Source organism: Oncorhynchus mykiss, chromosome 8, assembly GCF_057628025.1.
Source record: "Oncorhynchus mykiss isolate SJ-2025 chromosome 8, ASM5762802v1, whole genome shotgun sequence".
Taxonomy (NCBI): Eukaryota; Metazoa; Chordata; class Actinopteri; order Salmoniformes; family Salmonidae; genus Oncorhynchus; species Oncorhynchus mykiss.
In genome coordinates, this window is record NC_143029.1 from 15,973,675 (window position 1) to 16,044,974 (window position 71,300).

The 71,300-nt window shown below is 42.8% G+C and overlaps 4 protein-coding genes across 7 annotated transcripts; 1 reads left to right on the top strand and 3 right to left on the bottom strand.

Moving 5' to 3' along the window:
- Positions 1-17,648: 17,648 nt before the first annotated feature.
- LOC110529466 (insulinoma-associated protein 1a-like) lies at positions 17,649-21,073 on the bottom strand. The gene has a single exon (XM_036984852.2). It carries the CDS (start codon positions 19,880-19,882, stop codon positions 18,506-18,508), a length of 1,377 nt encoding a protein of 458 aa, XP_036840747.2. The 5' UTR covers positions 19,883-21,073; the 3' UTR covers positions 17,649-18,505.
- Positions 21,074-21,880: 807 nt separating this feature from the next.
- cfap61 (cilia and flagella associated protein 61) lies at positions 21,881-49,947 on the bottom strand. Of its 4 annotated transcripts, none has more exons than XM_090242645.1 (26): positions 49,688-49,947; positions 49,336-49,484; positions 49,008-49,158; positions 48,853-48,929; positions 48,233-48,300; positions 47,975-48,095; positions 46,706-46,838; positions 45,791-45,991; positions 45,580-45,645; positions 45,346-45,473; positions 44,506-44,545; positions 44,227-44,366; positions 43,869-43,995; positions 43,489-43,566; positions 42,893-43,099; positions 42,068-42,196; positions 37,441-37,568; positions 35,041-35,133; positions 34,687-34,855; positions 34,289-34,463; positions 26,178-26,485; positions 25,593-25,920; positions 24,620-24,699; positions 24,215-24,420; positions 22,595-22,691; positions 21,881-22,496 (listed from the first exon to the last, which is right to left on the bottom strand). In XM_090242645.1, the coding sequence occupies exons 2-26, from the start codon at positions 49,476-49,478 to the stop codon at positions 22,296-22,298; spliced, it is 3,594 nt and encodes a 1,197-aa protein (XP_090098771.1). In that variant the 5' UTR covers positions 49,479-49,484; positions 49,688-49,947; the 3' UTR covers positions 21,881-22,295. The 4 variants fall into 4 exon arrangements, with proteins under 4 accessions (XP_090098771.1, XP_036840745.2, XP_036840744.2 ...); XM_036984850.2 differs by having other exon boundaries at positions 45,580-45,657; positions 49,688-49,946; XM_036984849.2 differs by having other exon boundaries at positions 49,801-49,914.
- crnkl1 (crooked neck pre-mRNA splicing factor 1) lies at positions 49,915-56,564 on the top strand. Its single transcript, XM_021611651.3, has 14 exons — positions 49,915-50,124; positions 50,519-50,671; positions 50,850-50,941; positions 51,124-51,282; positions 51,402-51,568; positions 51,795-51,973; positions 52,084-52,254; positions 52,366-52,557; positions 54,554-54,613; positions 54,750-54,830; positions 54,921-55,160; positions 55,328-55,429; positions 55,578-55,826; positions 55,940-56,564. Exons 1-14 carry the CDS (start codon positions 50,077-50,079, stop codon positions 56,399-56,401), a joined length of 2,355 nt encoding a protein of 784 aa, XP_021467326.2. The 5' UTR covers positions 49,915-50,076; the 3' UTR covers positions 56,402-56,564.
- On the bottom strand, positions 56,555-59,281 carry naa20 (N-alpha-acetyltransferase 20, NatB catalytic subunit). Its single transcript, XM_090242647.1, has 6 exons — positions 59,035-59,281; positions 58,586-58,610; positions 58,359-58,449; positions 58,084-58,219; positions 57,251-57,396; positions 56,555-57,158 (listed from the first exon to the last, which is right to left on the bottom strand). Exons 1-6 carry the CDS (start codon positions 59,085-59,087, stop codon positions 57,073-57,075), a joined length of 537 nt encoding a protein of 178 aa, XP_090098773.1. The 5' UTR covers positions 59,088-59,281; the 3' UTR covers positions 56,555-57,072.
- Positions 59,282-71,300: the final 12,019 nt, after the last annotated feature.

Sequence of the window (71,300 nt, forward strand, 5' to 3'; positions counted from 1 at the left end):
CCGTAGCTCAAAAGGCGATCAGGTGTGAGCAGCCTCTGTCCTCAACCCCAGCCCCACTGCCATCAGGGGAATTTCACATTTCTGCCATTCAAGGAAAAGACTGCTTCTTACAGAAATAAATGGTTTCCTTGGATCATGTTTGGCATTTTTGGTCAATCTTGGGTTTTTACCTGGTAGAAGTAATCAACTAGACATTGAATTGCATGTTGACTGAGGACAACCTTGAGGTGTAATAAGGTAGTGAGTGAATTTCCAGACATTTTCTTGAAATAACAAAAAAAAAAAAATGACCAAGGATGAACCTCGAGTCACCTTGAGTGAACTGGGTTAGAACCGAGAATTAATCCCAGTAATTCTAACATTACCTGAATTGAAGGATTGTCTGTCTGTCTGTCTGTCTGTCTGTCTGTCTGTCTGTCTTGATGCAGTCCACCCTCAGTGACTCCATTAGGCAATGAAAAGCTGTCGTCCCACTGTGGGGTTGAAGGGGGTTGAGCCATCAGCGTCTCTTTAAAAAGCATCAGCTGCCACCACCCCGGTCCTTTGACAACCTGTCAGTTTATGGAGATTCCAGACGACCCCCTCCCATGACCTTTATTGATTGTGGTCTGCACCAAACAGCCCCCTGCAGTCACCAAAGAGCCCTGCCCCTCCGGCTACAACACTGGGGTGCCGTAATGTTTCAATTACTGACCCCTCTCATTGTCTAGCCGTGACAGGGGAGGTCCATCTCTAATTGCTGAGTGGAACCTTTTGTGGTCCATCCGGCATCCGGCCGAAGTAGGATTTGACATACAGCTAGGACATGGTGTCTTAGGACCTGAAGGCCAGAGGAGAGGAACCAGTATTGATGCATACGGAGTGATTTTGTTATTTTTAAAATATATTTAATCGTATGTGACTTGAAAGACTGTCTGTCTGGGATCAATATTTGCCAAAGGGAGCGTAATTAAAGTCTGATGGAGTCCTTCATACTTCAGGTAATGGACAGGAAGCCTGCTTGTCAGAGATAAGATCCAATTTATGTCGAGCTGAATCTTCCCTTTACATGATGAAGACTTACTTATACCATACAATATCAAATTACAAATAATGAGCAACGCAGTTCATTTTTAGAAGACCATTTCATTTCATCAGCAAATATTTAGCAGAATGAAACCTGCTGTTGTGATATGGCCCTGGTTGCCATGGCAGCTAAACCTTTGATGCTCCTCTGGTGTCCTAACTCATCCTGTGAAATCCAGAGTGGCCAGATTATGAGTCCACTTAGGACTGGACCCAACCCTGCACATAAGCATCAACATAAAAAGCCTCTGTTGTTCATTACTGCCAATTTGTGCTTTTTAAATCTCCCCTGTATTTCATATCATGATAGCTCAATACACTGTCTGCTTTTGGATTTCTCTATTGCTCTATCACCTGGATCAGTTATGTAAACAAAACGGTTTGTTTGTATCTTATTTACAGTACACAAAGCCCATTACTTCTAATGCAAAGTGTAGACTGTGCAGGGTCGGATGTCTCTCGGATGGTAGTATGTGCCATGCACCGGAGGGATTCTCTTGAATAGCAGGAGGGTCGTTCTGGAGGTAGACTGTGAAAGGCTTGTTCTCTAGTGGACCAGCTTCATCTGATAGACCACAGGGCCCCCTCTATGGCCCCCTCTGTGGCCCCCTCTGTGGCGGTCCAGGCTCAGGTGCTCCTCGGCTCAGAGTTGCAGCAACCTCTTTCAGCGATTTGTCATGCCTTGGACCAGGCCTGCTGCGCCGGCACGTGCCAGGCTTTAGCCCGGCTGCGCCTGTTTGCCAGACGGCCACTCAGGCCTGACAGCCTGCTGCTGTCACCCAGGGGCTGAGGAGGAATGAGGAGTCACACACAGGGACCCTGGCAACCGCCCAGCCCGGCAGCCCCACCACCACCTCTACCTTAACCCAGCCCCAGCCCAAGACAAGAACACACAGAGCCCCGAAGGGCATGGAGGGTTTAACTGTGGGGATTAACAGCCAGCCCTGTCAGAAAGGTCACGGTTACATTCACAGGTCACTCTGCTGTATTCAGCCATCTGAATAGAACACTGAGGTGATAAGCACAGCCATCTGAATAGAACACTGAGGTGATTAACACAGCCATCTGAATAGAACACAGGGGATTGACACAGCCATCTGAATAGAACACTGAGGTGATTGACACAGCCATCTGAATAGAACACTGAGGTGATTAACACAGCCATCTGAATAGAACATTGAGGTGATTACACAGCCATCTGAATAGAACACTGAGGTGATTAACACAGCCATCTGAATAGAACACTGAGGTGATTAACACAGCCATCTGAATAGAACACTGAGGTGATTAACACAGCCATCTGAATAGAACACTGAGGTGATTAACACAGCCATCTGAATAGAACACTGAGGTGATTAACACAGCCATCTGAATAGAACACAGGGGATTGACACAGCCATCTGAATAGAACACTGAGGTGATTGACACAGCCATCTGAATAGAACACTGAGGTGATTAACACAGCCATCTGAATAGAACATTGAGGTGATTACACAGCCATCTGAATAGAACACTGAGGTGATTAACACAGCCATCTGAATAGAACACTGAGGTGATTAACACAGCCATCTGAATAGAACACTGAGGTGATTAACACAGCCATCTGAATAGAACACTGAGGTGATTAACACAGCCATCTGAATAGAACACTGAGGTGATTAACACAGCCATCTGAATAGAACACTGAGGTGATTAACACAGCCATCTGAATAGAACACTGAGGTGATTAACACAGCCATCTGAATAGAACACTGAGGTGATTGACACAGCCATCTGAATAGAACACTGAGGTGATTAACACAGCCATCTGAATAGAACACTGAGGTGATTAACACAGCCATCTGAATAGAACACTGAGGTGATTAACACAGCCATCTGAATAGAACACTGAGGTGATTAACACAGCCATCTAAATAGAACACTGAGGTGATTGACACAGCCATCTGAATAGAACACTGAGGTGATTAACACAGCCATCTGAATAGAACACTGAGGTGATTGACACAGCCATCTGAATAGAACACTGAGGTGATTAACACAGCCATTTGAATAGAACACTGAGGTGATTAACACAGCCATTTGAATAGAACACTGAGGTGATTAACACAGCCATTTGAATAGAACACTGAGGTGATTAACACAGCCATCTGAATAGAACACTGAGGTGATTGACACAGCCATCTGAATAGAACACTGAGGTGATTAACACAGCCATTTGAATAGAACACTGAGGTGATTAACACAGCCATTTGAATAGAACACTGAGGTGATTAACACAGCCATCTGAGTAGAACACTGAGGTGATTAACACAGCCATCTGAATAGAACACTGAGGTGATTAACACAGCCATCTGAATAGAACACTGAGGTGATTAACACAGCCATCTGAATAGAACACTGAGGTGATTAACACAGCCATCTGAATAGAACACTGAGGTGATTAACACAGCCATCTGAATAGAACACTGAGGTGATTAACACAGCCATCTGAATAGAACACTGAGGTGATTACACAGCCATCTAAATAGAACACTGAGGTGATTAACACAGCCATCTAAATAGAACACTGAGGTGATTAACACAGCCATCTGAATAGAACACTGAGGTGATTAACACAGCCATCTGAATAGAACACTGAGGTGATTAACACAGCCATCTAAATAGAACACTGAGGTGATTAACACAGCCATCTGAATAGAACACTGAGGTGATTAACACAGCCATCTAAATAGAACACTGAGGTGATTAACACAGCCATCTAAATAGAACACTGAGGTGATTGACACAGCCATCTGAATAGAACACTGAGGTGATTAACACAGCCATTTGAATAGAACACTGAGGTGATTAACACAGCCATTTGAATAGAACACTGAGGTGATTAACACAGCCATCTGAATAGAACACTGAGGTGATTAACACAGCCATCTGAGTAGATCACTGAGGTGATTAACACAGCCATCTGAATAGAACACTGAGGTGGATCGGTCACAGCATCAGAGTCTTTCAAATTCTGTCTCTTATCATATCAGTTGGATTAGAGCTTTTCTTTTGGAGGAGGAAATATACAGTGCTTTCAGAGAGTATTCATACCCCTTCACTTATTCCACATTTTGTTGTGTTACTGCCTGATTTCAAAATTGATTACATAGATTTTTCCCTCATCCATCTACACACAATACCCCACAATGACAAAGTGAAAACATGTTTTTAGAAATTGTTGCAAATGAATTGAAAATGAAATATAGAAATATCTCATTTAAATAAGTATTCCTACTCTTGAGTCAATACATATTAGAATCACCTTGGGAAGCGATTACAGTGGTGAGTCTTTCTGGGTAAGGCTCTAAGAGTTTTGCACATCTGGATTGTACAAAATTTGCACATTCATATTTTTTTTTTTTTATTCAAGCTCTGTCAAATTGGTTGTTGATCATTACTAGACAGCCATTTTCAAGTCTTGCCATATATTTCAAATCAAAGTTGATTTGTCACTCGTGCCGAATACAACAGGTGTAGTAGTCCTTACAGTGAAAGGCTTACTTACAAGCTCTAAACAATAGTGCAAAAAATGTATTAGGTGAACAATAGGTAAGAAAGAGAGAAAAACAACAGTAAAAAGACAGTGAAAACAGTAGCGAGGCTATAACAGTAGTGAGGCTACATACAGACACCGGTTAGTCAGGCTGATTGAGGTAGTATGTACATGTAGATATGGTTAAAGTGACTATGCATATTTTCAAGATGACTTAAGTCAAAACTGTAACTAGGCCACTAAGGAACATTCAATGTCGTATTGGTAAGCAACACCAGTGTGTATTTGACCTTGTGTTTTAGGTTATTGTCCTGCTGAAATGTGAATTTGTCTCCCAGTGTCTGTTGGAAAGCAGGCTGAAACAGACTGAGGGACCATGCAGATAATTGTGTATGGGGTACAGAGACAAGGTATTAAAAAATAATGTTAAACATAATTATTGCACACGAAGTGGGTCCCTGCAGCTTATTATGTGACAGGTAACCAAATGTTTACTCCTGAACTTATGCTTGAAATAGGGGTTGAATGCTTAATGACTCAAGACATTTCAGCTTTGAATTTTTTTAAATTAATTTGTAAACATTTCTAAGAACATACAGTAATTCCACTTTGACATTATGGGGTATTGTGTGTAGGCTAGTGACACAACATCTCAATTGAATCCATTTTAAATGTAAGCTGTAACACAACAACATGTGGACCAAGTTTAGGCGTGTGAATACTAAACTTTCTGAAGGCACTAAGGATTTTACTAGGTCTGACTGTGTTCTTCATCTATTTAGTCCAATCAAAACAATACATTTATTGCATATTTTTTTCAAGATAGCAAATTCGAAACACAAACAACCTCAACAATATAAAAATAATTAAATTAACTAATGCATTTATTTACAGTTTATAGAGAGTAGTAATTTGACTCTTGGCTGAACTGGGTATGGTGTCAGCCTGCGGCATGAGATGGCATGACGCCCAGCTGGTCTCCTTGTGGTGTACATGCCCGTCCCCCTGTCCGTCTGGCTCTGTGCATAACATCATCGTACCCTCCATCGGTTGCCTCCCAAATGGCACCCTATTCGTTATGTAGTGCATGACTTTTGATCAGGGCTTGGTCAAAACTAGGGCACTAAATAGGGAATAGGGTAACATTTGGTACACATCCATGGTCTTTGTTCTGCTCTGGTCTAGTCCATTCCACACAGATGTCTGCACCCTTACATAAAAAAACACATGTCAAATTTGCAGTTAAACATGTACAAATCGCATTTTCACATGTTAAATAGCTGTTTTCGCATGTTGAGCTTAAACCATATTTTCACATGCATTACATGTATAGTTGTTAACACCACCTTTCCACATGTGAAAAGAATAACATGTTTTCACCTCACCTTCGCCTTACAGTTGCACAAGTGAAATTTGAGGTTTCACATGTTAAAAACTTTCACATGTGAAAATTGGATATGCAGTTTCACATGTGAACTAAGTCCTCATGTGAAATCTTACATTCACATGTGGAATTGCAAGTTCATGTGAAAATCAATCACTTGAAAATCTCATTTGCAGTCTCACATGTAAGAAAACTCCACATATGAAAATCTAACTTTCAAGAATGGAATTGCATTTTCACATGTAAAAAATAATCACTTGTAAAAAATTACATTTGCAGTCTCACATGTAAGAAAACTCAAGTCCACATGTGGTGGTATCAAATATCAAATCCACATGTGGTGGTGAAATAGTGTTATTCTCCTCACATGTGAAATGTGGTGTTAACATGTTACATATGGAATTTCAAATTCTGTGATGCCATCTGTAAAAAGGTAACTTAGCCTACATGAGTATAATAAGACAACTGTGTTTAAAAATAATATATTTTTTATTTCAGAACCATCCATACGGAAGGTTACTGCTGCCTTTCAGTGTCTCATTATTTGTCCTGTTTAACATGTTAAAATGAACGGAGTAAATCAGCTAACTCAAGTTCAGTTTGTGTAATTTTAGCACAATTTTTTAAAACACTGTCGGAAAGTACATTTAGTTTTGTTCAAAACACTCTAAATACATAATCTATACAGGTAAAAACAACAATGCAATGTCAAAATAAGTTGACATTGAGTTTAAAGAAAGTGTGTTAGATTTTGCTAATCATTATTTTGGTCAAAATCAAGATGTCAATATTCTTGTAATGCTTTTTGTATTAATAATCTTAGATTACAGTTCAATAAGAGCGAATTCTGAATTTGTGATTAATTGTGATTAGTGATTTGTGATTTATCCTTTGATAAACTCAATACAATTTTGGAATCGTTTGACAGCCCTAGTTAAAATGTACACTAAAATGTGAAAATGCACATGTGAAAGGGTAGTCGACATGAGTCGGCCATGGTTGCTCTTGGTCACGTGATGAGGGAGCCCTGCCTGGGACTTCAAAGTTAGCGTTGGTCCTCTTGGTCTAATGGTCAAGAAATCGGCTTCTCCCATTGGAGAAATGTTGGTAATCCAAGTGTCTGAGTAATGTGAGAAATCCATGTGAAACTCACGTGTCTATTTTTCACATTTGTTCACATACAAAAAAATCATGTGAAATGTCACACTTGTCCAATAACCACGTGTCTGACTCGTGAAAAAATAATATATATTATAGTTATTTTTCATGTGAAATTTTCACGTGTCAGACAAGTGGTTATTGGACAAGTGTGACATTTCACATGATTTTTTTTTACATATGAACAAATATATATATATATATATACACGATAAAAGTTTAAAATGTGATTCTTTCATGTGATTCTTTGTAAGGGTATCCTGACATTGGACATTGTCCGTCCCCATGTACGCTCACATCACATGACCAAAAAACTGACATCAAAGCCATGAACGCTATTAGATTTGTTATTGAGTTATTGAATTTGCACAGATTCAATCAAACAATAATAACATCAGTATTGGTACTGTTGGGTACTTTGTCATATGATTTGAAATGTTTGTATCGGTAAGTGTTTGTATGCATGTGCCTTGTCTGTGTGTGTGTGTGTGTGTGTGCGTGCGTGTGTGTGTGTGCCTGAGAGCGTGTTTGTGCTTGAGTGCGTATTAATGTGTGTGTGTGTGTCAGTGGATCGTCTTCACAGGCTCACAGAGCAGAGGGCCGGCCAGACCAGCAGACCGGCTAGAACCGAGGGGAGCCATGGACATCTGCATGATTATGCCGCTGCTTCCTGGAGAGGCATTGAGAACCCCTGTTCTAACCTCTATCAGCCTTTCATGAACTGGAATACTAAACAGCACAGGGACAGAGGGAGAACGAGGGGTTACCAAAAACCTCTAGTATTCAGTTGTAATTTTCAAAGTTGTGTGTGTGTGTGTGTGTGTGTGTGTGTGTGTGTGTGTGCGTGTGCATGTGCGTATAGTTGCGGGAAGTAGGGATGCTGAGGGTGCAGCATCCCATGATAAATCGAAATCAAATACAACTTTATTTAAAAATAAATGCAGATATATTGGTCCGCTAATACAGGACTAGCAAAGGCCTAGTGAACTACTTTTGTGAGATTTCTTTTCTTTCTTTTTTCTGACTTGATGGCTACTACCCAGCCTTCTATTAGTCCAATAATAAACATTTCTCTGCATTGATCCAAAACGGAGGATTGGTCTCCCTCATCTGTCTATAAAGCAGGAACATGTCTTCAACATAATTAGGTTCTAATGTGAGAGGCCTCTTTTGCCTCTCTTGGAAATTAATTCTGAACAGCTTGTTATTATCTTGGCCTCTGGATGTGTGAATAGTAGATTTACAAGCATTAGGGCCGGGGTATTGTGATGGGCAGCATTAGAGGCATGTGTGGGGGAGGTCCAGGGACTTATGTGTGGGCTGTGGTTGGAATCAGCTGTACCCTACACAAAAGCCTTCTGGTTGGAAGAACACAACAGATAAATGTGTTGCAGTGTTTTCAAGAATCACCAAATAGACATGAGCCAGCTTTAGACCACGGCTCTCTCTGAACAGGCCAGCTGTTAACACGTAGCCTACAGACTCACATACAGTATGTACATGTACATAGTGAATGGAGGGTTCATATCTGTTGTGAATGGAGGGTTCATATCTGTTGTGAATGGAGGGTTCATATCTGTTGTGAATGGAGGGTTCATATCTGTTGTGAATGGAGGGTTCATATCTGTAGTGAACGGAGGGTTCATATCTGTTGTGAATGGAGGGTTCATATCTGTTGTGAATGGAGGGTTCATATCTGTAGTGAATGGAGGGTTCATATCTGTTGTGAATGGAGGGTTCATATCTGTAGTGAATGGAGGGTTCATATCTGTAGTGAATGGAGGGTTCATATCTGTTGTGAATGGAGGGTTCATATCTGTTGTGAATGGAGGGTTCATATCTGTAGTGAACGGAGGGTTCATATCTGTTGTGAATGGAGGGTTCATATCTGTTGTGAATGGAGGGTTCATATCTGTAGTGAATGGAGGGTTCATATCTGTTGTGAATGGAGGGTTCATATCTGTAGTGAATGGAGGGTTCATATCTGTTGTGAATGGAGGGTTCATATCTGTTGTGAATGGAGGGTTCATATCTGTAGTGAACGGAGGGTTCATATCTGTTGTGAACGGAGGGTTCATATCTGTTGTGAATGGAGGGTTCATATCTGTAGTGAACGGAGGGTTCATATCTGTTGTGAACGGAGGGTTCATATCTGTTGTGAATGGAGGGTTCATATCTGTTGTGAATGGAGGGTTCATATCTGTAGTGAACGGAGGGTTCATATCTGTTGTGAATGGAGGGTTCATATCTGTTGTGAATGGAGGTTGAAGGAGGATGTCACAGTTTCTACATTTATGCAAACATTTAAAAAAAAAATAAGAGTATGTACAAATGTTCCTATGTGTTGATTACATTAAGTAGATACATTAAAATCGCATAATGGCGGAGTGATGTCACTGAAATGTCCTGGAGGCATTTCTTGTCATTAGGTTCTTGACACATAATTGTCTCCTCTTTGGTCTGTTGGTTGAAATAATTAGCCTTTGACTTTCAGTGTCAGGTCAACCGAGTGATTAGAGCTTAGAGTGTTGAGTGTGCTTATCACAGAGAGATATGGATATCAGAGGCACCTGTATCCTGTATGCTGCATAGGATCAGTAGCCATCTGCAAGACTAGACTCCAACACCCTAGAGATGTGTCAGGGATCTTTAGCTAGGCTGGAGAAGGGGAGAAGGGAGATGGGCATAGATGTGGTCATTGAAGTGAACTGAAATAGGTGTTGGTACTCATTTTGTGTGCTGGAACCGTTTATATGTATGTGCTGGAATGCCACAATATTCTTAAACCAATATTCTATGAGGTGCTGGTGCTCAGCAGGGTCAGGACATGCTGCAGGCTGTTAGTGACACACTAAATACCAGCTTCAAAACAAACTACACTGTTGTACTCATGACAATGTTTCACTGCGTGGTGGTTTCTTCCTCTGCTTTTATTCCAGCGTCCATCCTTGTTGACTCTTTGTTGTTGTCTGGCCCTGACACCAACACCTGCTGTAACGGAAAATTCCTGGAGGCTTGTTTGTCTTGCCATGTGCAGCCCAAGGGGAGAGAGCCCAGGGGGAGAGAGCCCAGGGGGAGAGAGCCCAGGGGGGGAGAGAGCCCAGGGGGAGAGAGACCAGGGGAAGAGAGCTCAGGGGGAGAGAGCCCAAGGGGAGAGAGCCCAGGGGGAGAGAGCCCAGGGGGAGAGAGCCCAGGGGGAGAGAGCCCAGGGGGAGAGAGCCCAGGAGGAGTGAGCTCAGGGGGAGAGAGCCCAGGGGGAGAGAGCCCAGGGGGAGTGAGCCCAGGGGGAGTGAGCCCAGGGGGAGTGAGCTCAGGGGAAGAGAGCCCAGGTGGAGAGAGCCCAGGGGGGGAGAGCCCAGGGGGAGAGAGCCCAGGGGAAGAGAGCCCAGGGGAGGAGAGCCCAGGGGGAGAGAGCCCAGGGGGAGAGAGCCCAGGGGAAGAGAGCTCAGTGGGAGAGAGCCCAAGGGGGAGAGAGCCCAGGGGGAGAGAGCCCAGGAGGAGTGAGCTCAGGGAAAGTGAGCCCAGGGGGAGAGAGCCCAGGGGAAGAGAGCCCAGGGGAAGAGAGCTCAGGGGGAGAGAGCCCAAGGGGAGAGAGCCCAGGGGGAGAGAGCCCATGAGGAGTGAGCTCAGGGGGAGTGAGCCCAGGGGGAGAGAGCCCAGGGGAAGAGAGCTCAGGGGGAGAGAGCCCAAGGGGAGAGAGCCCAGGGGGAGAGAGCCCAGGGGGAGTGAGCTCAGGGGGAGTGAGCCCAGGGGGAGAGAGCCCAGGGGGAGAGAGCCCAGGGGGAGAGAGCCCAGGGGAAGAGAGCCCAGGGGAAGAGAGCCAAGGGAAAGAGAGCTCAGGGGGAGAGAGCCCAGGGGAAGAGAGCCCAGGGGGGGAGAGCCCAGGGGAAGAGAGCCCAGGGGGGGAGAGCCCAGGGGGAGTGAGCCCAAGGGGAGAGAGCCCAGGGGGAGAGAGCCCAGGGGGAGTGAGCCCAGGGGGAGTGAGCCCAGGGGGAGTGAGCCCAGGAGGAGTGAGCTCAGGGGGGGAGAGCCCAGGGGAAGAGAGCCCAGGGGAAGAGAGCCCAGGGGAAGAGAGCCCAGGGGGAGAGAGCCCAGGGGGGGGAGAGCCCAGGTGGAGAGAGCCCAGGGGGAGAGAGCCCAGGGGGAGAGAGCCCAGGGGGAGAGAGCCCAGGGGGAAAGAGCCCAGGGGGAAGAGAGCCCAGGGGAATAGAGCCCAGGGGGAAGAGAGCCCAGGGGGGGAGAGCCCAGGGGGAGAGAGCCCATTGGGAGAGAGCCCAGGGGGAGAGAGCCCAGGGGGAGAGAGCCCAGGGGAAGAGAGCCCAGGGGGGGAGATCCCAGGGGGAGAGATCCCAGGGGGAGAGATCCCAGGGGGAGAGAGCCCAGGGGGAGAGAGCCCAGGGGGAGAGAGCACAGGGGGAGAGAGCCCAGGCGGGAGAACCCAAGGGGGGAGAGTTTACTTTTCTTATTTTTTTTCTTTGTCTCTGAGTGGTACAGATAAGAGAAGGCATGGGCTGTACTGAACTATGCTGTGGACCAAGCTGAAAGACTGCCTGTTGACTTGTCTTTTTTTTAAAGAGGGGCGGATGGATGGATGGCAGAGTTGATAAGTAGAGGGAGGATGTGAATAGAAAAGAGAAGAGAGGAAATTGGGGTTGTGGGTGTGGCTGACAAGCAAAGGGCAGGTGTAACTTCCACCATCTGTGTGTGTGCACACGTACACCCTCACACAGAGGACAACACTTCCAACCACGTAACACTACTCCCAAGGTCTGGTTAACTGCATTAGACTCTGCTGAATGTCTGATTACATCAGGCAAATTGAATAACTCTGTGTTGCTTTAATGTGAGATATCAAGTCAGCTCACAGGATAAAATGAAGGTGTCTTTGAACCAGACCAGAGAGTAGAACTGCCTTGGGATACTGACTGGGAAGCCTCTGTTATGAACACTTACAGACAACACACACACAATGTTATGGCAACCAGACTATCAGCTCTGTGGCACTGAACCATTCCTAGTTAATTATAGAGTCAGTAGTGCCAAGTTACACTATACAGTGCCTTGCGAAAGTATTCGGCCCCCTTGAACTTTGTGACCTTTTGCCACATTTCAGGCTTCAAACATAAAGATATAAAACTGTATTTTTTTGTGACGAATCAACAACAAGTGGGACACAATCATGAAGTGGAACGACATTTATTGGATATTTCAAACTTTTTTAACAAATCAAAAACTGAAAAATTGGGCGTGCAAAATTATTCAGCCCCTTTACTTTCAGTGCAGCAAACTCTCTCCAGAAGTTCAGTGAGGATCTCTGAATGATCCAATGTTGACCTAAATGACTAATGATGATAAATACAATCCACCTGTGTGTAATCAAGTCTCTGTATAAATGAGGTCCGTTAAAAGCGCAGAGAGCATCATGAAGAACAAGGAACACACCAGGCAGGTCCGAGATACTGTTGTGAAGAAGTTTAAAGCCGGATTTGGATACAAAAAGATTTCCCAAGCTTTAAACATCCCAAGGAGCACTGTGCAAGCGATAATATTGAAATGGAAGGAGTATCAGACCACTGCAAATCTACCAAGACCTGGCCGTCCCTCTAAACTTTCAGCTCATACAAGGAGAAGACTGATCAGAGATGCAGCCAAGAGGCCCATGATCACTCTGGATGAACTGCAGAGATCTACAGCTGAGGTGGGAGACTCTGTCCATAGGACAACAATCAGTCGTATATTGCACAAATCTGGCCTTTATGGAAGAGTGGCAAGAAGAAAGCCATTTCTTAAAGATATCCATAAAAAGTGTTGTTTAAAGTTTGCCACAAGCCACCTGGGAGACACACCATACATGTGGAAGAAGGTGCTCTGGTCAGATGAAACCAAAATTGAACTTTTTGGCAACAATGCAAAACATTATGTTTGGCGTAAAAGCAACACAGCTGAACACACCATCCCCACTGTCAAACATGGTGGTGGCAGCATCATGGTTTGGGCCTGCTTTTCTTCAGCAGGGACAGGGAAGATGGTTAAAATTGATGGGAAGATGGATGGAGCCAAATACAGGACCATTCTGGAAGAAAACCTGATGGAGTCTGCAAAAGACCTGAGACTGGGACGGAGATGTCTTCCAACAAGACAATGATCCAAAACATAAAGCAAAATCTACAATGGAATGGTTCAAAAATAAACATATCCAGGTGTTAGTCAAAGTCCAGACCTGAATCCAATCGAGAATCTGTGGAAAGAACTGAAAACTGCTGTTCACAAATGCTCTCCATCCAACCTCACTGAGCTCGAGCTGTTTTGCAAGGAGGAATGGGGGAAAAAATTCAGTCTCTCGATGTGCAAAACTGATAGAGACATACCCCAAGCGACTTACAGCTGTAATCGCAGCAAAAGGTGGCGCTACAAAGTATTAACTTGAGGGGGCTGAATAATTTTGCACGGCCAATTTTTCAGTTTTTGATTTATTAAAAAAGTTTGAAATATCCAATAAATGTCGTTCCACTTCATGATTGTGTCCCACTTGTTGTTGATTCTTCACAAAAAATACAGTTTTATATATTTATGTTTGAAGCCTGAAATGTGGCAAAAGGTCGCAAAGTTCAAGGGGGCCGAATACTTTCGCAAGGCACTGTATATATATGAAGAACGTGGACACCCCTTCAAATGAGTGGATTTGGCTATTTCAGCCACACCCATTGCTGACAGGTGTATAAAATCAAGCACACCACCATGCAATCTCCATAGACAAACATTGGCAGAAGAATGGCCTTATTGAAGAGCTCAGTGACTTTCAACGTGGCACCGTCATAGGATGCCACCTTTCCAACAAGTCAATTCGTAACATTTCTGCCCTGCTGGAGCTGCCACGGTCAACTGTAAGTGCTGTTATTGTGAGGTGGAAACATCTAGGAGCAACAATGGCTCAGCCGCAAAGTTGTAGGCCACACAAGCTCACAGAACGGGACCGACGAGTGCTGAAGCGAGTATTGCGTAAAAATCGTCTGTCCTTGGTTGCAACACTCACTGCTGAGTTCCAAACTGCCTCTGGAAGCAATGTCAGCACAATAGTTGTTTGTCTGGAGCTTCATGAAATGGGTGTCCATGGCTGAGCAGCCAAAAGCCTAAGATCACCATGCGCAATGCCAAGTGTCGGCTGGAGTGGTGTTAAGCTCACCGCCATTGGACTCTGGAGCAGTGGAAAAGCGTTCTCTGGAGTGATGAATCACACTTCACCATCTGGCAGTCCGACGGACTAATCTGGGTTTGGTGGATGCCAGGGGAATGCTACCTGCCCGAATGCATAGTGCCAACTGTAAAGTTTGGTGGAGCAGGAAAAATGGTCTGGGGCTGTTTTTAATAGTTTGGTCTAGGCCCCTTAGTTCCGGTGAAGATAAATCTTAACACTACAGCATACAATGACATTCTTGATGATTCTGTGCTTCCAACTTTGTGACAACAGTTTGGGTAATGCCCTTTCCTGTTTCAGCATGACAATGCCCCCGTGCACAAATCGAGGGCCATACAGAAATGGTTTGTTGAGATCATTGTGGAAGAACTTGACTGACCTGCACAGAGCCCTGACCTCAATCCCATCAAACACCTTAGGGATGAATTGGAATACTGACTGCGAACCAGGCCTAATCGCCCAACATCAGTGCACGACCTTACTAATGCTCTTGTGGCTGAATGGCTCAAGTGGGAAAGTCTTCCCAGAAGAGTGGAGGCTGTTATAGCAGCAAAGGGGGGACTAACTCCATATTAATGCCCATGAATGAGATGTTCGACAAGCAGGTGTCCGCATACTTTTGGTCATGTAGTGTATATACAGTATACTTTCTGTCATATTATCACAGACTCCCTGCTCTCTCCTTCGTTGGAGTTCAGATTGGCTGTCATATTATCACAGAGTCCCTGCTCTCTCCTTCGATGGAGTTCAGATTGGCTGTCATATTAACACATACTCCCTGCTCTCTCCTTCGATGGAGTTCAGATTGGCTGTCATATTGACACATACTCCCTGCTCTCTCCTTCGATGGAGTTCAGATTGGCTGTCATATTAACACATACTCCCTGCTCTCTCCTTCCATGGAGTTCAGATTGGCTGTCATATTAACACATACTCCCTGCTCTCTCCTTCCATGGAGTTCAGATTGGCTGTCATATTTGAATGGTACACTATTAAAGCTTCTACCTACTTGCCAACGCTATCTCATTGTGGTGTAGAACTAGACTGCCACAGGCAGCTCCATTATAGTGCAGCAGCGGTCGGTACTGTTGGTGTGAAAGGCTTTATCTGAAGCTCTTATCTTTGGCCCGCTCCCCAGCTGCCTGTCTGCCGCACACCTGTCTGGGATACCCGCCGAGAGGAGGTGTGTGTGTGTCAGGTTTTAATGTCACATGAACAAGTACAGTAAACAGCCTTTTTTGCAAGCTCCAAACCCAACAATACAGTGATCAATATCAAAGTAGTACTAAAAATAACAAGGTAGAACGGAAACAAATGAGAAATAAAAACAAGAAATAATAAGAACAGGAGAAAGTAAGAAGACATATACAGGATCAGTTCCAATACCATATTTACAATGTGCAATGTGGATAAGGTGACTAGGCATCAGGGTATTTGATCAACAGAGTAGCAGCAGCGTATACGATGAGTGTATGTGTATGTTCGCGTGCGCTTTTGTGTAGAGTCAGAATAAATGTGTCTGCATGTTGTGTGTGTTGGGAGTGTCAGTGTGTATGAGTTTGTAGATTCCTGTGAGTGTGCATGGAGATAATGGAGAATACAACGGTAAACTCAGGTAGTCCGTGTAGCCATTCTGTTAGCTACTGTATTTATCAGACTTATCGCTTGGGGATAGATGCTGTTCAGCATCCTGTTAGTGTCAGATTGAGGCACCGGTACCGCCTGCCGTGCGGAAGCGTGATGTGTGTGGTGGTGTGGGCTGGAGGTGCATGAGGACTGTTAGTGTCAGATTGAGGCACTGGTACCGCCTGCCGTGCGGAAGCGTGATGTGTGTGGTGGTGTGGGCTGGAGGTGCATGAGGACTGTTAGCCAGGCCATCACCATGTGAGGAGAGGGGTCTGGGGTTCAGGGGAACTGAAGGAATGTGTTGAGGTTAGTGAGGACATATTTTGTGGTCACCACAGAGCGTTTGTGAAGTGCAGTTGAGGACACTTCCTCTTCCGTGTAAAATAAAAGTCCAATACAGTCCAAGAATTTCCAACATGTTTTACCACGACTTTCCTCTCTCTAAACCTCAGAACTTTAGGTGCCTTTTTTAAAAACAGAAATCCACCATGTAACATCGGTACAATTTTTTTTGTAATTAGCAAAAGTCATTTGAAAATTCCTAGCGGCCCACCAACGAACTCACATACATCTACCCATTCCAGTTTAGAAACCTTTTCCATTTTCAGTGGTATATCCATACTAATTTCTTACTGTATTCATTTTCTGGTTTTATCATCCAGCTCAATCAAGTTTTTGGGGGGTTCTGATTATTTACAAGCTTATAGGGCCATGCCTTAGGTTTCTGACCATGCCACTCTTAGTGAGTGAGCATAATATGTGCAATTGACAGCTTGCAGTCCTCTACCACCAGCAGCAGTTACTGTGTAAGGGTGTGGCTGGCTCGGCCGTCACATCTTTCTACTCCTCCAGAGATCTGGTTGCCATGGAGAACCAGGTGGAGCCCAGGTGGCTATGAGAGCTTACCCTTAGTAGTAAAAAAAAAAAATCCCTTCATTACTTTATAGCATTATACTCAGCATTGTCACTAAGCCAGTTCCAGTGTAATTAAACACTTAATATTATGTGGATTCTCATTAAGGTTGCATGGACTGAAGGATTATTACAACAAACAAAATGTCTTAAACATGTATGTGACTTCAATTGAGCCCTAGAGTGACAGGAAGCAGTATTCTCCCCAACTATACTCTGCCCTGTGCTGCACTATGAGATGGGATGCAGTCAGTGGAGGCTGCTGAGGGGAGGACGGCTAATAATAATAACTGGAATGGAGTGAATGGAATGGTGTCCAAAACATGTGTTTGATACCATTCCATTCACTCCATTTCAGCCATTATTATGAGCCATCCTCGCCTCAGCAGCCTCTACTGTATGCAGTGAGAAATAAACAGCCGCCCAACACTCTCTGGTGCAGTAGTGCCATCTCTGCTTCTTGTTGGTCTGCTCTGTGCTGCTGAACTATGGGATGTTGCTAATGGAGGCTGCCTCCGGTGTGAGGATGATAGCCTGAGTCAAAGAGTCAATGTGTTGAGGGGGAGCCTTTTAGGAAGACAGACAAAACAAACTCAACCTGCTGAACACCTGCACTACCCTGTAATCCCTCACTGACTGACCATGCAGGGCCAAGACCAGGCCATGTCCACTTACTTTCTGACAATAGTGAAATGCACTATAATAACACCACCACTGTGGCTGCATGATCCTGAAGCTACAAGCTCAGAAAACAGAATTTTCTTGGATCCAAGTTAGTCAAACAATATAGATTTTTTTGATTTTATTATTTAGACATATAGCTAATAGTTATAAAACAATCAGAGCAAAAAAACAGGATTGCATTTAAGAGCATTGAAGAGAATGTTTTATAAGCTCAGGGTCGATCGATTACTTATACACCATCCTCGGTATCTATGTAAACTTGAAATAAATAAGTCAAAAGGATAATTTGGCTATGGCATGAAAAAATACATGAATAAGTCTCACATAAATCACACAAAACATAATTTACATAAGATCAATTCAATAAATAAATAAATAGAAAATAACCATGATGGTTTTAGGTGTAGTATATTGGCAATACACGTGTAAAATAACAATAATGATACAATATCTGGCCACTGATAAATAAGACATTAAAAACAATCATTATTCGACATATAAATTAAGGCAGTTTTACAGCAGGAGTGTACATGAGCTCTAATCCAAGGCATTGATGGCTACACTAGGGCAAACCTTTCAAATTGTATTATGTTCAGAGACAAAGCTAAAATTGAATGTCCACAGATTCACAAGCTAATAAAGTGATAGATACATTTCCAGCCTGTGAATTAAAAGGCAATTGTATGACAACAGTACAGCTAGGATATGCCTTTCTTAGGTCTAGAAGCTAATGCAAAAGCACTTGTGCAGAGATCCTAGAAAAATAAAGTTAACAGTCTAATGCTTTACGTACTTTAGATAAACTAAGCTGAGTCTGAAAAATATATAATTCAAGCTCCAAACGGGATTTTAAATCCCCATTATTAAATGCAGTGGTCGAGGACCGAGACAAACTTCACGCATACTGTATGACGTCCACGCGTAAAGGCACAGGTACCTCTTCAGTTTAACAGGCTGGTCGCACAGGCATCTGAAGGAGTATAACTTGCCTGTTTTCTGAGGGATGACATTTGTTGATGTGCCGTGTAAGTCCCGGAGAACTATAGAACATGGCAGGGCAGTATTTGCATGGGTAGACCTGCGAGGAGTGGAGGAGGCGGATGTGCCTCTCCTGGTTGACTCTGTTGGGAAAGTCCTCTCCACAAACAGGGCACAGGTGGCACCCTGAGGAACTCAGATTCAATGGTGCGTGGCTTGGAGTTTTGTCACTCGGTTTTCCTTCGTTTTGGGATAAGGGATAGGCATCGTGGACCTCACTGCTGGTATTGTGGGAAGCTGTGGCATGTTGAGATATGATGTGCTTTCTTAGGTATGCCTGGCGTTTAAACTTTTTCCCACAGTGATGACAATCATAGAGACCCTCCTCTGATCCAACTGATCCCGACTCTGACAGCCCGGGGCTGGGTGTGTCTCTATCACTCCGGCCCTTTATTTCATCAGACACAACCTTGTCGAGCGCGCACATCTTATCACTCTCTGATTTAATATGTTGTGCACCAGACATTGACGCGTTATTTTGAGGTTTTGGTTTGTGCCAGCGCCTGTGGGAGGCTAGGTTTGCCGGGCAGCTGAAAACCTTATCACATTCAGGACATTTGTACTCAATCCTCACTATCCTGGAACACTTATGCTGGGCCAACGCGAAGGGGTCGCCATATGCTTCTCTGCACAGTTGACAGACGAACTCACCGAGAGGCTTGTCACCTGCTGCCGGCTGTGGTCTGGGTTTTTGGTCGACGGGAGCCTCTTTAATTTTGAGCCCAAGCACGGGTGATGTGGTCATCTCGTCTTCGAAATGTAGTTTCTTGATAGCTTTGTTTTTTTTTGATGGAGGCTTGTTTTTACGCTCGGTGTCGCTTGAAGGCCTTTTGGTGCCATTCCCGGTGACAGCGGGTAGATTTGGGTTCGTGGTTGTCCCGGTCCGATTGCAGTTACTAGTACCGATTTTTAGGTCCACAGGGGCAAAGAGGGGATCTAAAGTGGTAAGTGATGCAGGTGTGGGAAAGGATTCAGCAGACACCGGTGAGCCGAGATTGAAATGTCTCTCTAAATATCCCTGTTCATGGTCTTTACTGACGGGCCGGGTGGGGCTGTAGAGAACCTGGTACAATGCCTCCGGGTTCCCAAACTGAACAGGTTTAGCATCTTGTCCGGGGGCTGCTGCTGTTGCTGATGCCTCGCAGAACAGGGATGCTGCATCTGCGCGCTCAGGGAAGGATGCGAAAGCTTGTATTTGTTGTCCCTGCTCCACCTCATCAGAGCGGACCCTGTAAGACATAGGGTTTGGTTTCTTGTTCCTTTTCACTAAAAATCCTCTTGGCATTTTTGCGATTGACGGAACAGATTAAGGCACTGTTGACGCACAGATTAAGTTGAAATAAAATCCAGGTTCAGGTTATTATTACAGACACATCGGACACTTTGATTGTTCACCGTTCCCCTGGCTGCTATTGATTCGTTCTCCTCCCGAGATGCTTTCATCACGACATAGCTGCACTCGTTTTAAGGGGAAATTATGATATTGTTCTCGCCCCTTGTTGCCTCATCCCCAACCAATCAGATGGAACTAAGATCCCTATGGATTTGCGGAGTTGGTTTGGGAGGGTGGAGAGAAGGGCTTGGTTTCGGGTGGAAATAAAGGAGGATTTGCAGCTTGCTAAGCAGATGTACCTGAGTTTTTTTTTATTTATTATATTACTATGCACGCATTGCCCCCTCATAACCTCGTCCCGTCGAAGGCACACGCCGGGACCCTCCTCTTTTTACGGTCTGATGAGTTTGCATAGAAATGCACACGTGCCTCGGCTTTGTGTCCCTCCTTTATGCGGGCACACAAAGATCTGCCAAAAAGGAGATGTCCATTACTACACAACAACCATTAGAATCTAAAATAAAAATTAGGGAGGGGTGCCTGATTTATCGGACAATGGCAAAGATGGTTGGGGTTGGTGTTATTTATTAGTTGGCCCACCCAAAATATTATCTTCTGTGCAGACACACACACACACACATTGCTGAGTTGCATGTTTTAATCTGTTTCAATTGCATAATTATTAAGCTTTATTCAAGGCTAAAGAAAATCGACAAATTGTTCAACCAATACAAAGTTTAAACTACAGCCTATTCCTTTAAAACACCACATTAAAAAACCCCAAACAAGCAAATATTTATATTGGAGAGAAAGAAAAAAAAGCAACAAAGAAACATTTCAAGGCATCCATAGCGACATGTGTTGGATACGACAGTTGAACTCTGGACATATGAATCAGTCATTTTACGCATACATAATTAATGAAACAGGGTTCCCTGCTTTGCATTACAATGGCAGCGCTTTTGCAAGCTGTATCCCGCTTGTGATTGAAAAGGAAATTGCACGGTAAAATGTGCAACAAAGCAATCTGGCCAATAGATACTTTCGGCGCGTGCTGTGCGTGATCAGTGTGGTTTGAACAAAGCCGACCGTCTCCAAACGGGCCCTACCATGATTATCTCTCCGTTAAAAACAGCCAAACCCAATTCCTTTAGGGTCATATCCCATCTCTAAAATATAGACTAAAGGCTATCCACCACCATGGCGAGGAACGAGAAGACTTGTCTAGTTTGGCTAATAGTTTGGCTAATGTTTGGCTAATGCTAAATCTTTTTCATTCCATAATAATTTGTGCGATAAACCACATGCCAGATGTCTGACCAAGTCTTTTTTTCTTTTGACAGAATTTGAATGGCATAGGCCTCTCCGGTTATTAATAGGCATATACATGTATATAACTATAAAGTTGCTCAAACTAATCTGAAATAGGGCTACGTGAAATTATTGTAATTAAAGTAATTATCCAAGGCCCAAACAATAATGCAAATGATAATTTAAGATCTTTTTCAGTAGGTAAAATCTTTAAAAAGTGTTTGAAAACATGATATTCTAACATGACCTACAGTACAAGCCTATAATATAGGCCTATAGGTCATGTTAGAATACCATGTTTTCAAACACTTTTTAAATTGCCTTCCTCTGGGAAATTGTTTGCATTAAAATGGCTAATTATTCAATAGCCAGGGGATGACACAATTCATTGGGTGTCATTGAGCCATGTCATTTCATAGATTCATATATTGTACCAATTAACGTTTATTTTACCGAGCTATTTGATAATCGCTTGAACGATCCCATACCTTGAGGCGCGTGTGCTCAAAGGCAGTGAAGATTTGAGCCTCATTACCATACAGCTGTAGAATATAGAACCCCTTCTCGCACTCACTAAATTCACTTTCATCTAGGCCTAGGTCGTATCAGTCATCCCAATAACATTTGCAGTTACAATTACAAGTGACCTTTTAATGCGAATTTGAGCAAAAACTGTTATGTGAGAAAGCAGAATTTGACAATTCGTTGTGACTTTATTATAACACTTAATGAGGATTGTTTTGTTTTCTCTGTTTTCTCAAATCAGTCAACTTTAACTTCTCATAAAATTAAGACAACTACAAGTTAGTGTTCTTGTTCATGCTAAAAGTGTGTACATAGCCTAATATTATTGTCTGTCTAAAATCACAAGTACATTTATTAAAAACATTGGCTACTGTATTTTCTGTTCAAATGAACTCAATTGAATGTCAATGTTTTTACTACAGTTGGATGATTCTACAACGTTTAAATTAAATAAAAACAATGGAATATTTCTTTGTGATGAATATGTCATTTAAAATGTGGGTTGAGGTAAAATAAGATGTCGGAGCAGTTACAGTAGTCCAGGCTGGGCATACATAGTCAGGTGGTACCTGTTGTACCTCAGGTAATTCAGAGTGCTGGTCTTCAGGGAAGCCAATCCCCCACTTGTTTCAAACACCTTCTTGAGAAACACGTTCGGTTCCTCAATAATGTCCAGCTTCTCATCTACCATTCTCTGAACGAGCTCTGAAATTGACACATCATTGTGGTCCTGGAGAAAGAGAGAATGCCTTCGTTAAAAGCCCCCCCCCTCAAAAAATACCATAGCAATGACAAATAGTATCGGTAGAAAGATGAGACAAATCCAACCTGCACTTTAGTTGATTCCATTATCTGGTGCATTTCCTGCTCAAAGTCTGCAAAGCGATCATGATATATCGCCAGGCACCATTTCTCCCTGAAATAACTACCAACACCCCCCCCCACAAACACACACACATACAAACACACACACACACATTTAGTGCATTCACCTAAGAACCCACAACAGAACAGCAACAGCATGGACAATTCATTATTTTAACAGTTGATGATGTGTTCAGTCAGCTCCAATAATGACATTGAGAGTGGCCTCATTCAGAGCCATGACAAGGGCCAGTGATGAATCCAGATGTAGTAAGTGTTAGACAGCCTTATGAACACGGCAGGGTGGCTAAGCTTCTCCACAGAGCAGAAGAAGCAGATTGGGGACCTGCATTAATAGATTAGACCCAGGGACAATGGCTCCTATATATGGCGAGTTGAAACATCAGAAACGAGCTCACTCAAACACCAATCTCCAACCGCTAGCCTACCTGCAAACACTGACAGGGAACAGTATCCTGAAGACATACTTCTTCTGAGAGAGCTGCCTACTCAAAATGCAGATTTACATAAAGACAGTGTGTTGGTTTACTTTTTTCCTTGACCATACTTGTATTGTCTGTAAACATTTGAAATGTAACTATATATTACATGGCCAAGAGTATGTGGACACCTGCTCGTCAAACATTGTTTCAAAATCATGGGCATTAATATGGAGTTGGTCCCCCCTTTGCTGCTATAACAGCCTCCACTCTTCTGGGAAGGCTTTCCACTAGATGTTGGAACATTGCTGCAGGGACTTGCTTCCATTCAGCCACAAGAGTATTAGTTAGTTTGGGTACTGATGTTGGGTGATTAGGCTTGGCTCGCAGTCGGCGTTCCAATTCATCCCAAAGATGTTCGATGAGGTTGAGTTCAGGGCTCTGTGCAGGCCAGTCAAGTTCTTACGCACCGATCTCGACTAACCATTTATGTATGGACCTCGCTTGTGCACGGGGGCTTTATCATGCTGAAACAGTCCAATGTTGGCAAGCTTTATACCACTCCAGCCAACGCTTGTCAGTGCATGACAATCTTAGGCTTGTGTGTGGCTGCTTGGCCATGGAAACCCATTTCATGAAGCTCCCGACAAACAGTTATTGTGCTGACATGGTTTCCAAAGAGTGTTGCAATCGAGGATATATTATTTTTTACACGCAACGCGCTTCAGCACTAGTCAGTCCTGTTCTGTGAGCTTGTGTGGCCTACCCTTCACGGTTGAGCCATTGTTGCACCTAGACATTTCCACTTCACAATAACAGCCCTTACAGTTGACCGGGGCAGCTCTAGCAGGTCAGAAATTTGACGAACTGACTTGTTGGAAAGGTGGCATCCTATCCCGGTGCCAAGTTGAAAGTCACTGAGCTCTTCAGTACGGGCCATTCTACTGCCAATGTTTTTCTATGGAGATTGCATGGCTGTGTGCTCGATTTTATACAAGGTGTGGCTGAAATAGCAGAATCCACTAATTTGAAGGTGTGTCCACATGCTTTTGGGCATCTAGTGTATCTTTCCAGAGACCTGAATCTCCCCACTCGCTCCTCTCTGTGGTGTACTGTAATGTAAACCACCCCAGCAGCTACCTACCTGTAGAGGTCGTGAACCAGCCCTTCATCATAACGGGAACACAGGCGGTTGAGCAGCAGCTCATGTTTCCCATAGAGACACAGGTAGTTGGAGACTGGGAAGGGCTTCAGTGACAGACAGGTGATTGTCTCCACCATGCCGTACTGGTTCAGGTGCAGGTGGAAATAGTTGCCAGTCTCAATGCGGCCAGTCAGGATCTCTCTTCCCTGGGGAGAATAGGACAAATCAGACAGGGATTTCAGTATTGTTGTTTACATCACAACTTGTATGAGAACTTGGAAAAATAATCTCAATCTTTTTCAGAACTTGCTTTTCAAAATAAGCAGTCACAAAGAGAAATGCATACTTATGTGACAAAATAATCAAGCCATGCACTTTCTAGTGAGGATTTAAAATGGTACCTACCTCTACAGGGTGAACTGCAGATGGTCTTTGCTCTGGTTTGGTAGCATGGAGATAACTGTATCCTCCTGGCAGTCTACCACCTTGGTAAAAACCGTGTGTACAGATAGAACAGCTGAACTGGGTTTTATGGGTCTACTGATGCCAATAAACAATGAAAACCAAGGCATGACTCCCAAGTCACAGACATGTCTTGCTTACAGGGTCTGAAAATAATGTTTCCAACTGTGGGATGCTTTGAAATACCTAATTAGTGTAATATTTATAAAAACACATGGTAACTTGATGAGCAATAAATAGTTACAGTACTATATTTATGTTCAAATGAACAGAATTGTATATGTGTGGATAACTACCACAGTTTAACAGACAATGCTGTAGAATAATGCCGGGTGATGAGGTATTTCTACCACTAGGAAAAACGTTCAAGGCTTTTCAATTTGTTTGAAACTGACAAAAATAAGTGGTTGTTTTGTGAGCACAGCTCTTCACCTGACCTTGTTTACCCTGTGACTAAACAAATACAGAATCGGCCATTGTTATGGTTCATTGTTGTTTGATGATCAAACAGTAAAATGAGAAAGAAGCGAGTAGCTCAGAGATTCCATTACTAGGGAACAATGTAGCATTACAATAAAATGTGAGATGGAGTACATTGTCCTGAACAGACAGGATAACAGGACATACAAGGTGCAAAACTTTGGGTTTTGAATAAATCAAAAATGATAGAAAAAAAAATGGCAATTAGTTATAATTAGAATTATGACTCAATCAGTATTATAAACTGGGTGATTCGGGCCCCAAATGCCAAGGCTAAAGGCTGTATCCATGCACTCCGCGCTGCGTCGTCATTAAGAACAGCCCTTAGCCGTGGTATACTGGCCATATTCCACATCCCCTCAGGCCTTATTGCTTAACTATAACACATGGATGAAGATCATTTCTCTGGCTATTTCTGTGTTGGACGGCAGCAGACCTTGGATCTTGGCTTGTGTGTAGATGGGGATTAGGCGGTCCAGGTCGGCTGGAGAGTTGACGGCCGGCTCCAGCGTGGGGTCGAAGAAGGGCAGCAGAGCAGCAGCCAGCTCCTGGCCTACCTCCCTAGAGTTGAAGCTGGAGTGGGACCACTGGTCTGCGAGATAGCGCCGGGCAAACTTGGTGAGGGGCCCGGCTGCGCGGATGGTGGAGTCGTTCGTATGGAATGTGGTGTCTATGACCAGTCGGCCGTCGTACACCAGACAGGCGTCGTTGATGGTCTTAAAGGCATCGTAGTCCACACCTTTGGAGGAGAGGTTCATAAAGACCTACAGAGAAATCAAGGATGGTTAGGCAGTTTTACTACATTAAATTATCCTGCTACCAACTATTTTACTCTGCTCATACGATTATGAAATCCACAATTAAAATGGACAATAAGAGACCAAAAATGATTGAAGCCCACAACACCTCTGATATACATTCCATTTTAGAGACCTGTTACAAATTCACTGAATCAAGTATGAAGCTACTGCACCCTAGTAAGAGCGCCTCTTTTCTCTCAGAGATGGTGATTTGGACTTACAGAGCACTCCAGCCAGAGAGGCTGACTGTCACTGGTGAAGGACAAGGAGGTGATTGGCTCAGGGTTCTGTCCGTCATTCATCTGGGCCAGCAAGCAGTTGTGGTGAACATGGACCCCACTCTTCTCCAAGGCCTTCTTCATGGCCTTCTCCACTGTGGGGTTGCTGAAGCACGATCTGGGGCTGCAGCTGGAGCCCTCCGTGGTGGGCAGATGGACCAGGTGGATGCGATAGCCTTGGACATCCAGGCATAACAGAGTCTCCACACAGGTGTACACGTCAATGGTGTTGCCATACACTATGGCATTACCTGTAGTGCCACAAAAACAAGACATTCCAACAAAAAACAGATTGAATGAATAGCGAGCTTGATGCAATTTACAATCACAAGAGGATTGGTTGAAATGTATTACAGCCAGCCTTCTCAAATTACTCAGATGCTATGTGGATGGAGAAGATCGGGTCACTTGGCAACAAGGGGGCATGGCAACCACACAAAGACTGCCTAATCTTCTCTTTGTCAGTGAAGAGCTGTGGAGGAGGGATGAGATGAGAGCAGCTATTTGAGTGACCTCTGAATTCTTACAGCTCAGCCTCTCCTGATGATGAAAACTCACTGATGTTAATAATGACAGTAATAGGAGGATCTAAATTAGTTTAGCCTCAGTGAATGTGTCCTTTGATGCACACGTTTCAGAAGTGGCCCTTTTCTCCTCGATCTAGCCATCCCTAACCTTGGGCTTATTATCCTAAATGGGAAGAACAACCATGGCTGGCGCATTCCAGTTGATTTGAGACAGTAATGTAGATATTGTCCCTGAATAAAATAATTTCTAAGGCCTGTATAAAAAAGTATTGTACTATTTTTTTGGGGGATAAAAGGAGAAGAATTGTATAATAGTATACATTCAAGTAAGCATCATTCTGGTCGAAAAACTAGAGATCATCCCAAATTTTGTAATCATCATTTATAAGGACTGCAAGCATGAAGTTGATGCATTTATGTAGAATGAAAGCTGTTCAATGAAGCACCCCACTTTTAGTCAGGGCTTTGCTTTTCTGTCTCTGTCCATGGTGCTGAAGTGGACGGCTACAGCAGTGCCACTACAGAGGACAATGCGCATGTGACTAATACAATTTGATTAGATTTGATTTGAACCAATGTCTTCAACGTATTTTTTTTGGTCTACATTAGATTCATAGTAGAAGTAATTTGCATTTAGTAAATGATTTCCTCCATAATGAACAGATCCCCTAATTAATAGGCTTAATCTGAATCACTGCACATCTCATATTTCTTCAGATGAAAAATATGAATTCTACTTAAGCACATCAGTCTTTTCATTAGCAGAAAACTTTACATTCCAAATAGCACCCTATTCCCTTTATAGTGCACTACTTTTGACCAGGGCCCTATATAGGGAATAGGGTACCATTAGGGAGCTGGCCTCTCAGAAATTAGTATCACCCTGTAAATGGAGGGAGATGGAGGAGGCAGACCTGGTTGAGAGAAATGAAAGATTTCCCTCTCACTAATTAGACCCTAATTATTCATAGACTTTTGAATAATGTTACATCCGTGGAAATGAATGTAAGGGCGCTATCATGCCTTTAGCACTTCCTACATACAGTAGTATACCAAACATAAAGAACACCTTCCTAATATTGAGTTGCACCCCCTTTTGCCCTCAGAACAGCCTCAATTCATCGGCGGGTGGACTCTACAAGGTGTCGAAAGCGTTCCACAGGGATGCCGTCCCATGTTGACTCCACAGTTGTGTCAAGTTGGCTGGATGTCCTTTGGGTGGTGGACCATTATATATATTTTTACACTTTCTTTTTTATTGAAGAACACAAACAAAAAACAGTCTGGCAGGTACAGTATACATCATGCGTACAACAGTAACATCATCTTTGAATTAGACAATGTACAAAACCCATTTTTCCCCATATTCCTGGTCTCTCCATGTGTTCTTAAAGGTCATACGCTCCATATAGTGTATTTCTTAAACAATGTCTACCCATTGGGTCACGGGGTCTTTTTGTAGCCATTTCCTAGTGACAGCCTTTTTACTGGCTGCCAGTAGGACCTTCAACAGGTACTTTTCTCTAGTGTGTAAGTTATCAGGTATTTCATCCAAGGACAAAGAAATTCATGTTTGATGAATGCTTGTTCTATGTCAAAACCAGTTAATTTTTTTCTTATTAGTCCGCAGTAGGATTAAACAGCAGGGTAGGACCAAAATATATGAGTGTGAGTTTGATTTCAGTTTAGGTGTTGTGAAGAAACGCATAACATCCTTCCAACAGAATTCTTTCCCATACCTCAAGTTAGTAGAGCTTAATTGAGTCTTAAATCAAATCAAACCTTGATATCCGTTTGTCCCATTCCCTAAACTGTTTAGGTGGGATGTGATTGGGCAGTGATTGGAACAAATACAGTTACCTCGGCAGGATGTTAATTTGGATTGTTTCGATTCTACTACTAAGATCCAAAGGAAGTGAATTCCACCTGTCCAGGTCATCATATATTTTCTTGTTGGTGGGAACGTAATTCATGTCATAAAGTTGGGGTGTATCTTTTGGTAGGTTTACTTTAAGATATTTAATGGATAAAAGGTCCACTGGAAGTTATACCTGCTCTTCAGTGCTTCCTGTGGGGTATGATTATATACTAGGGCTTGGGTCTTGTGTACGTTAAGCACACACCCTGAATATCTTCCAGATGTTTGTAAAACATCCATCAATCTAGTGCCTGGGTCTTTAAAGAACAAGAGAACATCATCAGCATACATGCAAATCTTATGCCCACTGCCTCTTACTGTTACTCCCTCTAAATATGGGTCCTGTCTTATTGCCTGGGCTAATGGCTCGATGTTCAAGGAGAAGAGCCTGGGTGAAAGATTACAGCCTTGTCTTGCCCCACATTCTAAAATGATAATTCGTGACAAATGTCCATTAATCTTTATTCTGGCAGTCGGACATGAATAGTGTTTTGACGCAGTGTATCACTTCTTTGTTGAAACCAAATCGATACATAACTTGGAATAGATAATCCCAACCCACTGAATCAAATGCTTTTTCTGCATCTAGACTGATTAATATAGCACTTATCTTCTCCTGACTGACGTGGTCCATGACATGTAATGTTCTCCTTATGTTGTCTGTCTATTCTGTATGAACCCAGTTTAATCCCCATTAACCAATTTTGGGATTATGTCCTCCATTCTTTTGGCTGTTAATGATGCATTGTTTATAATCCATGTAAAAAAAATTGTGATAGGTCTATAGGAAGTGCATTCCTGCTTATCTTTACCCTCTTTTGGAATTACAGATATTATGGCTTCTCTCCACAGTGGTGGTAGATCCCCCTCCTGCAGAGTCCAGTTAAAACAGGCCTGAAGTAGAGGTGTTAGTTGTTCTCTGAAGGCTTTGAACCATTCTGAAGGGAAGCCATCAGGGCCTTAAGTAGAGGTGTTAGTTGTTCTCTGAAGGCTTTGAACCATTCTGAAGGGAAGCCATCAGGGCCTGAAGTAGAGGTGTTAGTTGTTCTCTGAAGGCTTTGAACCATTCTGAAGGGAAGCCATCAGGGCCTGAAGTAGAGGTGTTAGTTGTTCTCTGAAGGCTTTGAACCATTCTGAAGGGAAGCCATCAGGGCCTTAAGTAGAGGTGTTAGTTGTTCTCTGAAGGCTTTGAACCATTCTGAAGGGAAGCCATCAGAGCCTGGAGACTTGTTCACTTGTAGATTAGACATTGCATTATTCATTTCTTCAGTAGTTATTTCTGAAGGAAGTCTATCATTTTACTCTATCTCAATGAGGGGAGATCAAGTGAGTTAAAAACAATACTATTGTCTGTGCATCTACCTTCTCTGGTTGCTTGTACCGATTTGTATAGTATGATTCAAATGCATTCTGTATTGCATCCAGACATTCTGTATTTCAACCACAAATTGTATTATGTGCTTGTTGTTTTCTGAGTCCATGCTAGAAATTGTGTTGCCTTTGAGCCTGATTCATAATATCATTGTTTCAGGAACCTAAGCTTTTTCTCAAGTTCTTCACTATAAATCTGGTCAATTTCCTGTTTTACCTTTTGAATGTCACGTAATATAAGCGGGTCTTTGAGATGACTATGAGATCGTTCTAAGTTTCTTAGGGTTTCCTGTAATTTCAGCAGTTTTTGTGCTTTAATCTTTTTCTTGAGAGATGATGTGGATATGATCTTTGCTCTAATAACCGCCTTAGCTGCATCCCACAATGTAGGAGATACTTCCCCGTTATCATTACTCTCCAGATAGACATTCAATTCTGTCTTTATTGATTCCTTGAATGCTGGATTATTTAGCTTACTTGAATTAAGCCTCCATATAGTATTTATTGGTTTGCTATTAAGGTGTAGAGTTAGGTTAACTCCAGTATGATCCTTCTGCCCGATCCTACATCTTTAGACTTGTGCCTATCTGCTCTGTACATGAAAAAGTAAAAAGTATATTCCCTTCCTGACATATGGAAGTTGTGCAATACATGATTCCTGTAATATCCTATTGATATTTTAGCAACCAGACTTATTTACCTATTTTGATGTGTGCTGTCCAATTCTGAGTTTGAAATCCTGTTAAAATCCCCAGAGTGCCAGACGTTTCCTTCCTAAAGAAGACCATGTCACTCCCCGGGGACACGTATAATGTACATTCAATAATGTAACATCCTTGTGATCCAGTTTACATTTAACAAGGATACATCTACCCTCCTTGTCTTTTATATATGACATAAACAAAACATTTACTGAATTTGGGCTAAAAATTGCAACACCCCTTCTACCCGTTTTATAAGAGAAAAAGCTATCCCTATAGCCAATTTTCTCGAGTTTCTCGTGATCAGGATGGGATAAATGAGTTTCCTGCCAGAATAATATGTCAACTCTCTCCCGTTTCATCTTTGCTATTACCTTACTTCTCTTGATGTCACTCCCCAGTCCGTTTACAATGAGACTTAGGACCTTAAATCCAGATGATGCATCAATATAAACCCCAAAACCTGTGTACCATAACAGCCTGCTTAACATGAACCTAAAAAATAATGAAAAATCAAGAACAACAGAAAAGTAAACCAAAGTGGGAAGAGACTTTGCTATAAGGACTCTCATGTCAGAGGATTGTCCCTTGCCTCTGGAGTTTGAGGGAATGAACCTGACCGCTGGAAAGCCCCTTGCTCAAGTATCAAAATGCGTGAAGCAGTCTGAATCAAAACCTGTTGGAAGCAAAAATAAAAAGGCCGCCTTTTTGTCGCCGACACACATCGGATAATTACAAGAGCAAAATAGGAGTGTAATGTAACAGAGGATAAATAATGGAACAGTAACAGTCTGGTCTATATATTATATCCTATATAAGCCATCAACCATATGCAGTTCATTCATTGAATCTTCCCTATGATACAATATGTCCTTCTGTCGCCTCGTTGTCGGTGTCATCAAATCAAATCAAATTGTATTAGTCACATGCGCCGAATACACCTGTAGACCTGAAGTGCTTACTTACAAGTCCCTAACCAACAATGCAGTTTAAAAAATATGAATAAGAAATAAAAGTAACAAGTAATTAAAGAGCAGCAGTAAAATAACAATAGCGAGACTATATACAGGGGGTACCAGTACAGAGTCAATGTGCGGGAGCACCGTTAGTCGAGGTAATTGAGATATAGGTACATGTAGGTAGAGTTATTCAAGTGACTATGCATAGACAATAACACAGAGTAGCAGCGGTGTAAAGGGGGGGGGGGGGGAATTAAAATAATCTGGGAAGCCATTGGATTAGATGTTCAGGAGTTTTATGGCTTGGGGGTAGAAGCTGTTTAGAAGCCTTGCGGTAGCAGAGAGAACAGAGAACAGTCTATGACTAGGATGGCTGGAGTCTTTGACAATTTGTAGGGCTTTCCTCTGACACCGCCTGGTATAGAGGTCCTGGATGGCAGGAAGCTTAGCCCCAGTGATGTACTGGATCGTATGCACTACTCTCTGTAGTGACTTGCGGTCGGAGGCCGAGCAGTTGCCATACCAGGCAGTGATGCAGCTTTACAACCTTTTGAGGATCTGAGGACCCATGGCAAATCTTTTCAGTCTCCTGAGGGGGAATAGGTTTTGTCGTGCCCTCTTCACGACTGTCTTGGTGTGCTTGGACCATGTTAGTTTGTTGGTGATGTGGACACCAAGGAAGCTCTCAACCTGCTCCACTACAGCCCCTTCGATGAGAATGGGGGCGTGCTCAGTCCTACTTTTCCTGTAGTCCACAATCATCTCCTTTGTCTTGATCACGTTGAGGGAGAGGTTGTTGTCCTGGCACCACACGGCCAGGATAACATTAGCTAATAGATCTGTAAATAACGTGACCATATGTAATGTGTCCATATAGGCGACATACTTCAGGCTTCTCACTCTTACAAAGCAGCGGGGAAAAATATGGGAGCTGTTTTACCTCTTGCAATGTCAATCATAACGGTCCAATAAGCCTAACATCTCGCCGTGACTATTACGTCCGTAAAATCCGATTTGTTAGTTTCTATCTTCGTTGGAAATGCCTGAGTCTCTCTCGAATGTGAACGTCCTCTCGCCAAGGTGACTTCCCTCTTTCTCCGTGACTCTGCCCGCCGACCACGGTCCATGGGAGGAGCTGCTTGAGTCTTTCAGCCAATGAAGATGCCTGTCTCCTGATGGTATACTCCACTGGGACACCCCTTGAATTCAGGTCTTCAGCAGCCTGCATGCTATTTTGAAACAGGGTTGTTATCCAGAAATACTCACATCTTTGCCGGGAATGTTGTTTGGAAGCGAATCTCTTTCTATTTTAGTACCTTCTTAATAGGGGAGTATTCCTTCCTTCTTTTCAGCATCTCTCCCACATAGTCATGATCAAAGAACACTCGTTGGCCTTGGAAGTTAACAAGCTTTTTCCAGGCTACACGGAGGACTTGTATTGAATTGTAGGAAGTGCACAACTATGGATCTTGGTAGGTCACCATTGAGGGGTTTTGAGGCCAGAGCTCGGTGTGCTCTCTCGATTCCCAAGTCAGTTTCGTCTTAAAGTATTTATTTGAATACACCCTCCACGAATTTGGGCATTCAGTATTTTTCTGTTCCCTCGACCACAGAATAAAGTTTAATGTTATTACGACGTGAAAAACCTTTGAGTTCTGTCACCTTTGCCTGTAGTGCATGCTGGCTTTTCAAAGACTGCACAAGCTCGTCCTTTATTGCAGTGTTCTATGTATCCATTTCCCCAATGTGCTCTTCTGCATCTCCCATTCTTTTGTTTTCTTCACGTTTCTGGTTAATGTCCTTCTCGAACTCACGTAGTTATTTTCGTACATCTTCTCGGAGTTCCTCTCGAAAGGGTAATTCCTCCTTTATCACCTCACGGAATGAGGGATATTTTGCTGCTGTTAGCTCGTTTGTGCTAGCATTAGCCATCTCTGTTTCGTCAACAATTTTAGTTTCTTCTACCTTGTTACGGACTATCGTTGTAGCTCCACAACCTATTCCTGCTTCCCCCTTTCTGTTGTAGCATAAGTTACTATAATACTCAGAGTAAATACTTGAATTTATGGGGGAAATACCCAACAGATGTGCAGTACGAAAAATCAGGCAGCCATTTCCTAAATTGCATCACCAAAAGTCTGTGGTGGCCCATTCTTGATACACGGGAAACTGTTGAGCGTGAAAAACTCAGCAGTGTTGCAGTTCTTCACACAAATCGGTGCACCTGGCACCTCCTACCATACCTGTTCAAAGGCACTTCAATCTTTTGTCTCGCCCATTCACGCTCTGATGGCCCACATACACAATCCTTTTCTTAATTGTCTCAATGCTTAAAAATCCTTCTTTAACCTGTCTCCTTCCCTTCATCTACACTGATTGAAGTGGATTTAACAGGTGACATTAATAAGGGATCCTAGCTTTCACCTGGATTCACCTGGTCAGTCTGTCATGGAAAGAGCATAATGTTTTGTACACTCAGTGTACATACTCACTTGGTTAGCAGCCAGTATGCGTCAATCCTCATGACAAGGAGTGGCATGATGGCAGAAACAGATTGGTATCCAGGCCACATACATACCCTTCAGCTCCACAAAGTTGTTGAGCAGCCACTGGTAAGCGGTCACACAGTCGTGGTGGTCGTTGAGGGTGAAGAGGTTGGATGGGACGGGCCCGGTGTATCTACGGCGGGGCTGGGCTGGGAGCTGGCTTTTGGGGGGAAGATGGCTGCCGTCCACACCAGTGGGACAGGAAACCTAGCAGGGACGAACCCAGAAATCCTCACAGCAATCATTCAAGTTTTAGAACATCAATACAGAATCATGTGATTATGAAATTATGACTATTGTGACAAAATAAAATAAATAAATGACACTATAGAAATCGTGCTTTAATTTCCCCCAACACTATGACATAAAACATATTATACATATACTACTACTACTAATTATAATCTTATATGCAGGATGTCCCTCCAACCTGGTACTGCTGGCCTGTACAGAGGATGAGATGATCATAAGGCACTTTCCTGCCCCCAGACACCAGTACGTGCTTGGCTGCCCTGTCGATGCCCACCATCTTGCCTGTCACCACGTTGATCCAGGAGCGCAGAGACATCTGGGCATGGTCCCTGTCGCTGGAGCTATGACTGTGGGCAGCGAACAGGGGCACAGAGGTAAAATGTTTTGTATGCTAGCGTATTATGGAGCCCGTTGAAAGACATCCTCGAACTCGAAAGATTAAATAATGCATAAGCATTAATGAGTTTTCCATTGACGACTACAGTCCACCACGTAGGACAAATGACAACAAGAGAAGCTGCAGGTGTCTCACCTCGTGGACAAGAATCTCATATTTTCATTGGTGTAGTAGCCTGGGAAGCCATGCGTGGAGATCAGAGTCATGTTATTGAACCTCAGGTGTGGGCTGGAGAAGGAAAGGAACATACTGTTTACTGGGAAGATAACCCTGACTCATGAGTGCAGCTACTGTGCATTGCAGAATAGGAGAACGTTTATTTTCTCAGAAATGATGACCTCATCCTACCTAAACACAGATGCTCTTGACCTGATGATCAAAACGTTGTATTTCGCCAATAATTATCTTTCAGCGTTCCTGTTCCATTTTGTAGTAGTGGGGAAAATCTAATACCTAACATATAGTACATGGGTTCCAGGAAGAATAGAGGACATCACAGAGAAATGAGCACAGGCTCTCTCTGTCTGCAGTGTTCTGTTATTCTCTGAGAGCTGAGTGAGGGGGCGCAGATGCAGCTGAATGGTTCCATCTAATACCCCTATTGCATTTCATCTACATCGGTATGCATTAAAAATCCTTTATTTTCTAAACCTCATAGTAAAAGCCCTTCCTTTTGTTTTGTCTGGTTTTGTCCCCAGTCTGTAGTGTTCCTCTTATGCGTTTACTATCAGGAGTGTAAAAGGTCTCTTGTGATGTAAATGTCCTCCTTTGTTCTGTGCCAAATGGACATTATCCCTATTGGTGATACAACAGAGAAAGCCTCAATGGTGTTGTGTGAAAAAGAGATGTACACTGAGCTGAGCCATGTCATGTCAAGCTTTAGATCGCCTGCAAGTCTGCTGCCTCTCTCTGGGAGGGAAAGTGATTGATTGATTTTGGCTAATGAATGCACTGCATCTAAGTCACAAATGTGTGTAGGAAGTGAACAAATACCTTTTAAGGCAACACAAACTTGTTTTTTCAACACACAATAGTTAATACAACCCTTTAATGTTGACACTTGGCTTGCTGTATAGAGAAACTACTTAAACTACAGTCTTTGTTAAAAATGGTAGCCTAATCCAGTGTGTTTTCTGGTGAACAGAGAATAATCAGAGCTCATTTTAATCCAACTTTCCATGTTAATCTGAGCCAGAAGGTGGGTTTAACGCCCAGCACTGAGGCATTAAGGCCTGTTATTGGGTTCTGGACGTGACCTCCTGGCTTTCTGTCTGTCTATTATCAGGCGCTGACAGACAACCGCTGTGACCCCGATGCTCCACTCCCCCCACCCCACCCCACTGACCACCAGGCAGAGAGGCCGAGCCACCGCACCAGCTCTTTATCTGTCTGCCCTTCTCCCCCTGATCTGACCCTGTCCCACTGAGGAGTGGGGGTGGGCTGGATGGAGGGGGATGGAAAGCTGGAGGCCAGCCGTTTGAGTTGGCCTGATAAGGGGGCCCAGCAGGGCCCAAGCTGACCCATCACTCAACCGGCCCACTGCTAGCACCGCCTCACCATTAGTTTAGTGGACACTAACTGCCTCATTAGTCAAGTGATTAGTGACAGCAAACACAGATCGCTGCAGAAGATCCCTGACAGGAGAACAGTGGAGTGTCTAATTAAAGGGCCAGCTCCGGGCCCTCCTGAATGCCAGCCCCAGGCAGCTGTGTGCCCATTGCATCGCCGCCCCTGCCTGCCAACCCCCTCACTGAGTTATGCACGCTCCCTCCCTCCACGCTGCTTTCACATCCACACACAATGACGCGGTTGCTTGGTAGTTATCGGCTGGCGGCGAATGAGCAGAACCTAGACGCCATATTGTTTGGAGGAACAGTTCATCTCAAAGACGGAAAGAATACAAAACATGTAGCAGTGCCTCCTTTTTCTAGCCAACCAAAAGTCTGGCAACATTTCCAGATATTGGATGCCTGGAATAAAAGACAAATTCAGGAGAAAAGTCATTCTGAAAGTGAATGCTGTTGACATACACTTTAGACAAGTGTTTTTACTCGTGGTCAAGGAGGGTTGTCGTGTTTGCAGGCTTTCATCCAAGCCTACAGCTATAATGACTCATTCATCAAATCAACTAAACATCAAGACTTTGATAAGCAAGAATCTGCACAACACATGTGTAGATAGTCATAAATAAGCTTTCTTAACCTATGCAAAACATACTGTAATAACAAAAGGTGTGGTATTGGTGTTTGTTTGAAGGTAACCATGAATTCAGGCCAATACTAAGCTGTAAGATTGCATTGGTGGGAGAAGGGATGGTTGTGCATTCACACATGTTGCTCTGGGTGGGTATACTCATATTTCTACTAATCACTGCTGCTAAAGCTGCACACACTGCTGCTCTAATACCTACCAGTCTCTCCCATTAATTACAATCATCTAGAGGAGGATGTCATTGAGCTTCCTCTAATACACACAATTCTAAATGCAAAATTCTAAATGCAATTTATGAATGCCATGTATACAATTTCTCAATACCAGAAAGCAAGCACCTCCAGAAATGCTAAGCCAGTGTCTGATGCCCCCACTACCACGATCCTGGCATTGATGGTGACTTTTGGTTCCATGGTTAGCTTTCGGTTGATGTGGTTGAGAGCATACGAGACCTGAGGAGAAGAGAGACAGCGTGTGTAAAAGTCACAGATTCATCCATTTGATTACTTCAGAAGAGTTCTCCAGCAATCTAACCAATATACAGTACCTGTCACGCCTGCTCCCGCTCCCCCTCTCTGGCTCTCGAGGGCACCAGGCTGCCCATCATTATGCACACCTGTCACCAGCATTACGCGCATCAGCGCTTCATTGGACTCACCTGGACTCCTTCACTTTGTTGATTGCTCCCTCTATATCTGTCTGTTCCTCAGTTTGTTCCCCGGATCAGCATTAATGTAATTTTGTTTCCCATCCAGACACTGTCCGTGTTTTGTTTCTTGTCCGTTATTCATTAAATGTACACTCCCTGTACTTGCTTCTCGTCTCCCAGTGTCTGTCCTCGCAGTACCAGTCAAACATTTTGGACACACCTACTCATTCAAAGGTTTTTCTTTATATTCTACATTGTAGAATAATAGTGAAGACATCATAACTATGAAATAACACATGTAGTAACCAAAAAAGTGTTAAAGAAATCAAATATATTTTATATTTAAGATTTTATATTTAAGATCAACCCTTTGCCTTGATGACAGCTTTGCACACTCTTGGCATTCTCTGAACCAGCTTCATGAGGTAGTCACCTGGAATGCATTTCAATTAACAGGTGTGTTTTGTTAAAAGTTAATTTGTGGAATTTCTTTCCTTCTTAATGCATTTGAGTCAATCAGTTGTGCTGTGACAAGGTAGGGGTGGGTATGCAGAAAATAGCCCTATTTGGAAAAATACCAATTATGGTAAGAACAGTTTAAATAAGCAACGAGAAACAACAGTCCAACATTACTTTAAGACATGAAGGTCAGTCATTGCGGAAAATTTGAAGAACTTTGAAAGTTTCTACAAGTGCAGTCGCAAAAACCATCAAGTGCTTTGATGAAACTGGTTCTCATGAGGACCGCCACAGGAAAGGAAGACCCAGAGTTACCTCTGCTGCAGAAGATAAGTTCTTTAGAGTTACGAGCCTCAGAAATTGCAGCCCAAATATATGCTTCACTGAGTTCAGGTAACAGACACATCTCAACATCAACTGATCAGAGGAGACTGTGTGAATCAGGCCTTCATGGTCGAATTGCTGCAAAGAAACCATGTAACATTTTGGCTGACCCGACCAAATACACATAGACCACTTTTCTTTCTTGGCCCAAGAAACACGAGCAATGGACATTAAACCGGTGGAAATCTGTCCTTTGGTCTGATGAGTCCAAATTTGAGATTTTTGGTTCAAACCGTCACGTCTTTGTGAGACGCAGAGTAGGTGAATGGATGATCTCCGCATGTTTGGTTCCCTCCATGAAGCATGGAGGAGGTGTGATGGTGTGGGGGTGCTTTGCTGCTGATACTGTCTGTGATTTATTATAGAATTCAAGGCACACTTAACCAGCATGGCTACCACAGCATTCTGCAGTGATACGCCACCCCATCTGGTTTGGGCTCAGTGGGACTATCATTTGTTTTTCAACAGGACAATGACCCAACACACCTCCAGGCTGTGTAAGTCATGGAGTGCTGCATCAGATAACCTGGCCTCCACAATCACCCGACATCAACCCAATTGAGATGGTTTGGGATGAGTTGGACCGCAGAGCAAAGGAAAAGCAGCCAACAAGTGCTCAGCATATGTGGGAACTCCAGGTGAAGCTGTCCTCAAGGCAATGGGTGGCTACTTTGAAGAATCTAAAACATAAAATATATTTGTATTTATTTAACACTTTTTTCGTTACTACATGATTCAAATCAAATCAAAGTTTATTTGTCAAGTGCACCGAAAACAACCTTACAGTGAAATGGACATGATTCCATGTGTTATTTCATAGTTTTGATGTCTTCACTTTATTCTGCAATGTAGAAAATAGTAAAACTAAAGAAAAACCTTTGAATGAGTAGGTGTGTCCAAACCTTTGACTGGTACTGTAGATGACAAACATAACTATTGCGTTCCTAAAAGGTGTATTAATGTGCACACCATTTTCCCATTTGGGTTTATTTGAATGACAATGGCCTAAAACCCAGAGATTGGCATTTATCAGAGCACTTAACTACAGAAAAGAGAGTACCAGTTTTCAGAAAAAAAATCGTAATATTATTTTAGCAGCGTTTATACAAAAGAATATGGAAATGTCTTTAAGGTTGATGTTCCACTGGAAACGCTGAGTGAAACGTAATAAGTGCCAATGCTCCTACTTAAATACTAACTATTTTATTATGAGTACTGGCCCTATTGAAAATAAATGTCCAAATGTCAGAGCATTCAATGCAAAGTATAGACTCAGAATGAACACAGAGAACATTGTGTTATCCACAGAATCTCCTCACCAATAATCAAACTGTGATTTTAGTGCGCTAATTGGTCCTAGAGCACTCATAATTAGTTGCATTGGTTCCCTGTTGGATGGAAAATGGCAGCACACCCCAAAGGAAGGGGAAACCTGCGGTTGGAATTCATCTTCAAGTAATATTTAAGCTATTCTCAGTAGTGCCTGCTCTGTTCTTAAAAGAACACATATAAGTTCAAACTCTGACTTCATGTGAAAATGACCAAATGTAATCAAACCTATGTAATTAAAGTGCAAGAACATTCTCCGTTCAGTTAATTACATATTTTTTTCTGCTTTGTAACGAACCCCCTAAATAATAATCACCTGAAATACTCCAGCTAACCAAACAACACGATGCAGGTCTGATTCATGCTCTGTCTTGTGCAGGTAGGTATAGGCTAGTGTGGGCAAGTGCAGCTGTCTTTATTCCCTATCTTTGTGGAAATGGTGCCTAACCTTTTCTCTAATATAATGGCCGGGTGCTGTGACCATGGCACTGGGTAATACGATCTGTTATTGACAGAGAGGGAACAGGTGCTTTAAATTTGATTAATACATCTGTGCTGGACACCAGGCTTAGATTACGAGGCTGAGGCTGTGTCACAAATGGCACCAAATGGGATCTGGTCAAAAGTAATGCACTATATAGGGAATAGGGTGCTATTTTGGATGTACACTAAGAGACAAAGCTGTGAGACATCGCTCTGCTATCCTCTTATCTACATGGCAGCCTGGATATGATGGTTGCCGTGTTACTAAATGGAGGTTTTAAATTGGATGGCCTGGAACAGGCGAATGCAGGTGTATCTGTTAATACACTGAGGGAGAGGGGAGTGCCACGCGGTACACGTGACACATATAGGAACATGTACTCTCAGATTGATTCTATGATCTAAGATTAGAAAGCATGAATAACTGTGCTTATGGTTCAGAAAATGCTGTGTGCTATAGCTGTATTGATTTTATTAATTTTATAAATAAAATATTAAAGCTGCAATATGTAACATTTTGGGTGACCCGACCAAATTCACATAGACATGTCAATTATAGATCTGTCATTCTCATTGAAAGCAAGTCTAAGAACCGTTAGATCTGTTCTATGAGCACTATTTCTATGCTTCCTGTTCTTAAATTTTGTTTAACATATTTTACTTTCATTTGTACATCAGCTTTATTTTTGTTATGGAAAAGATATTTCACAACGTTTAGATGGTACAATGATTCTCTACACTATACTTGCTTGTTTTATCACATAAACTGAAATTAGGCTATTAGAATTTTAGCAACCAGGAAATGGTGGAGCGATTTCTGCAAAGTGCATCTTTAAGAATATATGCTGTGATTAGTGACACTCATATGGTGAAAGTATTACCTAATAAAGTTCTGATTTAGTATAATATTACATTTGCTGCATATCCAAAATGAGTGTCTGATTAAGTCTGAAATGCCTTCCTTTCCTTGTCTCCTTTCCTTCTCTCCCATCACCCACATCAGTGATCATGGAGGAAGAGGACACAAGGAGACGAAGCTAGTTACAACTATTGAGACACAGACCAGGTGCGGGAGACAGTGGCTTATGACTGACTGTGTGGTAAGTGGTCTGCGCTCCTTTACCTGTTAAACAGCAGAGGCAAACATTCCTAACCATCTGTCAGAGCAACCATCTGCTGCCCTCATCTACACTAATACAAGCACTTTAAAAATAGCCTGAGGAGTTCGGTGTGGAAAGACTAATAAAGAAAAGTTGTGCATATACAATACCACTGAAAAAGCTCTACAACTAATTAAAAGCAATGTTCAAGACTGCAATGCTATTTGTCCATGGAGTGCCGTACCCCTGATGGAATAATTACCTTTCACATAAAATTACTTTCCAATTGTATCCATCACAATATTTTACTGTTTGAAACAAATATCTATGCTATCTACACTCCATGCTCAGAGGGGAATCCGTTCACTTTAAAGCAGCACCCCCTTGTGGGCATGTAAATTACACACAAAATATATTTATCTTCTTTCTCATATCATCCCTCTGCCTCTCATTCTGTTAACCTGGAGACAGTGGGTACTTGCCCAACTGCATTCCCAGGCATGTTAAACCACCAACCAGCCTGTTCATCAGCTGCTGCTGTGCCCACCTGGTCCTTAGTGATCTGCTTGGATGGCGCATTGATGCCCAGCTCATCCAGAGGGTAGACAATCTGGCGTCGCGGGCGCACCGGAACCATGCAGTTAAGAACAGAGGTCAGGTAATGGGCACATGAGTTCTGAGGGGAGAAGAAAAGGGGCAAGGGTCAGGGGAGGTGATGCCTATCAGCTATACCATTGATGGAGGCAAAGGAAGGGGTGACTAACAGGTTCAAAATATTCCCTAAATAGGGCACTACTTTTGACCAGGGCCCATAAGAGCTCTGTGGGGGATGCCACTTGGGATGCAGACATAACTAGCTCTGATAAAGAGGTTGTTTTATACGATTTACACGACCATCAACATGCTCCTGAATAGAAACCACTTCTACTGAATATAACTTCCACTGTCTCAGTCATGGCTGGCCAACCCTATGCTCCAGCATCCACTGCCCAAATGATGATTCCCTCTCCCATTAGATTTTCCATAATTCCATTATTCTATTTACACCTCACCATCTGGTGCATGTTTGTAGAAGTTAATTAGCAGAGGGAAAGGAGGAGGATGAGGACAAGGAGAAGGCCTCTCTACACAGTGAGGAAATGTATTCTAAAAGTCCAGAGAGGTGGACCTGGTAGTCCTATATCAGCACCTGCTTATCCAACCCCAGAGAGAGTTGGTGAAGAGTGGCTGGGCAAGGACTGAGGAACACTGCACTTATGAATATCTAGTACTGAACACAATGTGCACGCACGCACGAACACATGCACAGACACACACAGTGGAATGGGCAAGGTGAGAAGTCAATATGAGCTTTACAGGCTGTTTCTCTCACCTTCTGGTTGTGGTAGGAGGGGTAGATTGGGTAGTAGAGGCAGGATTTGTGGGCCAGCCGCAGGACCTCCTTTAGGAAGTGTTTGGCGTAGTGCTGGAAGATGGGGTTGAGGGCAAAGTGACACAGCTGGCCGTGCTCCTCATAGCGGTGGTGGCTGAAGTAGATGAAGTTCTCAATGTTGTAGTTGGCTCGGATGTAATCTATATCCTGAGAGAGAGAGAGAGAGAGAGAGAGAGAGAGAGAGAGAGAGAGAGAGAGAGAGAGAGAGAGAGAGAGAGAGAGAGAGAGAGAGAGAGAGAGAGAGAGAGAGAGAGAGAGAGAGAGAGAGAGAGAGAGAGAGAGAGAGAGAGAGAGAGAGAGAGAGAGAGAGAGAGAGAGAGAGAGAGAGAGAGAGAGAGAGAGAGAGAGAGAGAGAGAGAGAGAGAGAGAGAGAGAGAGAGAGAGAGAGAGAGAGAGAGAGAGAGAGAGAGAGAGAGAGAGAGAGAGAGAGAGAGAGAGAGAGAGAGAGAGAGAGAGAGAGAGAGAGAGAGAGAGATTAAGTAGTACTGAATCTATGAAAGCAAAATACCATTGAAGTCTGTAAACGAGAAAACTACCTCCTCATTTCTGATAATTACAATCCCGACTAGTTGGTTCTGAACTTGGGCTACAAATGCCTGCAAGGGAGTTCCATCCTGGAAGACAGACACAGAGAAAGAGATGAGATATTACACTTGAAGATTCCATTTTCATATCCAAAGTAATTATCTGTGTTGGAGCTCTGTCATAGTTATGCTTGACTGCTCCTTGCAAAAACCATCAATCAATCAGAGATACTCCAAGTCTTCCAACATAATAATTTGAATCAATCTGGTTCAGTTTTTGTGTAATTGATTGATACACTTGAGACTAGCTATATAAGAACAAGATAAACTAGTGGGTGTACTATTCCTAGTTCTATTGGCAGTAGTATGTCCTGTGTGTGTCTGTGACTGACCATGTCTCTATGGGCCTGGTAGAACATGTCCAGGTCCTCCAGCAGGCTCTCATGCAGGCTGAGTCTCTTCACCATGTCACAGACTGCAGGCCTGTCTGCAGACACTGCCAGACTCACCACAAATGTCCTGATGAGACAACAAGACCACGATTGACATTACACAAGCAACTTCCATTGTATATACACATCCAGGGATTTCTCGCCCCAAAAACATGTCTCTCTTCAAATCTCCAATAACATCCATCTCAATTTTATCGTTGCAAGATAAATAAGGAGATGCATTCATGCTAAACCCTTAGATGTATGTCAATGGCTAAAACTACTGAAATGTTCTGTTGGGGACTATACTAATACCCACTTGAGCATGCCAGAGCGGTGGAAGATGTAGAGCTCCTGGGGCAGGCTGCTGGTGTGGTGTGGTACTACCCTGACGAAGCTCTGGAGGAGGGGGAACTCAGGGGCCAGCTTGGGCACAGAGATGATGCAGAAATCACGGTCCTGTGGAAGAAACAAGGAGATTGGCTTCATGCTTATCACATGCAGTAACCTCAGTTTCAAAGAGCCTTCACAATGTGGAAATCAATGACTATGTCAGTCAAAAATGGTTAAGTAATAAGATTAGTTAGCGGGTACTTACAGGGAAAAGTTTAAATATATTGGGCAGGAAGTCCACTGATCTGTAGGAGGAGATGAATGAGGGAAGTTAAGTGAAACTGTGTCTCTGCCAAGGCTCTAATCAGAGCCAACATGGAAATCACAGCAGTGGAACAACTGGCCAAGCAATCTGGCCAAGCAATCCGCACATCTCAGTACTTCTCTCCTTCAAGTTGCTGTCACTTTATGCACCATACTCATTAATTACATGCTCATTCTCGGTGGGGAGTAACTGGCTTCCATATTCCAGGACAGCTGGGCAGTAAGGCGATAGAGAGAGAGAGACGCAGTGGGAGCCAGCTAACAATCACACAGCTAAAGACAGATACATACTGGAGGGCTGCCATGACTAGTGAAAGGTTGTTTCCACAGATTCATGAAGTGGTGAAATTGGAGAAAGCAAAACTACATTTGATCACCTTCAATTAACGGGGAAGTATTTCCTCTTTATTTATCCAAAACAGAATCGTTTTTTCAAATGGGTTAGTTAAACTCTCATCCAAACAATGCCAGTATAATTACTAGGTAATTACTTAATCAATGAATGACTTAGTAATCAAATTATTGTCGCTGTTTTTCTTAAAACAGAAACATTGAAGATTTTTTTCTTTTTTTAACATATTTTCCCATTAACAAACCAACAATTATGAAACTTCAGAAGGTATTTTGAATACCTTTTATTGGTCCTAGAGTAATGAAATGTTCAGAGTACATTGAGGGGACTTACTGTTTTCAATAAATACATACAAATATTGGCAAATATTTAGTTACAAGGTTTTCATCAGACAGCAACGTTATGCTTGTGACTTTCTCCTGAACTTACCTCATTTCAAAATTCTTGTAGATGACAAATAATTGAATACAGAATGCATTGGGTGTTACTGAGACTCTTGGTTTCAGAGTCACTTCTGAACCTTGAGGCTTTGCCGCACAAGCCTGGCTGTCCCCTGGCTGCAATGACATCAATACAGTGTTAATATATCAATAGGAGATGAATGAGAGCCCATAGCTAGGTGGACATGAAGGAAATACCATAAGGAATTCATAATTGGTTTACCTCTGATACTTCACTGGGTATTTCTGTAACACCACCTTGATCAAAATCCTTTGTCTGGTCCACGTCCTGTGATGATACCTTACAATTCATTTAATCAAACCAATATGTCACATTTTGCCTAACAATTGCATATCTGTTATAGCCTTACAGTATTGTTGATTTTGGATTATGGACATGGGTCCTTCTGGGTCAGATTCATCTCATACTGCACCTCTCCAGTGCTACCCTGTGGGCTGATGGTGTTGGTGTCCCCTGGAGTCCCCTCTCCCCCAGGCTCAGGGGCAGTCTCAGTCAGGTCCTCTCGACTGGGCTTATACAGACCGTTGAAGGGCCCAAGCTCAAAGCATTCATTGAGCAGCTTCAAGTTGATGTCACCACTCACACTGATGAAACCCACAGCAGTCCCCTCATTCTGTGAAGACAGAACACAGACAGACACAGTAATTTTACTGTAAAGTAATTTGTAATTAAATCAAGTGTATCAACACTAGTAATATACATGTGCATACTATCAAACTTGACCAATTACAGTATTTCGTTCTAGGCTATAACTTAAAAAAAAGTACACAATAAGTAAATAATTGGCAATGCTGTTAAAATAGAGTGCAGAATAGTACAACCCTCTTGGGAAGTGTTGTTCTGTTTGTTCTTTGAATGGAGAACACATACAGGCAAAAAAAAACAAAATGCTACAGATGTCTGGACACAATATGTTCAGTGAGAGCCTGTCTTGGCAGTGTCAACTCTCATCTACCATATGCTGCCATGAACACGTGTCAGCTTGAGTTGCAGGGAGGGGAGGAAAGATCTGTCATATTCTAAGTCCTGGGGGAATTCACCCTAGCAGGATTTCTGTGAACCAGGAAAAAGCATCTGCACCGCTGCTATTACATTTTAAATGGACTGAACTCTCTGACAGTGGATCAGAGATTACTGATGCCAATGATAAAACAAAGAGACAGATAACATCAGAAAGAACAAAATGGCTGACTTGATCCAAAGCTTAATAATCAGAAGGGCTAACGTTTTTTCCTTTCCCGTGGTTTTGGCTGAAGTTGGAATGCATTAAGGAGAAATAAATATATTCTCATGACAACAAAGAAATAGAACTGTAAACATAGCTGACCTCACAAACAGCTGCATGATTTTCGTCGTCCTGAGCCTCAATGAGTTCAGCCAGAAAGTAAGTCCCATAGGATCCTGTGAGGGCCTTTGTCTGCTCCGCAAAGATGTGTGTGAGGTCATCATGATCCTCCACCCTGTAACAGAAGCGTCAATCACTTGATGAAAGCCATGAGCAACCCAAGGATCATCCCTCACTAAAATTAGAATAGAAATACATGTGAACGTATTGAAATAACAGCCTGGTCTCATAGACTAGACGTAACATGGTAAATGTAAATCCGGGATTCTGAAATTAGTATGATATGTTACATTTGGTATGGTTGCATAAGAAAGATGGTTACTTAAAGCAAAAACGAAAGTAGGGTGGTTGGTCGGGGTGGATGGGTGGGCGTATTACGCCCCCAAAGGTTGTTCGAATCTCATCATTGACAACTTTTGCATTAGAGCTAATTAGCAACTTTTGAACTACTTACTACCTTTTAATTACTTAGAATGTTGGCTAACCCTTCCCTTAACCCTTTTAGCTAACCCTGGCCCTTGTATCGCTTCCGTAACTACAGACGGTGGGAGACGGGAAGCAAGTACAGGTGAAGATTTAATAATAAATAAACATTAAACTAAACAAGAACAGCATCTGGACAAGAGAAACAAAACTACATCAATGCAGACAATGAAACTCAGGAAGTGACAGATATAGGGGAGGCAATCAATGACGTGATGGAGTCCAGGTGAGTCCGATGAAGCGCTGGTGTGCATAATGATGGCGACAGTTGTGTGTAATGCTGAGCAGCCTGGCGACCCCTAACCTTAACCCTGTTAGCTAACCCTTCTGCTAACCCTAACCTTAACCCTTTAACCTATCCTCTAAACTTAACCCTAACCTTAACCCGCTAGCTAACGTTAGCCACCTAGGCGCCTAGCTAGAATTCGGAACATATCATACATTTAGCAAATTCGTAACATATTGTACATTTTGCAAATTCGTAACTAATAATACGAATTGTAATTTCTAACATATCTTACGAAATGGGTGATGGACATCCACAAATGAATACATACAATACAAAACCTAACATATACTAAATTGCGTTTCTTCGGATTTACGTACAGAATAATATGATATGCTCTGAGACCAGGTTGGAATTAAACAATGAATTCCTTAATTCCAAAAAGTAATTTATCATACAGTGAACTGCAAAATCAAATTTGAGAGTATAAAGCAAAAGTGCTATGGTACAGAACGCAGGTGTGTTAAAATGACTATGAGGACCTGGCTCGGCGGACATGCAGCCTTGGGCAATAGCTGTGTCTGTGGCACACAAATGCTGAACACTGGGGCCCTGGATCCTTCAGACTCTTCATGGGCTCAAAGATCTTTTCCAGTCCACGCTCTGAAAACACACAGTGGGAGTGGGCATACTGTGAATCCTTCACAATCATATATTTTTGAATACATGATGAAGAAAGTTAACTAATATGATTACACATGTTGTAATACATATTCTATAAAAAAGGACTACACACTTACCTAGACATCGACTAGTTGGGGTGACCAAGCAGATGTATTGCAGCTCTGTGATAGCATTGAACACAGTTCTGTAAGAAGATGTTTACTTTTCTTATTGCACAATCCATCACCCTGTCAAGAACCTACAGTGCATGCAATATCACATCATGAGAATCTAATTTCTCATGCTGAAATTTTATGGAATGGCTGTGGAATCAAATTGGAAAAGCATATGTGGTATAGGAATGGCAGACTGCTGTATCACTAGTTGCCACAAACAGGATTCAAACCTGGTCTTATTATATTATGGAAAAGTTGAACATGTTATATTTTTGAGCCTACGTTATGAAAGGGGTTGTTACATGATTATGAGCAATGCCATGTCATAACTTGTTAGTGCTGCTCACTTTGACTCTCACTCGCTTTTTGCTGATTGCATACAAAGAAAACATCGCTAATCTCCCTACCAAGGGTGGCTGGTGGCACCTTAATTTGGGAGGACGCGCTCATAGTAATGGTTTGAATGGAATAAATTGAATGGTATCAAACACATGGTTTCCATGTTTGATACCATTCCATTCACTCCATTCCAGACATTATTGTGAGCCATCCTACCCTCACCAGCCTCCTGTGCTTCCTACCTTACAATCTCTTTGGCACTCCCGATGGAGAAGATCGGCTGTGCCACGAAGAGGTGCAGGAAAAGTGTGTTCAGAGGCTGTTGTGACGAGAAAATATGGTTAAACCCAGAGAAGAGGAAAGGAAACAAGAACAAGTCGCTCTAGTTGATACAAACCGTGTATTTTTCAGCACTGTAATTGTCATGCAGGAATGGTTCCCAACAAGCTTGATCCACAATGTCTCCAATGGGGTGATCAGAGAAGGCAGCATGGGCCAAGACCTCATTCTTCGCATTGCTCAGGGTCACTGCCAGATTGGCCTTCTCTCTGAGGATACCAACATACAGACAGTGAAGCCAGGATAAATTATTGTGGTCCATCTAAAATGGATTGACGCTTGCATGTTCATGCATTCTGACATTTAACAAAAAATATTCTTCCACCTTGAGTGTGAATATCTGTTTCATGCATTTGGCAGACATGATTAAGGCTATGCATACTCACAGTAGATGAATGACATTTACTCTTCCAAATACTGCTACTGTGGCAGGACTGATCAGGCTATTGATCGCATGTGCATCCGATGACTCTGTTCTCCTCACAGTCACAGTCTCAACTTTGCCACCCGAGGAAGTTATGGTCCTCATCTTTCTCTGATTTTGGAAGAGAAAAGCAAATGAGAAGCGAATAAACGTAAATGGCTTTCCAATACAAATTTGACCAAAACACAACAAATGTATTCTTGTAATGATGAAATTACTAGCTGGGGGGTATCACATCAAGTATTTAACGTTACACATTGGAATCCACTCCGGTAGCATTCTTCTTGTCAAATTAGCCTATCATGCTAACTCACCTGGTGGATGCAAGAACTTTTCCAGTTCTGATATATATTTTTCCGAATTTGCAAAAAAGGGTTCAAATCAGGGTTTCTATTTCATGCTTAGCTAGCTCATTATCGAAACATACCGTGTCAATAACAGTTTGTTCTCCTGCATTCAACCTAAACTTAGAAATAAAGTAAAACTAGTACTAGCTCCAGCTAATGGGGAGGTATGTTACCATAGAAACATAACGCTCGGTGACGTCTTGGGGTGAAGAGTCACAGTTCACATGTTACGTTCAACGCGCGCACGTTTGAAAGTGTCATGGCGGAGTCCACCGGCGCGCTGTGAAAATATTATAAACGGATCGATTCTGTTGTAATAGTTGATTCTAATTGACTCTACCATACAATCCAGTAAAATGGCATCTACTGCGGCAGGGAAACAGAGGATACCGAAAGTAGCGAAGGTAGCGAAAAGTTTAAAAACAGCTAACGTTAGCTAGGGAACTTATAATATGGCCTAGCCAGGTAGCGTTAGCTAGCTAACCATAACAAGACAAGTGCTTTGTTTTGGTACGAATGTAGATTACTTCTAGCTATATTAAACGAACGAAAAGGTAGCATGCTATGTAAGAACTGCTATTTTGTATTTATTTAACTAATGTAGATTACTCTATCGAGAAATCTGACCCAACTGTGTGCGAGGAAGGGCTAGCTAGCTAATTATTTAAAGTTTATGCCAGCTAACTAAACAAACTGTTTACATTTGGAACATGTACTACCTATGTAGCCAACTAGTATTGTCTTCAATCAACTAGTTTCATCCAATTCCAAAATAACGTCTTAATTTGTGCTGTGAAGGTGAAAAACAAAGCTCCTGCAGAGGTACAAATCACAGCTGAGCAGTTGCTCAGGGAGGCAAAGGAGAGGGAGCTCGAGCTTCTGCCACCGCCACCCAAGCAAAAGATCACTGATGAAGAGGAGTTGAACGATTACAAGTTGAAGAAGAGGAAGGTAAGACCCCAAGTGACACATGTATTACACTTCAGACTTCAGTCTTACTGTTGGTATTCTGTTGGTGTGCCAACCAGACAGTTTCAACATTCTCAGTTGTCTGCAAATCTTGTGTAGTGCACAGTAGTAAATACATTGATCTAATCAGATACAAACTGGACTTGACTCCTTCTCTTAGGGATTTGAAGACAACATCAGAAAGAACCGTACTGTTATCAGCAACTGGATAAAATACGCTCAATGGGAGGAGAGCCTGAAAGAAGTCCAGAGGTAAGTTAATGCTTGTCAATGTCTCTGTGAAGCTGATTCTTTTGATTCATACATATATGGGGTCTAATGTGAATGTAGATGGATTTTGACAGGGATAATTGTTGTATATGGAATCCGATGTGAATGTTATAGATGGAGTTTGACTGGGATACTTGTTATCCCCCCCCCCCCCCCCCCACCAGGGCTCGCTCTATTTACGAGCGTGCCCTGGATGTAGACCACCGAAATATAGCTCTGTGGCTGAAGTATGCCGAGATGGAGATGAAGAACCGGCAGGTGAACCACGCCCGCAACATCTGGGACAGAGCCATCACCATCTTGCCCCGTGTCAACCAGTTCTGGTACTTAACAACTTTACCTCTCCTAAACTGAGCATATCTGATTAAAAAAGTTTAGGTATTTAAAAAAAAAAGCACGATTTTGTCGCTCATCTGTTCTTTTGCTGCTTTCCCCCTTTCAGGTACAAGTACAGTTACATGGAAGAGATGCTGGGCAACATCGCTGGCTGCAGACAGGTGTTTGAGCGCTGGACAGAGTGGGAACCAGAGGAACAAGCCTGGCACTCCTACATCAACTTTGAGCTGCGCTACAAGGAAGTCGACAAGGCCCGCTCCATCTATGAGAGATATATCCTTTTGATGGGAAGTGCTTAAAGCAATGACTTACTACAATGTATTAGCAAATGAGTTGTGGTTGCTGACTGTAGATATGCATTATTCATTAACAGGTGTTTTATTCTAACAGATGATTACATTTGTAATGATGCATTGCCTTTGGTAGTGGTATTACCTTCATGCCTGCAGAGTACATCTCTCTCTTTTAAAAAAAAAAAAGCTCCTTAACTCCAGTGCACTTGTGATTGTCCACCCTGATGTGAAGAATTGGATTAAGTACGCCCGTTTTGAAGAGAAGCATGGCTACATCGCCCATGGAAGGAAGGTGTTTGAAAGATCAGTGGAGTTCTTTGGCGAGGAGCATGTTGATGAGCACCTCTTTGTGGCCTTCGCCAGATTTGAAGAGAAACAGAAAGAGGTTTGTAAATCTGACACTTTGAACCATGTCAGTTTTATTCCCACACGTTTATAGTGTTCTCCGACTGTGGTCAACAGAACAACACAACTTTTCTCCCCCTTGTGTCTTAGTTTGAGAGAGTTCGAGTCATCTACAAATACGCCCTGGACAGAATTCCCAAGCAGCAGGCTCAGGAGCTTTTCAAGTTCTACACCGTGTTTGAGAAGAAGTTTGGAGACCGGAGGGGAATCGAGGACGTCATCGTCAGCAAGAGGAGATTTCAGTATGAAGAGGAAGTCAAGGTAAATTAAACCTATGAAGATTCGCAAAGATTTCATCCCAAAATAATCCATTAAAACAATATTCTATCCACTAATGGCTTGTTATTGGATTGGGTTTTTCTTCCTGTATAGGCAAGCCCACACAATTATGACGCATGGTTTGATTACCTACGCCTGGTGGAGAGTGACGCGGATCCTGACACTGCCAGGGAGGTCTATGAGAGAGCCATCGCCAATATCCCTCCTATACAGGAGAAGAGGCACTGGAGAAGATACATTTACCTGTGGATAAACTACGCTCTATATGAAGAACTGGAGGTCAAGGTAGGCCTACATTGCATCCTCTGTGTTTAAATAATGGCTATTAGGGATGTAACGATTCACCAGTATGCATCGGTCCCCGATTCAAATGTTTAAGATACGACTGCATCGGTCCGCGGACCCCAAACCGATCCAAATGTAGCATGCATCGGTCAGAAAATCAACCTAAAAGTTACGAATCACTGATTCATTAACATTTATTTCTCTCATATTACTTTCTTTCTACCTTCCAAAAATACACATGACTAAAAGTATGTGGACACCTGCTCATCGAACATCTCATTCCAAGATCATGGGCATTAATATGGAGAGGTCCCCCATTGCTGCTATAACAGCCTCCACATTTCTGGGAAGGCTTTCCACTAGATGTTGGAACATTGCTGCTGGGATTTGCTTAAATTCAACGACAAGAGTATTAGTGAGGTCGGGCACTGATGTTGGGTGATTAGGCCTGGCTCACAGTCGGCATTCCAATTCATCCTGAAGGTATTTGATAGGGTTGAGGTCAGAGACAAGTTCTTCCAAACTGATCTCGACATACCATATTTGTATGGACCTCTCTTTGTGCACGGGGGCATTGTCATGCTGAAAAAGGAAAGGGCCTTCTCCAAACTATTGCCACAAAGTTGGAAGCACAGAATCGTCTAGAATGTCATTGTGTGCTGCAGCGTTAAGATTTCCCTTCCTATCATCCGCCAAACCCAGATTTGTCCGTCAAACTGCCAGATGGTGAAGCGTGATTCATCACTCCAGAGAACGTGTAACGTGTTTCCACTGCTCCAGAGTCCAATGGCAGCTAGCTTTACACCACTCCAGCCAACGCTTGGCAACGCTTGCCCCCCCCCCCCCCCCCCCCCCGGCCATGAAAAACCAGTTTCATGAAGCTCCCTGACGAACAGCTCTTGTGCTGACGTTGCTTCCAGGGGTAGTTTGGAACTTGGTAGTGAGTGTTGCAACCAAAGACAGACAATTGTTACGCGCTTCAGCAATCGACGGTCCCATTCTGTGAGCTTGTGTGGCCTACCACTATGATGGTGCCACGTTGAAAGTCACTAAGCTCTTCAGTAAGGCCATTCTACTGCCAATGTTTGTCTACGGAGATTGCTTAGCTTTGTGCTCGATTTTATACAGCTGTCAGCAATGGATGCGGCTGAAATAGCCAAATCCACTAATTTGGTGCTTTTGTATATATAGTGAACCTCCTCTTTTGTGACAACTGGTGCATCCTCTCCTTCAGTGGCTATGTCATAGCTAATTTGTAAACGGTAAATGTTGATACATTAATAGCTCAAACACTTAATCTGTAAAAATGACAAGTTAATTAGTGGGTGATGGTGATTTCAGAACCAAAGTGGGGGGACAAAAAACACAAGCTACATTGTCCCCCCCTAATCTGATAGTGGTAGATGTCTAGTCTCTTTTATGACCCTAATCTGATAGGTGGTAGACCTCTGTCATTGCCAACAAAAGGTATATAACAAAGTATTGAGATAAACTTTTGTTATTGACCAAATACTTATTTTCCACCATAATTTGCAAATAAATTCATTTAAAAAAATTCTCATTTTGTCTGTCATAGTTGAAGTGTACCTAGGATGAAAATTACAGGCCTCTCTCATCTTTTTAAGTGGGAGAACTTGCACAATTGGTGGCTGACTAAATACTTTTTTTGCCCCACTGTACATCATTTACACACACAGAGAAGTCAGCTTAGATATGCCCAGCTCATGAGCTTCATCAGCAGCAGATATGAATTTAGAATGGAAAATGAATGTGTTTATGCAACAAATGATAGTGCATCCAACCGAATCACATCAATTCGTTCTCTAATCAAACCAAATCGTTTCAAACTAAAACGTATCATTCCTGTATCTAGATACGTATCAAATCCTCTTGAAAGGGAAAGATGCACATCCCTATTGGCTGTGATTCTCACATTGCTAAGTGTGACATTGTGCATATGCCTGTGGATTTCAGTGCTTATTGTGTTGATTGGCAGGACCCAGAGAGAACAAGACAGGTGTACCTGGCATGTCTGGATCTCATCCCTCACAAAAAGGTATCGGTAGTTTTCAATGTTTACAATCAATGGCACCTCTGTTTCTGAAATGGGGTTTAATAAAACATTTGATATGCAACAAAAAAACATTCATCAACAAATCATCAAACTTATTACTTTGTTTCTTTCCTCATAGTTCACGTTTGCCAAGATGTGGCTACTCTACGGACAGTTTGAAATCCGCCAGAAGAACCTCCAAGCTGCTAGACAAGGCTTGGTAAGGTTCCTACTGTTGATGATTTATGTTTTTCATTGTGATACTTCAAACTTGACATTTTCTGTCATTTGGCCTTCTTCCTCTCCCCAGGGCACAGCCATTGGTAAATGTCCAAAGAACAAGCTGTTTAAGGGCTACATTGAACTGGAGCTGCAGCTCAGAGAGTTTGACCGATGTAGGAAGCTTTATGAGAAGTACCTGGAGTTTGCCTCCGAGAACTGCACCACCTGGATCAAGTTCTCTGAGCTGGAGACCATCCTGGGAGACACAGAGAGAGCCCGGGCCATCTTCGAGCTGGCCATCGGACAGCCACGACTGGACATGCCAGAGGTCAGGCTCAAAAACGTTCACCCTGGGCATTTATTTACGCACTGTGTTGGCTTTCCACTTTCAGCATGTCTGAAGACACCCTTCACGTGAAAAGTATTGTAGTGAAAACTAATTGAAATACCACTGAACAGTATTTTACTTTCAAATGTTTTATTTTAAAATCTTAGGTGTTGTGGAAGTCCTACATTGACTTTGAAATCGAGCAGGAAGAGTATGACAACACCAGAGGTCTCTACAAGAGACTGTTGCAGCGCACACAGCACGTCAAGGTGAGAGCTGTCCCTTTAACCTTAATGACTGTCTTGCTACCAACAGTCCCATACTACATTACTCACCTGCCTAATACTCACTGTGGCGCAGTAACTCATCAAACAATATTTGATCATTTTGTAATTTTGCCAAATGTGTTACCTGCAGGTCTGGATCAGCTATGCCCAGTATGAGCTGTCCATAGATACCTCTGACCGGCTGCAGAGGTGTAGGGGGATCTTTGAGGAGGCCAACAAGGGCCTGAGGAGCTGTGAGGAGAAGGAGGAGCGTCTGATGCTGCTGGAGTCTTGGAAGGAGTTTGAGCAGGAGTTTGGCTCAGACACAACCAGGGAAAGGGTGAAGAAACTGCTGCCGGAGAAGGTGAAGAAGAGGAGAAAGCTCACGGCAGAGGACGGGGTAAGTAGTGTTTCTCTTAGCCTTATCATACCAATCCAACATCAATTCATTACCCTTGTTTATGTGTTATGGTTCGGCTGATCACTAATTGACTTTTCATTTTGATCCATCAGTCAGATGCAGGGTGGGAGGAGTACTACGACTACATCTTCCCTGAGGATGCAGCGAACCAGCCCAACCTCAAGCTGCTCGCCATGGCCAAGATGTGGAAGAGGCAGCAACAAGAAGAAGACGATGAAGAAGATGATGAAGAGGATGAGGAAGAAAACAATGGAGAATTGGATAGGGGTAAAGTGGAGGAAGTTAGGGGCAAAGAAATGGAGGGAGAAGAAAATGGAAGAGGGGAGAGAGGAATAGACAAAGAAATGACAGAAGATTTAGCATCACCATCATCAGAAAAGCCTATAGTCAGTGAGCCTGTGCCTGAAAAAGTCCCCAAGGAGAGCACATACGATGACAGAGATGATTCTGATGAAAGCAGTAGTGGAAGCAGCAGCAGCAGCAGTAGTAGTAGTGACAATGATGGTGGTGAGAAACAGCCAAGGAAGAGCAATAAGGACTCAGTGAAAGATTAGCTTGTCTGGAGAAAAAAAAATGTTTTACTCATTACAGATGGGGACCTCATCGGGTAATTTCTATTGCTTAAAAAAAAGTGATTATTTTTCCATGTCTTTGTTTTATTCATTCATTTACTGTGGTGCATTGACAGTGTAAATAAAAAAAAAAACTCTGATCCAACTTTTTATTTATTTGAACCATAGAACTAACTGTTGTAACAAAGCAGCAGATACAGTATCATTACCCGGGTAAGTAATAATTTATTGAATTTGGATTAAAGTCCTTTCAATTCTATATTTCATTTCAAATTTCACACCAAACAGTGACTGACTCATTGTCATTAAAAATCATAGTTTCACAAAGGATAACTTATTAGATCTGCCAATATTATGTACAATGATATTCTCTAAGCTTTCACACATCACACCCTAAAAATAAAACAAGTCCTAATAACACTTTTCTCACTTAATTTTCTAATGTAGACTGTGTGGAAATATCGTAAACCCTACTGATTTTTACCATTTCTTAACCCTGCCTAACCATAACCTTAAATTAAGACCAAAAAGCAAATGTATGTTGTCATTCATTTTTACCATAGCCAATTATGACTTTGTGGCTGTGGTAACTAGAGATAACCGAGAAATATAAATGTATTTGTTTTCAAAAGTGTCAGAGCCACCGTCTACTGTTATTCTATATCTTCTGGTCTGACAGGATGTGGTATAGGAATGATGGACTTCCTCTCGGTGTCTCTTGACAAGGCTTTCCTCATATCTGCAGAAAAGGACAAAGAGTGAGTACATATCCACATAACGATTGTCTGAGTTACAGTAATGTTTACATTGATTTGAAGGGGTTCATATTACCATAGGCGTCTTCATCCGGTTCTCCATTGCTAGCAGAATAGTACTCTATCACGGTCCTGTAAACGCTGTAGCCTAGCTGTTTGTACATGTTCACCGCCACTTGATTGGAGACTCGCACAAACAGATCAACAAAGAACCCACCCTTCCTAAACAACAGTGAGGCAAAGAAGTAGATCTTTGCTGGTACGACAAACTGAAAATGATCAACACCGATCACTTATCGCAGGCATTTTGTTGATATCGTTCATTACGAGAAGTAGTCTATACTAGAGAAATGTGAAGCTTTAAATTAAATTAGTTTGCTAATATGGGGGATTGTTAATGGAACAATTGATGGCTACAACCATCAAATTATTAGTAGTAGTTTTTAAAGGATAATAATAAAAAAAAGTGGTGCACATTAGTGTTATAAAACTATCGTTCTATTTATCGTCATCACATCGATTCAGGCAATTTAGCACAATATGGATTTTTGTCCATATCGCCCAGCTCTACTCTAACATGGTTATTGTTCAGTAGGGTACAAGAAAACTCAAAGGGTTTCTTATTGGACCAGTGTTTCCCCAACTCTGTCCTGGGGACCCCAAGGGGTGCACATTTTGTTTTTTGCTCTGGTACGACACAGCTGATTCAAATGACAAACTCATCATCAAGCTTTGATTAGTGGAATCAGCTGTGTAGTACTAGTGCAAAACCCAAAAAGTGCACAGAGTCGGGGCCCCAAGACAGAGTTTGGGAAACGCTGAAGTATTACCTCTGTTTCAGTAAAAAAAAATAGCCAAATGAACACAACCCTGATCTTAGTGTCCTGAAGCATTAGAAGTCAGCCCCACCTTTCTGAGATCTCCTCCAGCATCTCCATAAGCTTGGCTGCCAGTCCCAGTCGTCTGAACTCTGGGGCCACAGAGAGAGCTGTGACGTGGCCATGCCACTCTTCTCGCGCCACTGATCCCTCTGCCTTTCCCATGACTGAGGATAGTCAGAAGTGTCATTTTGATGGAAGCTACACAGAGTGTATGCCTTTGCTATTGCAATTATGTTTGCTATTGCATTTTCTCTAAAGCAATCATCATATTGCTAGGTGTGTATGACATGTAAGCCTACTCACTGTAACCCATCAATTCACCACCAGGGGCCTCTGCAACAATGAAGTACTCTGGCCAGTGGGCCAGGTACTGTAGGTAAAATGGGATTCCGTACTGTGAAAGAAAGTTAAGGAAAGCTTGTCTTCTCCTGATAACAAGACAAAGGCTAACGTTGCACTATCTGGGGTGTCTGTGCACGACGGTGGTATGTTATTACAATGCTGGGGAACAAGTTGTACTGAAAGGATACAGTCTCTGTCAATGGATCCAGGTTGCTGTGAAGAGAGAAACAAATACTGAGATGTTTCGTGCATTCAATGCAATGCCCCGATGAGGTGCAGCAGACTTCACAGTTTAATCAAATGTCGTTACGCCCAACGTTATCGATCTAACTGTTAGCTCTTGGAAAGCTTGCGTAGCTAGCTAGTGAGCTATTATGGTCCATGAAATATACCAAATAATGTATCTTATAATCAAGAGTTGACTAGTGTAAACTAGCTAACGTTAGCAGATAGTCTCAAACTATGCATCGCATAGCACTATGCATAGCCAGAAGTATGATAATTAACTTCTGGCTAGCTAGCTATACTTGCAACTAGCCAACAAGCAATTGCTATTGTTCATTAAAACATAATGACGGTGTAGCTAGATGGGTAACCTATTCAACATTATTATAAAAAAATATCGAAATTTACTCACATGTTGTTGAATTTGAACAAATCATCGCATGTGAAAGCTCGTAATGTTGTCATTTTGCCTGTACAGTTCCCGCGTTCAATCCTAGTTGGAACAAGGACTCTCGGAAATATTGCACTTCCGGAACGTGTATAACTATATTACAAACACTTATAGCTAGTCGGAAATGTCTGAGTTCCAACTAGTACACGAACATGGCAAAAGTGTCTGCGACCCTTCAACTTTAACATCAACAAGAACAATGACGCCCTCCTTCGGCAGGGAGGTGTCATTGACTGTTTACTGCCATCTGCTGTTGGACTGAGAAAATAGCAGACTAACTTTAGTAGAACACAATATGTATATTTTTTAACCTTTATTTAACTAGGCCGGTGTAGGCTGTCATTGTAAATAAGAATAAACGTTTTTTAAAGATCAATATTATCATTAAGGTGTATGTTACAAGGTAACATACCAAGGGGGTATTGCATGAACATTCAGTGTGGAAGTGATAGCAGCCAGATGAATGAACCTTTGGAAATGGAACTGTGATGGACAGTTGATAATTATCATTTCCTTTTAAAATTGCATGAGCCAGGATCCCAAGGCAAACATAATCTGGCAGTGGATGTCATTGGGCAGAGTTCTGGGGATTTTGTCCAAAGAGTTTCAGCAGCTGTCTGAATATCCACCCCTTGGCAAGTGGACCATTGTGACTTCCATCAATGTGACTCCTATTAAATTTGAAAGGACCATTCCAACATATTTCTGCTTAAAAACACATTGAGTTGCTATTATATCTTCATTAAAGTTTTTCAGGATGATGCTGGCTACATTTCATCTGGACAATTCTACAAACCATTGTTCACAGATAGCCTTGGGGTTTGAATGTGTTTTTTTGTCTGGAAATGTTTTCATCATTAGGAAGAATTGACACTAATACTAACTATGAATTAGTGTTTTTTTAAATCGTCTACTGTGAAACGTGTCTTCTGTGAACTATAACACAAAGCCCTCCTTTGTTGTTTTAATCATTATAGAGTAGATAACTAAAACCAAACTCAAACTGTCCAGCAGTTTGAAGTCTTACTGTCGAAGGGGCAGAAAAAAACAATAACTAGAGTTCATTTGTCAGTGTGCTGAAATGTGGTTATCCCTCGCATTGTCTCTCTGTGTTACGGGAACTTGTGAGTGAAAAGCAATTCAATGTACATCACAATGGTAAGGGGGCTTTCATCAATGTTAAATGATAGCTAAGGCGCCTTGACCTTTTCCCCTAAGTTCTGATTCCTCCCTATATTCTTCATAAGATACAGTTGAAGTCTTAAGTTTACATAAATCAAATCAAATGTATTTATATTACCCTTCTTACATCAGCTGATATCTCAAAGTGCTGTACAGAAACCCAGCCTAAAACCCCAAACAGAAAGCAATGCAGGTGTAGAAGCACGGTGGCTAGGAAAAACTCCCTAGAAAGGCCAAAACCTATGAAGAAACCTAGAGAGGAACAATTACATTTACAATATCAAACAAGATAATATAAATCATAAGACAGTTATGTATATTCTTCTGTATATCAAATTATATATGTGGGGTGGCCAGTCCTCTTCTGGCTGTGCCGGATGGAGATTATAACAGAACATGGCCAAGATGTTCAAATGTTCATAAATGACCAGCATGGTCAAATAATAATAATCACAGGCAGAACAGTTGAAACTGGAGCAGCAGCACGGCCAGGTGGACTGGGGACAGCAAGGAGTCATCATGCCAGGTAGTCCTGAGGCATGGTCCTAGGGCTCAGGTCCTCAGAGAGAGAGAAAGAAAGAGAGAATTAGAGAGAGCATACTTAAATTCACACAGGACACTGGATAGGACAGGATAAGTACTCCAGATATAACAAACTGACCCTAGCCCCCCGACACATAAACTACTGCAGCATAAATACTGGAGGCTGAGACAGGAGGGGTCAGGAGACACTGTGGCCCCATCCGATGATACCCCCGGACAGGGCCAAACAGGAAGGATATAACCCCACCCACTTTGCCAAAGCACAGCCCCCACACCACTAGAGGGATATCTTCAACCACCAACTTACCATCCTGAGACAAGGCCGAGTATAGCCCACAAAGATCTCCACCACGGCACAACCCAAGGGGGGGCGCCAACCCAGACAGGAAGATCATATCAGTGACTCAACCCACTCAAGCGACGCACCCCTCCTAGGGACGGCATGAAAGAGCACCATTAAGCCAGTGACTCAGCCCCTGTAATAGGATTAGAGGCAGAGAATCCCAGTGGAGAGAGGGGAACCGGCCAGGCAGAGACAGCAAGGACGGTTCGTTGCTCCAGAGCCTTTCTGTTCACCTTCATGCTCCTGGGCCAGACTACACTCAATCATATGACCCACTGAAGAGATGAGTCTTCAGTAAAGACTTAAAGGTTGAGCCCGAGTTTGCGTCTCTCACATGGGTAGGCAGACCATTCCATAAAAATGGAGCTCTATAGGAGAAAGCCCTGCCTCCAGCTGTTTGCTTAGAAAATTAGGAGGCCTGCGTCTTGTGACCGTAGCGTATGTGTAGGTATGTACGGCAGGATCAAATCAGAGAGATAGGTAGGAGCAAGCCCATGCTTTGTAGGTTAGCAGTAAAACCTTGAAATCAGCCCTTACCTTGACAGGAAGCCAGTGTAGGGAGGCTAGCACTGGATCAATATGATACATTTTTTTGGTTGTAGTCAGGATTCCAGCAGCCGTATTTAGCACTAACTGAAGTTTATTTAGTGCTTTATCCTGGTAGCCGGAAAGTAGAGCATTGCAGTAGTCTAACCGAGAAGTAACAAAAGCATGGATTAATTGTTCTGCATCATTTTTGGACAGAAAGTTTCTGATTTTTGCAATGTTACGTAGATGGAAAAAAGCTGTCCTTGAAACAGTCTTGATATGCTAGTCAAAAGAGAGATCAGGGTCCAGTGTAACGCCGAGGTCCTTCACAGTTTTATTTGAGACGACTGTACAACCATTAAGATTAATTATCAGATTCAACAGAAGATCTCTTTGTTTCTTGGGACCTAGAACAAGCATCTCTGTTTACACCTTAGCCAAATACATTTAAACATTTAAAATCCCTGTCTAAGGTCAGTTAGGATCACCACATTATTTTAAGAATGTGAAATGTCCGTATAATAGTAGAGAGAATGATTTATTTCATCTTAAAGCATACTTCTAAAGTTGTGGCAAAATGACTTAAGGACAACAAAGGCAAGGTATTTGAGTGGCCATCACACAGCCCTGACCTCAATCCTATAGAAAATGTGTTGGCAGAACTGGAAAAGCATGTGCGAGCAAGGAGGCCGACAAACCTGACTAATTTACACCAGCTCTCTCAGGAGGAATGGGTCAAAATTCACCCAACTTATTGTGGGAAGCTTGTGGAAGGCTACCCGAAACGTTTGACCCAAGTTAAACAATTTAAAGGCAATGCTACCAAATACTAATTGAGTGTATGTAAACTTCTGACCCACTGGGAATGTGATTACAGAAAAAAGAGTAAATCATTCTCTCTGCTATTATTCTGACATTTCACATTCTTAATAAAGTGTTGATCCTAACTGACCTAAGACAGGGAACTTTAACTAGGATTAAATGTCAGGAATTGCGAAAAACTGAGTTTAAATGTATTTGGCTAAGGTGTATGTAAACTTCCGACTTCAACTGTATGTGATAAACCAAACTTTACTTTTTGACGGTTGATGTCCCACTCCAGTTGACACTTCAGTTCCACTACGTGGTAAGTACCTTAGCATCCCCCCTGTCTCAAGGTGATGGCCAGGTGCTGTCTTCAGACACGGGTGTCTGCTTTCCTCTCCCTGACCTCTGAGGAGTCTTGGGCTCCCTTGGACCAGGTTGTTATCTACTGTGTACATTCAGACGGAGAGATCATCAATGATGCACAGCATGTTCCCATTGCCCAAGTTCTAAAAACACAAGGTAATTGTCATATGTTATTTTACTTTAAACATTTGTAGTCCTGCACCAGGTCAAGGAGCAGATAAAAACACCGTATCCTTCATCATATCTCTAAATTTAATCATTAGAATAGGTTACATTCAGTTCAGTTGGTCAGCCTAGCAGCATAGTCATTCATTATCCTTACTTTGCTATCCTGTCCCAGTATGTTGAGGTGTGATAGTATGACCTGTGACCTCTGTCTGTCAGGTGTCTCTGAGCTGGAGTGAGGAGAGGGCCTGCTGATGAGGTGTCCCTCAAGGTGTCTGTGGCTGAGCTCGGGTCGCTGATGGGGATCTTGGTGGTGAATAAGGTCACACTGGCCACACTCACACCATGACATCACCAAAAAAACAGCATTAAAAACAGGAGTGAAAGTGACTGCCACATACACTACCGTTCAAAAGTTTGGCAGCTTCATTAAATAGTACCTGCAAAACACCAGTCTCAATGTCAACAGTGAAGATGTGAGTCCGGGATGCTGGCCTTCTAGGCAGAGTTGCAAAGAAAAAGTAATATCACAGACTGGCCAATACAAAGAAAAGATTAAGAGAGGCCAAATAACACACACACTGGACAGAGGAGTCTCCATCTTTACTGTTGACGTTGAGACTGGTGTTTTGCGGGTGCTACTTAATGAAGCTGCCAGTTGAGGACTTGTGAGGCATCTGTTTCTCAAACTAGACACTCTAATGTACTTGTCCTCTTGCTCAGTATTGCACCGGGGCCTCCCACTCCTCTTTCTATTCTGGTTAGAGCCAGTTTGCGCTGTTTTGTGAAGGGAGTAGTACACAGCGTTGTATGACAAGTTTCTTGGCAATTTCTCGCATGGAATAGCCTTCATTTCTCAGAACATGAATAGACTGACGAGTTTCAGAAGAAAGTTCTTTGTTTCTGGTCATTTTGAGCCTGTAATCGAACCCACAAATGCTGATGCTCCAGATACTAAGGTAGACCTCCACAAGTCTGGTTCATCAGTTTCATTGCGTCTTTAATCAGAACAATAGTTTTCAGCTGTGCTAACATAATTGCAAAAGGGTTTTCTAATGATCAATTAGCCTTTTAAAATTATACACTTGGATTAGCTAACACAACGTGCCATTGGACCACAGGAGTGATGGTTGCTGATAATGGGCCTCTGTACGCTTATGTAGATATTCCATAAAAAATCTGCCGATCCCAGCTACAATAGTCATTTACAACATTAACAATGTCTACACTGTATTTCTGATCAATTTGATGTTATTTTAATGGACAAAAAATTGCTTTTCTTTCAAAAACAAGGAAACGTATAGGCGACCCCAAACTTTTGAACGGTAGTGTAAATCAGTAATATACTGTTTGCTTCTTGTTTTAATACAGTACTTGTCTTGGCTGTGCAGGGCTTACTGGATTTCACTAACTCCTTGGTGGTGAGGTTGATGATATGGACCAGGACCAGGAGCCTTGGGAAAGCAGGGACTTCCCCGAGACATGACTGTGGCTAGACAGCAACACAAGGTGATGGACAGGAGCCATGTTCTATAACGCATACACCTGGGGTGGACACACTCCTGGAGCAAGGGGACAAAGAGACATGTGAATGAGTCATTTTAATATACTGTACATGCATTCATCCTACGTTTACCGACTACATGCCTCACTTTGTCTTTTCAACAGAGATTCTGCCACGGCTGAGTTCCCTCTAACTGTTCCAGACTGCATCACTTCCTGTGTAGCCACTGCCTTCATCATGTCTGCTGACCTGGGCATGGGCATCACTGAGATCCCTGCTGAGGTCATCACACACACACACGCATCTGCATCATTGGCACCCTGTAAGTCACTGTTTCTACTCTACTCTATGTACTCTTTTGTGTTTTCAGCTCAACATGTTCCAGGACATCTTCCTGTCCTTGAATCTACCTGCTTTCATAATCTGAGGCAAGCTGCTGCTTGTGGAGGTCACTCTCTTCAACTACCTGGAAGAGGAGCTTGAGGTTGCTGCCCTCACTGTAGTCAGTGTCGCTCTCAGATGTCTGTCTGGCATAGCCACTTTGATATTATTTACTGTAACATATTCACAAATGTTATCCTCCTGTAGTGGAGAAGCATTCAGAACTAGAATGAACCCGTTTTGGTCAGTTTGTATTATCTTTATAATGATCACCAGCACTAAACACCTCTAGGGTCGTGCTAGAGGTATCCAAGCATTGAGCCCATTAATCCAACATGGATTTATCCCAGCACTATCACCACTATGTGGAGCAGGACACGAGATAGTCATTTTATCTTAGTTCTAATCTGTAATATTGTTGCGACATGTCATGTTGTTTTTATCATATGGGGTAAAGAACAATTACATTTGTCTGTCCATACATTCCATGTATTTTAATCTGGGTGACTTCCCTCTCGTCTTTCTATTTTTCTCCTTGTTTTTTCTTATGTTCTGCTCGGTCATGGTGATATTTGCTCAGAGTCACTCATTTGAGTTTGTCTTACCGGACAATAAGGATCTCTCTAAAGCCAGTACACACACAGTGTCTGTGGGGAGTCAGAACGGAACCTCTGCCCTATTTCCCATCAGGCCACTGGTCCTGATCCCCATCTCCTCTGTGGCCTCAGACGCCGTCCGCAAGATGGTTCTGGTCAATGTACAGAACAGATGAAAAGTTTCACTTTACTTCAATAAACTTAGAGGTCAGCGAAAGCAATTTCTCTTTTCTCCTAATTGGAGTATCAATTGAAGTTGTTAGTTATTTCAGCTGATACATCTGTGACTCTAACACACAAATCTTGTTCTTGTTAAACTTCTTCAAAGGACCTCTCTCCGTCTCGCCTGGGTTGTATTACACGTCAATGTTTGTTTGTGTGTAATCATTTTTCATCCTTGTTGTTTTGGTAGGCTGAAGGACTTGAGCAATACTTTTCAAATACCATGTTTCTGGAGCCAGTTAGGTCAGAGGAAAGCCTTTCCAGAGACATGGCATTCACCTTCCCTGCAGCTGTTGTTGAGGGCAGTCAGAGAGCTCAAGTGACTGCAGTCGATATGTAAACACATCAAGCTTGACCTCTTCCACTCCACTCACAAGCTGGTGAACCCAAACTACATTCCTATGGTCTTATAACGAGCATATTTATAACATATTTTACTTTTTATGAGCATTTTATTAGTGCCTTCCCTCCATAACATGGCTAAAAGTCAACATTCATTGGAAAAACTGACACAGAATGACAAGCAAAAGCGTCAAACAAGTTGAATCATAGATTTCTTGTGAAAATAACGAAATTTGGAAACACTTCTTTGTCTTTTTATGGTCAGCAGCCGTGTGGTTATGTTATTACCCTTCTAGAAATGGAACACTCTAGTGGAACACTCTTTCACTCTAGTCAACCTATCAAAGAGCCGGCTGAGGTGTCGGAGCCCGACGAGCCATCTGAGGCATGACTTGGGATGGGAGCCTGGCGAGGCAAGGAAACCTCTCGAGCCAGCTAAGGCGTGGAAGCCCGATGAGCCAGCTGAGGAACCCCCGGTTCCATCCGTGACGACACCTGGACACCACAGTCACCACCGAGAACACAAACTCCCTGATGTTTCAAATAGTGGTGTCAGCATTCTGTAAGGACTGACGCTGGAGACGAGAAGCAAGTACAGGGAGTGAACATTTAATGAAACAACGAACATATAAAAACAAGAACAGCATCTAGACAGGGGGGACACGACGACAACAATGCTGACACGGGGAACCAACTGGGAAATAGACAGATATAGAGGGGCAATCAACAAAGTGAAGGAGTCCAGGTGAGTCCAATGATCCCTGATGCACATTTTTGATGGTGGCAGGTGTGCGTAATGATGGGCAGCCTGGTGCCCTCAAGCGCCAGAGAGGGGAAGCGGGAGCAAGCGTGACAGCTTTATTGGCATGGGAAACATATGTTTACATTGCCAAAGCAAGTGAAATAAACAATAAAAAAATGTACATTAAACATTACACTCACAAAAGTTTCAAAAGAATAAAGACATTTCAAATGTCTTATTATGTGCAAATAGTTCAAATACAAAAGGGAAAATAAATATAAATATGGGTTGTATTTACAATGGTGTTTGTTCTTCACTGGTTGCCCTTTTCTTGTGGCAACAGGTCACAAAATCTTGCTGCTGTGATGGCACACTGTGGTATTTCACCCAATAGATATGGGAGTTTATCAAAATTGGGTTTGTTTTCAAATTCTTTGTGGGTCTGTGTAATCTGAGAGAAATATGTGTCTCTAATATGGTCATCCATTTGGAAGGAGGTTAGGAAGTGTATCTCAGTTTCCACGTCATTTTGTGGGCACTGTGCACATAGCCCGTCTTATCTTGAGAGCCAGGTCTGCCTATGGCGGCCTTTCTCAATAGCAAGGCTATGCTCACTGAGTCTATACACAATCAAAGCTTTCCTTAACTTTGGGTCAGTCACAATGGTCAGGTATTCTGCAACTGTGTACTCTCTGTTTAGGACCAAATAGCATTCTGGTTTTGTTGATTCTTTCCAATGTGTCAAGTAATTTATATTTTTGTTTTCTCATGATTTGGTTTGGTCTAATTGTGTTGCACGGAGGAGATGGTGTCGTTAAGGAATGGATTCAGGTGTGTTCCTGAGAATGGAGTTAACTTCTTATGGCTGGGGGCAGTATTGAGTAGCTTGGATGAATAAGGTGCCCGGAGTAAACTGCCCGCTCCTCAGTCCCAGTTGCTAATATATGCATATTATTAGTATATTTGGATAGAAAACACTCAAGTTTCTAAAACTGTTTGAATGATATCTGTGAGTACAACAGAACTCATATGTCAGGCAAAAACCTGAAAAAATCCAACCCGGAAGTGGGAAATCTGAGGTTGGTCGATTTTCAACTCGGCCCCTATTGAAGATACAGTGGGATATTGGTCATGTTGCACTTCCTAAGGCTTCCACTAGATGTCAACCATCTTTAAAAACTTGTTTGAAGTTTCTACTGTGAAGGGGGGCTAAATGAGAGGGGAATTAGTCAGAGGTCTGCCAACAGCCATGAGCTGGTCACGCGCATTCACATGAGAGGTAGCTCCCGTTCCATTGCTTTTCTGAAGACAAAGGAATTCTCCGGTTGGAACATTATTGAAGATTTATGTTAAAAACATCCTAAATATTGATTCTATACATCGTTTGACATGTTTCTACTGACTGTAACGGAACTTTTTGACATTTCGTCTGCAACTAGTGAACGCACTTTGTGAGTTTTGATTTGTTTACCAAACGCGCTAACAAAGTAGCTATTTGGACATAAATTATGGACATTATCGAACAAATCAAACATTTATTGTGGTACTGGGATTCCTGGGGGTGCATTCGGATGCAGATCATCAAAGGTAAGTGAATATTTATAATGTTATTTCTGACTTCTGTTGTCTGCACAATATGGCGCATATCTTTTTGGCTTGTTGGGTCTCTGAGCGCCGTACTCAGATTATTGCATGGTTTGCTTTTTCCGTAAAGCTTTTTTGAAATCTGACAAAGCGGTTGCATTAAGGAGAAGTTTATTTATATTTCCATGTATAACACTTGTATTTTCATCAACATTTATAATGAGTATTTCTGTAAATTGATGTGGCTGTCTGCAAAATCACCGGATGTTTTTGGAACGACTGAACATAACGCGCCAATGTATACTGATATTTTTTTAAATATAAATATGAACTTTATCGAACAAAACATACATGTAATGTGTAACATGAAGTCCTATGAGCATCATCTGATGAAGATAATCAAAGGTGAGTGATTAATTAATCTCTATTTCTGATTTTTGTGACTCCACTCTTTGGCTGGAAAAATGGCTCTGTTTTTCTGCGCTGTCCTCAGATAATTGCATGGTGTACTTTCGCCGTAAAGCCTTTTTGAAATCTGACAACGCAGCTGGATTAACAAGAAGTTAAGCTTTTAAAATGTATGACACTTGTATTTTCATGAATGTTTAATATTACGATTTCTGTCATTTGAATTTGGCGCTCTGTTGGCCAGGTGGGACGGTAGCGTCCCAATGATCCGTAAGACGTTAAACAGGTCAACATTCACAAAGCCGTGGGGCCAGACAGATCACCAGGACGTATATTCAAAGCATGCACGGACCAACTGGGAAGTATCTTCACTGACATTTTCAACCTCTCCCTGACTGAGTCTGTAATACCTACATGTTTCAAGCAGACCACCATAGTCCCTTGCCAAAGGAAGTAAAGGTAACCTGCCTAAATGATTACCAACCCGTAGCACTCACGTGCTCACATGGCTCACATCACATCAACAGAATCCTCCCGGATATCCTAGAGCCACTCCAATTCGCATACCGCGCCAACAGGTCCACAGATGACTACAGCTCAGCGTTCAACACCATAGTGTGCACGAAGCTCATCACTAAGCTAAGGACCCTGGGACTAAACACTTCCCTCTGCAACTGGATCCTGGTCTCCCTGACGGGCCTCCCCCAGGTGGTAATGGTAGGCAACAACACGTCTGCCATGCTGATCCTCAACACAGGGGCTACTCAGAGGTATGTACTTAGTCCACATCCGTACTTCCTGTTCACCCACGACTGTGTGGCCAAACACGACTCCAACACCATTAAGTTTGTTGAAGGACACAACAGTGGTAGGCTTGATCACCGACAACGATGAGACAGCCTATAAGGAGGAGGTCAGAGAACTGGTAGTATAGTGCCAGGACAACACCCTCACCCTCAGTGTGAGCAAGACAAAGGAGCTGATTGTGGACTACAGGAAAAGGCGGGCCGAACAGGCCCCCATTCTCATTGATGGGGCTGTAGTGGAGCGGGTCGAGAGTTTCAAGTTCATTGGTGTCCACATCATCAACAAACTATCACCAAGGCAGTTGTGAAGAGGGCAGGACAAATCATTTCCCCCCTCCGTAAACAGAAAAGATTTGGCATGGAACCCCAGATCCTCAAAGTTCTACATCTGCACCATCGAGAGCATTCTGGCCGGTTGCCTCACCGCCTGGTATGGCAACTGCTCGGCATCTGACCGTAAGGCACTACAGAGGGTAGTGAGTATGGTCCATTACATCACTGGGGGAAAGCTTCTGCCATCCAGGACATGTACAATAGGTGGTGTCAGAGGAAAGCCCATAGAATTGTCAGAGACTCTAGTCACCCTAGTCAAAGACTGTTTTCTCTGCTACCGCATGGCAAGCGGTACCGGAGCGCCAAGTCTAGGACCAAAAGGCTCCTTAACAGCTTCTACCCTTCTAAGTCATAAGACTCCTGAACAATTCATTGACTATTTACATTGACCCCACCTCTCCATTTGTTTTGTACACTGATGCTACTCGCTGTTCATTATCTATGCATAGTCACTTCACCCCTACCTACATGTACAAATGATCTCAACTAACCTGTACCCCCGAACACTGACTCTGTACCGGTACCCCCTGTACATAGCCTCGTTATTGTTTTTTATTTTTTTTACTTTAGTTTATTCGGTAAATATTTTCTTAACTCTTCTTGAACTGCACTGTTGTTTAAGGGCTTGTAAGTAAGCATTTCATGGTAAGGTCTACACTTGTTGTATTTGGCACATGTGACAAAGAAAGTTTGATTTCTTTGTCACATGGGGTGGTGGAGGAGGGTGTCAAGCATAAGAGGAAAAAGGGGGAGAAGAAAGGAGGTGGGAGGGGATGGGCTGGTGTGGTCAAAGGCACCAAGGAACCTTTGCCTGATGCTGGGGGCGAGGCCCCAACTAGAGAGAAAGGGCAGGTTGTCAGGATTGGAGATGGAGAAGAGGAAGGTGAGTCTGAGGACTCACAGCAGTCAGGCAGAGGCATCAAAGTACACGGTGAGGGAACTGTCAAGGTTTCTGAATGAGACTAAAGGGAAAAAGGTTCATCTTGAAGTTTTTTTGCGATCCTGGAAAGTTTGGAAGATCAGTACCACACACTATGGAGAATTGCGGGCATAGTGTCCTCTCACCCAGGAAATATTTAGGTTGAGGAAGTGGGTCACAACAGTGCGAAACGGTCTACCTTCAGATGCTGTTTAGATTAATATTTTTTTCTGACATTGGGGCTTTTTGAGCTTTCCTATTGGTCTCTTTCTTTGCTGGCTCTTTTTTCTGACATTGGGGCTTTTTGAGCTTTGCTATTGGTCTCTTTCTTTGCTGGCTCTTTGCTCACTTCTTATGGAGACTCTTCGGGTAGGCTCACCAGAGATGTGGGAAAGAGGAGTCTGTTGGGTGAATATGTAAAACAAAAAAAAGTACAGGTGTTGTTTCTGCAGGAGATGA

Excerpts from the sequence above, each read along its gene's own strand:
- naa20 (XM_090242647.1), bottom strand. The coding sequence starts at position 59,087 with ATGACAACATTACGAGCTTTCACATGCGATGATTTGTTCAAATTCAAC. Across the intron at positions 58,220-58,358 it reads TGGTGAATTGATGGGTTACA|TCATGGGAAAGGCAGAGGGA; the intron begins GTGAGTAGGCTT and ends GACTATCCTCAG. Across the intron at positions 57,397-58,083 it reads CTGGAGGAGATCTCAGAAAG|GAAGGGTGGGTTCTTTGTTG; the intron begins GTGGGGCTGACT and ends ACTGTTGTTTAG.
- crnkl1 (XM_021611651.3), top strand. The coding sequence starts at position 50,077 with ATGGCATCTACTGCGGCAGGGAAACAGAGGATACCGAAAGTAGCGAAG. Across the intron at positions 50,125-50,518 it reads GGATACCGAAAGTAGCGAAG|GTGAAAAACAAAGCTCCTGC; the intron begins GTAGCGAAAAGT and ends TGTGCTGTGAAG. Across the intron at positions 50,942-51,123 it reads AGCCTGAAAGAAGTCCAGAG|GGCTCGCTCTATTTACGAGC; the intron begins GTAAGTTAATGC and ends CCCCCCCACCAG.
- LOC110529466 (XM_036984852.2), bottom strand. The coding sequence starts at position 19,882 with ATGCCAAGAGGATTTTTAGTGAAAAGGAACAAGAAACCAAACCCTATG.
- cfap61 (XM_036984850.2), bottom strand. The coding sequence starts at position 49,478 with ATGAGGACCATAACTTCCTCGGGTGGCAAAGTTGAGACTGTGACTGTG. Across the intron at positions 42,197-42,892 it reads CCTCCTACCACAACCAGAAG|AACTCATGTGCCCATTACCT; the intron begins GTGAGAGAAACA and ends TTCTCCCCTCAG. Across the intron at positions 25,921-26,177 it reads CTCTCTGGCTGGAGTGCTCT|GTCTTTATGAACCTCTCCTC; the intron begins GTAAGTCCAAAT and ends ATTTCTCTGTAG.